The sequence below is a fragment of the Nelumbo nucifera genome, chromosome 3, assembly GCF_055504915.1.
Source record: "Nelumbo nucifera cultivar China Antique chromosome 3, China Antique-T2T, whole genome shotgun sequence".
NCBI lineage: Eukaryota > Viridiplantae > Streptophyta > Magnoliopsida > Proteales > Nelumbonaceae > Nelumbo > Nelumbo nucifera.
The window spans coordinates 24333965-24399902 of record NC_142651.1 but is presented as its reverse complement, the minus strand read 5'-3'; the positions used below and the strand labels follow the sequence as shown (position 1 = coordinate 24399902).

Here is a 65938-nt window from a genome sequence, read left to right as displayed (position 1 = left end):
CACTTAGAGACTCTTATCTTGCTGTCTTTCTTGCTTTTTATTGATGGCGAACTTCTTTTCGCAGGTGTGATGGATTCGCGAGGGACCCGGGGTGGGCACTTGTTTCAAGGTATGAAGAGGAGAAAGCGGGTTGCCAAGCGAACTCGCGCCGAGATGCCTCAGGATGCGGAGCCCGAGGTGCCGGGCTACCAGCCAGAAGATCCGCCCAGGGAGCCCGAGATGGTCCCTCCGATGCAGGAGCCGGCAGGGGGCCCTTATGTTGAGACTACATACACAGGGGCTCCTACATACTCTGGTGCTCCTGCTTAATCCGGGTCTGCTCATACGCGAGTTGGGCCCCCGGGCTCGGGGGCCCCGAGGGATTTCAGGAGTGTGTTGACGCCGACCCATGCTCTTCAAAAGAGTAAGGAGGCTATTTTCCCCGAGGAGGTTGCGGCGTGGACTGATCTTCCTCTGCATCAAGTGGCATGTCGTGCCGTTACCCATGCCATGGTGGTAAGTGTTCTCCTTTTTTAGAGCTCTTTGGCTTTTGTTTCGTTGGTTCTTTTGATCATTCGGTCTCTTTTGGTAGGTGAATTATTCTATTCACGCCTTGGTGGCTCAGGTGGAGAGGAGCTCGAGGCAGGCGCGAGCTGCCGAAGAGGCTCGTCGTGCTGCCGAGGAGGCTGCTCGTGCTGCTGAAGAGACTGCTCGTTTTTCCCAGATCAGTTAGGCGAGGTCTCAGAGAGATGCCGAGGCCATGGGAGTGGTGGTGAAGCACATGGCGGACTTGAGGCTAGATCTGCAGCATCAGGTCGAGTATCTTCAGGAGGACATCAGGGAGAGGACGCAGATCTTTTCTCAAGGTATCGAAGATGCCAAGAAAAAGGCCGTCGATGAGTACATTGCTTCGCCAGTTTTTGATGATCTAATGGTGGATTCATATAGGAGGGGTTTTAAACTAAGCCGGTGGATGATCCAGAATACGTACCCCGAGCTCGATGTTAGCGCCATATCCACTTCGCGCATAACTCAGGAGATGGCTAATGCTGCTGACGCCGAGGGCGAGGCGAGGCCTTCAGGTTTTGTCGAAGTGCCTTCTGATGATGAGGAAATAGCTCATGGCTTGTAAATTTTTTTTTTTTGTACTACCCTACTTTTGGAATGGAATCACTTGTTTAAGTGCTAGTTATTCTTTCTCCCGAACTGAGCATATTTGCCGAACTAAACGTATTTTCCGAACTGACTGTACGTCCGGTCTGTTTTCTGCCCGGGTTACCGCACTCGCGCGGCCTGTTTTCTTGGCTTGCTTGTGCCGAGATTCCTTCGTTAGCTCGTCATCCTAGCCCGTAGGCTTTGGTGGTGATTTTATACACTTTTCTTGGCGGTCTATAGGTAGTATTGCCTTAGGTTGACAATGTTCCATGCTCGGGGTACTTGTTTTCCCTCTAGGGTTTCGAGCTCGTATGCCCCCCTGAGTGCTTTCTTTACTCGGTAGGGTCCTTCCCAATTTGGTCCGAGTTTTCCTACGCCGGGTTCGGGTACCATGACCTTACGGAGAGCCAAGTCGCCGACGCGGAAGTTCCTCTTCTTTACTCGCGCGTTATAGTACCGAGCTACCTTTTGCTGGTAGGCCGTAGTTTGGATGTGCGCGAGGTCTCTCACCTCGTCCAGTAGGTCGACGTTGGTGCGTAACTCGTCTTCGTTTGTCTGCTCGTCGTATGCTTCTAGTCGTAGCGTAGGTACTTCGATTTCCGTTGGGATTACCGCCTCGGTGCCGTAGGTGAGGTTAAAGGGGGTCTCTCCTGTGGCGGTTTTTTCCGTGGTTCGGTGAGCCCATAGAACACTTGGTAGCTCGTCCGCCCACAACCCTTTAGCTCGGTCTAGTCGTGCTTTCAGTCCGCGGAGGATGGCTCTGTTCATTACTTCTGTTTGGCCATTTGCCTGTGGGTGTGCGACCGACGTGAAGTTCTGACTAATTCCCATACTTTGGCACCATTCTTGGAACTTGATATCCTTGAACTGTTTGCCGTTGTCGGAGATCAGTACTCGAGGTAGCCCGAAGCGACATACTATGTTCTTCCAAAAGAAGTTCTGTATGTTTCGGGCTGCAACTATTGCCAGAGGTTCAGCTTCTATCCACTTTGTGAAGTAATCTACTACCACCACTAGGAATTTTCTCCCGCCTATCGCTGTTGGGAATGGCCCCAGAAGGTCGATGCCCCATTGGGCAAAGGGCCATGGACTGGTGAGGTACTTGAGGTTGGCAGCAGGCTGATGGTGGATATTGGCATGCTTCTGACACTTGTCGCATTTTCTGACGAGCTCGACGGCCTCTGTCTTCATCATTGGCCAGTAGTATCCTTGTCGAAGTGCTTTTTGAGCGAGTGCTCTGCCCCCCAGGTGTCCGCCGCACAAGCCTTCATGAGTGTCGCGGAGTACGAGCTCGGCTTCAGCCGGTTGCAAGCATCGCAGGTAGGGGAGCGTGTAGGATCGTCGGTACAACCGTTCGACTATTATGACGTATTTGGCTGCTTGGCGCTGCACCCTCTTGGCTGCATTGCGGTCCGCAGGGGGGGTTCCGTCTAGCAGGAAGCTCGCGAGTGGGTCGATCCAGCTCGGCTCTGCTTCAGAGACGGGAGCGACCTCTTCTGCCCCACCGAGAATACTGGGCCGAGGTAAGTCCTCTATGTAGACGGTTCTCATGGCGTTGTGACTCGTGCTGGCTAGTCAGGACAGGGCGTCGGCCTCAGTGTTCTCTGACCTCGGGATTTGCTTGATGAAGTGTGACTAGAAGTTGAGCAGAGCCTGCTTTACTTTTGCCAAGTATGCAATCATAGTGAGCTCGCGTGCTTCGTATTCGCCTGTAACTTGGTTGACCCCGAGCTGGGAATCACTGCAGATAACTACGTGCTTTGCTCCGACCTTGTGCGCTAGGTTCAGCCCGGCTATCAATGTCTCGTACTCCGCCTCGTTGTTGGATGCCGCAAACTCAAAGCGTAGTGCGTATTCCAACTTTGTTTCGCTCGGGCCGCGTAGCACTATTCCAGCCCCGCTGCCCTGCTGGTTCGAGGAGCCATCTACGTGAAGGATCCAGGGCTCCTCATCCCAGTTCACGCTTGGCCTAACCAGGAGAGATGCTATACTGGCTGCTACTTCACGGGGTTCAGACTCGATTGGCTTGGGAGCTCCGAGCTCGCCCAAACTGGGGATCTCGGGCTCGACCGACTTAGGGGCTTCGAGGCTAAACGTGCATTCGGCGATAAAATCTGCCAAGGCTTGGGCCTTAATAGCAGTTCTTGGCTTGTACTAGAGGTCGTACTCGCTGAGTTCGATGGCCCATTTCGTCAATCGACCGGAAACCTCGAGTTTGAGTAAAACTTGTCTCAAAGGTTTGTCGGTCAGAACGATGACGGTGTGAGCCTGGAAGTACGGGTGGAGTTTCCGAGCTGCTATCACCAGTGCATATGCTAGCTTTTCTATCTGCAGGTACCTTGTCTCTGCTCCCTGCAAAATTTTACTAACATAATATATGGGTCGCTGGACCCGGTCTGTTTCTTTTATTAGTACCGAACTGACCACCTCGTCGCTTGCCGAGAGGTACAGTTCTAAGACCTCGCCCTCCTCAGGCCGGGCTAAGGTTGGCACACTGGCGAGGTAACCTTTTAGCTCGTCAAACGCGAGCTGGCAGTCTTGGGTCCACTCGAACCCTTTGCCTTTGATTGCTTTGAAGAAAGGTAGGCAGCGGTCTGCTGATTTGGACATGAAGCGGCTCAGAGCGGCTATGCGGCCGTTTAGCCTCTGAACTTCTTTTACTTTCCGAGGTGGTCTCATATCTAGGATGGCTTTTATCTTGTCCGGGTTGGCCTCAATACCGCGCCGATTGACAATGTAGCCTAGGAATTTGCCCGAGGTGACGCCAAAGACACATTTGTTGGGGTTCAATTTCATGCTAAACTGACGTAGGATTTGGAAGACCGAATCTAATTCTTGTATTAATTCTTGTGAAAACTATGTCTTGACGACCATGTCGTCTACATAACACTCTATCTTCGTGCCAATCAGGGGCCGAAACAGCCTATTTACAAGTCTTTGGAAGGTCGCCTCGGCATTTTTTAATCCGAAGGGCATCACCTTGTAACAGTACAGGCCGAACACGGTTATGAAGCTGATTTTTTCCTCATCGGACTGGTCCATCCGGATTTGGTTGTAGCCTGAGTAGGCGTCTAGGAAGCTTAGCAACTCATGTCCCGAGGTCGCGTCCACTAGGCAGTCAATTCTGGGGAGGGGGAAGCAATCTTTTGGGCAAGCTCGGTTCAGGTCGGTGTAGTCGACGCACATGCGCCACTTGCCGTTCGCCTTTTTTACCCGCACAGGGTTGGCCACCCAGCTCGGGTAATGGACTTCCCTTATGAAGTCTGCTGCGAGGAGCTTCTCGACCTCCTCGTCGACCGCCCTCCAGCGTTCTGGGGCTAAGTTGCGTTTCTTCTGTCTAACGGGTCTGACTACAGGGTTAGTGCTAAGTTTGTGAGTTATAAGGCCAGGGTTAATACTGGGCATATCGGCCGCGGACCATGCAAAAATATCTAAATTTTGAAGTAAAAAACTCACCAGTTCGGTTCGTAGGGGCTCCCCGACGGAAGCACCGATCTGGAGTGTGCGAGCTGGGTCCGTAGCCGAAGTCGGGATTGCGACTGTTTCCTCTGTGGGCAAAGCTCATTCCTCGCCTTGCTCCGTAGGCCGCTCTAGTTCGAGGTCGTCGGCTGCCTTGGTTTTTCCCTTCAGGGCGACAACATAACACTTGCGAGACTCGAGCTGGTCGCCCCGCACTACCCCCACACCGAAGTCCGTAGGGAACTTCATGGCCGAATAGTAGGTGGAGACCACCGCCCATAGGATATGCGTGATCGGCCGCCCTATTATGGCATTGTATGGGGAGGGGGTCGCGACCACCAGGAAATCATGGTTGAGTCTGACCGCACAAGGCCATGTGCCGACTTCCACAGGTACTGTTATTTTTCCGAGGGGCCTGACTTCCTCTCCGCTAAAACCCACCAGGGGAGTGTTTGCAGGCTTCAGTTCGCTCCTCTGTAATTGTAGCTGGTCAAATGCTAATTTGAAGAGGATGTCCACCGAGCTGCCCGAATCTACGAGTACGCATCTGACCTCGAAGTCGCTGATCCTTAGTTTAATGACAAGCGCGTCATCGTGGGGGTAGTGGACCCCTCGCGCGTCGTCCTCCGTGAAGAAGATTGGTTCTTTGGTCTTTGATCTCTTTGGGGGGTTCCGTTCCTCGAGGGCCGCTTCGCGAACTGAAGTCCGGGCTGCTAGCGAGGTACATCCTACTACCACCGAACCTTCCACGATTACATGGATGGTTCCCCGAACTGGCCTCTCTTCCGGAGGCTGTCGCTGCAACGGTTCGGCAGGTCTACTGCTAGATTCGAGGGCATCCTTTTCGTGTTCCCCTGGCCGACCTGCCTTATTGTTATTATTGTTGTGCTGTACAAAGTTTCTCAAGTATCCGCGACGAATGAGCCCCTCTATCTCGTCCCGAAGATTATTACATTGCTCGGTGTTATGACAATGGTCTCTATGGAAACTACAATACAAATTCTTATTTCTTTCGTTCGGATTTCCCTTTAGGCGAGGTGGCCACTTCACGTATGGGGCGTCCTTGATCGTCATTAAGATCTCGGTCCGCCTTGTGTTCAGTGGCGTGTAATCCGTCCGAACTGCTAGGGGAGCTCAGAACGACTGGTTCGGCTTCGGCTCTCGGGCCGTGTTTTTCCGGTCGACTGGGTTAGAGGGCTCGCCTTCCCTCTTTCTTTTCTCGTTCCCGCCCTCAGTTCGTTGGTTGATTTCTTCCTCTGTTCTCATGAACTTGTCCGCGAGCTTGAGGAATTCGGCCACGGTTGCGGGCTGGTTAGCTACCATGTGCCATTTGAATTCTTTGAGCGTTACCCCTCTTTTTGCCGTCGCGAGCTGCACCGCGGGGTCCAACCGCGGTATCTACAAGCATGCTTCATTGAATCGCTTGATGTAGCCCCGTATGGATTCTCCTTCCCTTTGGACTACTCCGAAGATGCTTTCCTCTGTTCTGGGGCACCGTTTGCTGGTGACAAAGTGTGCGGTGAAGACCTGCACGAACTGAGCCCAACACTTTATCGACCCGGGGGCCAGGTTCCTGTACCAAGTGCGGGCTACCCCCCTGAGGGTGGTGGTGAAGGCCACGCACATGCACGATCCGCTGGCCCTGGCGAGGTGCATTTGGGACTGGAAAGCGTCCACGTGGTCGTTGGGGTCGAAGGACCCGTCATACTTGTCCAGAGGTGGGAGCTTGAAATCTCTGGGAAAGAGGACCGCTAGGAGTTCTGATGCGAGGGGGGAAGGAACTGAGAGAATCGAGGCAACTCCTACCTCGTCTGAGCTCGTCTCTTCTTTGCCTCTGAGCTTTGACAGGACACGGGTGGCGGTTTGGCGACTTCGCCGACGCCTTCGCTGTTGAGTGGGCCTTGTACTGGCGCTGCTGGCCTCCATGTTGCCGAGCTCGATGGGCCCGGAATGCTGGTCTACTGCTGCCAGTGCACCGAATCGGTTTTCCGTGAGTGGGAACTCGGGCTTGGAGCGCCGAGGTGCCGATCTGCGGGCGAGGTTCCCGACCCGCCTGCGAGCTGCGAGGCGGGGATGATTTTTTTCTCTCTTCGGCCTGGGGACGAGGCCTGGCTATTAGGGGGGTTCTGGGGCCTGGAAGCCTTTCCTTGGTGGGGGCGCCCATCCTACGGGGAGGCATTGGCCGGCCTCGGAGCAGGGTGGCGAGGTGGAAGTAGTGGTTGGTTCAGTGGCAGTTGGGGGAACTGTTGTTGATAGTGATACTGGGAGATGTTGTGCAGCACTTGGTGCTGGTGAAGCTGGTGTTGCTGGAACTGTTGCATTTGGGCTTGCATTGCCCGCATGCACTGCATCAGGTCGTCCAATCGGTTTTGGCTGGCTGCCAGGGGGACGACAGTCGGTTCAGTAAAGGTTGTCTCAATAGGGGGAGGAAAGGGGATGCTTGTGGCAGGAAGGTTTATGGGCACCACTGCTTGTGGCACATTCAAACTGGGGATTCCATCCATCGAAAGGGGGATGGTGAACTGTCCAACGCACACCACGGGAACTTGAAGTTGTTCCCCGGTGGTGTTTGTCTCCATGCCACGCCCGGCGTTGCTGGAAGAGGCCATGAGTGTTGGGTTTTTTGAAGAAGAAAAAGGGGGTATGAGAGTTTGGAGGGAGGCTTTTTTGAAGTGTTTCCCACAGACGGCGCCAATTGATGATGCTTAATCCGGCCGGTCCTAGTTGTCAACGACCTTGCCTCTGAACTGAGTAGCAGGGAACCTGAAATGGAGAAGATGAGGAAGCTCCGGGGAGAACCCGGTGTAAAGGCTCCGAAGCTTAAGTTAGAATCCTTCAAAGGCAAGATAAGATAAACCAGATAGCGCAAAATTTGCATACCTCCTCTTTGGGGGTGGAGAGCCTTTTATAACCACCTCGCGCACTCATTCCTAGACTCCTGTCAGGTCGGGAATGAGTATTTCCGTGCTTTTTCCAGTTCGGGCGTCATCGCCTCTACTGGGGCAGAACCGTCACTGCTCCTTTTGTCGGAGCCGTCTCTGTAACTGGAGGTAGCGGTGATAGGTGACGGTGGCAGGTGGCCGTTTGAAATGCGGTCGTCAAGCGTCAAATCCCAAGTCAGTCGGGTGTGTCGCCCCTGGATACGGACTCCTTCGGTGTTAGGTATGGCGCGGTTCGTCTAGTTCAATGCTCCAGAAGCGAAGTACCTGGAGCGGCGCGTGAGGCGAAGTTTTGAGTTCGGATAAGGGGGGCCCCGAACTGTCATAAGACGGGCCAGTTCGGGTCTCTACTTTGTGTGACTCGGGGCCAAAGGAAGAGTTCAGGCTCCTCGTAGGGAGTTCGAGCACTAAGTGGGGAGTTCGGGCTCCTTGCAGGGAGTTCGACCACGAAGTAGGGAGTTCGAGCACCTTGCAGGGAGTTCGGGCTCTAAGTAGGGAGTTCGGGCACCTTGCTAGGGAGTTCGGACCGCTGGTCTCTTCCCCTTGGCGTTTGTACCCTCGGTACGCTGTTTTAAGTGCCGAGCTACTTGCTTTTTTGCCACGTGCCGTGATTTGCGAGGTCGGGCCAAATCTTCCTTCATCAAAATCCTTCGAAATTGAAGTTGGATTGGCCTATTCCTATAATCTGTTTAGTTCAGACAGTAATGGAAATGAGAATTAAAATCAGCAGGAATGGGATTTCATTCTCAAGGAAGGGGTAGGGGAAGCTATTCCCTCAAATGGGGGAATGTCATTCCAGCAAGAATAGGAATGGGATTTTGATCCTGCCCAACCAAACAGTTGGAATCGGAATAGCCCATTCCGATTCCGATTCCAAACCCTTATTCCCGTGAATCAAACGGGGCCTTATTTTTTTTTCCTTCAAATTGGCTCAAGGGGTCAGTTTAAAGCCCATCTATCCCCTAAACCAGGTCAGATCCTTAAATATTCATTATAGGCTGAGTTTGGAAGGAGTATAAATGCAAATATGTGGAGTGCAAAACATTATATTTTGTATTATTTTGTATGTATTTATGCTGTACATATTTGTATTTGTACTGCTTCCAAACTGACCCATAAGGGTGCATCAAGAGATCACCGATACGATATGTATCGATCAATATGCCCTAGCATGGTTTTCAAAACCGGAATGGACCGGAAAAACCGGGAACCGGTTCTGTTTTCCCCAAAAATCAGATTTCCCTCCAAAACCATTGATTTTGGTCAATGAACCACTGAATCGGGTGATTAGCCGTTTAAACGATTTTGGCCTTTTTTTTATTTTTTTGTCAGAATGAGTTGAGCGTTCGGTTTGAATGATCAGACCGTTTGACCCAATAACCGAACCCCTAACCGGTTCGGTCACCGGATCGGTTTTAAAAACCATGTGCCCCAATATAGGTTTTGATACTTTAAACTTTGCTCCCAATTGTTGCAGAAAATTCGAGCTCTAAATGAGGGTCCTCGGGATGACATAGCATTTTAGATTAAATTATTCCCTAAAAATTAAGTATTTAATGTATGATCTGAAATACAGATTAAAAATTAACTGTATTTTCTCACTGATTTTTTTCGCATTTTGGAGTTTGACCAATCAAAACAACGCCATTAATTTTGATGAATTCTAATTGATTAATGACTTCTGTGCAGGAGATCTGGACTGCTTGTCCCTAGGGTTGTGTAGCCGTGTCTCACTTCTAGAATAAAGGTTGTTCTCCAAAATGTAAATGGTTTTCAAATTGAAACTTTGGATGACAATTCCCGCATGTAAAAGTCAATAGGGAGGTTTGGATGAAGAAAATTATTCAAAGTACAGATTGATCAAGATTCCAGTCCAACGTTCAATTGGTTCTTCATGTTAGACCAAAAACTGAATTGACTTATTATTATTATTATTATTATTATTATTATTATTATTATTATTATTATTATTATTATTATTATTATTATATTTGGTTTAAAGGAAAGGTAGGGAAAATAAAAGAAAATAAAAAATAATAATAAACACAGCCTAACGGTAATCCCCCTCCCAAAAAGTAAATAATTAAAAATAAAAATAAAGCCATAACCACCCCAAAGCGAAACATCATTGTGATGGGTGCTTATGAATTAAATTATTGTGGCATTCTTTGGCCGGGTTTGCTTCCAAAATTGTAGTTTTTGAAGGATAAAGGGCTGTTACCCAATGTTTTTCCTGGTTATCAGGGTCAAGGCTAAAAAAAGTCGGCTTAAAGGTAGCTAGATCACAGTCTTTTATATTTGATGTTAATTTTTATCTCGTTGACATACATTGATTTTTTTGCTTTGTTTTCTATTTTTAATTTTGCATGGGAATTCTTACATTCTTATTAAATCCTCCATAGTTTGATTTATTGTCATACACAACTGACAACCGGGCATCTGTTTGGCATTGTTGTCGTTGCTTCAGAAAATGGTGATACATCAGCACCATGTTTGAGAAAGCGGTATTCTAGGAAACATCAATATGTTTGAAAACGTTTTTCTATAAAAAGTGGTGCTCCAAGCCATGATTTGGAAATTGAAAAGGCATGGTTTGGAGCAATGCCGAATTTGACGTTTTCTCAGATTGCAGCTCATTATTGCCAACGAGGACATGATGTGTTAGTGATGTGGATTTCCTATAATGGGTATCAATGCTGAAAACAGATATGAAGCACTGGTATCATACAAAAAGTGTTGTTGTTGCACCAGGAAACGTCCTATCTGACAGCAAAGTTTCCAAACAGAAAAAAAAAGATATATCTGCAGCACAGAAAACGATGTTGTATCTGCAGCATCGATGCCAAACATATATTAGATGAACCTTTCCCCACGTCTCTTATAATTTTTAGTATTGCACTCAACAATGGTTGCCACAGGTTACCATTTCCCTCTTCTTTCTCTTCTTATTCTTTGCTTCAAAACTATTTCCCCTTCTTTTGCTTTTCTACTCTTGCTTTCTTTCTTTTTTTTTTTTTGTGAGATAACAATATAACATATAATAATAATGTAGGTGAAAAATTTAGAGACGGGATCTCCTCCTCGAAAAGCATTCCTCACACTAACCTCACAGCACATTGCAGCCATGAGGTTGGTAAAACATGAGAGTCCGATCACCTGCCAACACCAAAAGAATACATTCCAACAACTTACATGACCTGACACCACACCTCATATATGATGAGTCTCACTTCTATAGTGGGTCTCAGTCTCATGGTGAAGAAATACAGTGTTAGATCAAGTTGGCAGGAGGTTGGAATGTGTTTTGTTGGCATGAGATCTCAATTTGAAACTTGGATGCATGGTTTCTGGGGAAAATTGCAAGATTAAGATGATATATGTGTGGAAAAAATTTGACTGTAGTCATAGGCTGTAAATCGTGGACACCAAATGTCAAAATAACAAGATAGAAAATGTTGGCTAGGCTGACCCCAAGAACCATCAACTGAGTTTACATTTGCACCTCATAGAGTGCACTCCACATGCATATCTAAGCATGCACCGGGTTTCCTATACACGACTGGGATATACTGTGAGGCCACTAATGTAATCTCCCATCAAACCAGGGATACACGATTGGGATATGCTGTGAGGCCACTAATGTAATCTCCCATCAAACCAGGGCCAAGAATGGTCCGTTTGGTAGAACATTAGGGTATATGCTTCGTTAAGGGGCCAGGATACATAACTGTCAAATGTGAAGAACTTTTATCAGATTTTTCCGTAGATGGAATCATGGACAGCCTGAGCCACATGTTTTGGAAATCTCAGGTTGTTGTAATCCACAAATTCCAGACATCCTTAAACCAGGAGCCAATTCGAGCCAAAACCTTTATATATAGGATTTGACAAATTTGTGTAGTTCTATTAAGTAAGTCAGGTTGGATATCTTTGCCTAATTTAGTTATGATTCATTACTTATTTTTAATTAGACTAATAAGTGTGCATGTGCTTTTCACGTGGCAATTCTATATGATGATAATGGTAGAATTAATGCATCCAAAATTTTCTAAAAAATCATGTATTTTTATTTTTATTATTTTTTGTTTTTCACTATTAATTGGATATAAATTGTAAAATTTGAATCTAATTACATAAGCACATCAAATTGGGCTGCAAAGTTTCGGGTATCATTGACAAACCTATCCATTTGGCTGGACTCTTCTTTTTGTAACGTTTCATCTTCTTAGTGTATTTTTTTTTTGTTCTTTTATCAAAATAAATGTAAGATTTAAAGAGAGGGAATTGAATGGGGTGAAATTTGTAATTCAAACTACATTTTAAACCTCACAATTAAATAGTGATTAAATTAAAAAATTTGATATTTTAGTCAAAAAAAAGTTCCACAATCTTATTCATATTTTTTAGTAGTGTAAATATGGAGTTATATATGTACTTAAATTTTCTTATATTTTTTTATTTCTATGTGTGTAAAAATAATATTGTTATGTACACTTATTTTTATTTAACATGATAAATATACAATATAATACAAAATGTTTTTTTTGTCAAATTTATGTATTTTTTATTTTTGTGTTTTTTATATTTTATTAATTTTTATTATTTAATTATGACATAAAAGGTTAACAGATTTGACCCAACAAATAAACTATTGATCTCTACTAAACAGGAAAATAATTTCATTTTTGGTTAGATTTAGATTATGCATTTCATTTTCATCATCAATAAAAATCATTATTTTTTATTAAACTTGTTTTTTTAAATTGTATTAATAAAAATATCACAGATATGTATTTTTTCTATATTTATTTCTATTTAAAAATTTTATTATATAAAAATGATTTCATGGGTTGGACAATTTGGTTTGGATGATTGAATTGTTTCGTCATCACTTGGATAAAGAATGATTTTGTTATTGAGTAAGTTTTAAAATATAAGGGTTTATATTGTTAAAAGTATTGGATATAAATCTAATTAATAACATTTATTAGTAAAAAAAATAACTTAAATATGTGATTTAATTAGAAAGACCGAGAGTTAATACCTTAAATACAAGAGCTAATGAGAGACTATTAAATAATGTAAAAAGTGTTAATTAAAATTACATTTCTAATCTTTATAATTAGAGATGATGAACTAAATAACAAATATGGGCATTATAATAGTATAGATATGTCTTATTTATATTCGATTTATATTTAAAATTTGACATAAACGATTATTGGTAGGAGGGATCATGGCAACTTGGACAGTAATTTGGCATATGGTTCATTAATTATTTGGTAGGTATGTGTGATACATACAAATAACATAAATGAATGACGTGAGAGAAAGTAGGGATGCAATAAGTATGAACAAAGAAAATTAAAATTGTAAGCTGAAGGTGGCTTTGAGTTGATCATGTCCAAAATTGTAATTTTGGCATGTGAGATGGCTGGGTGCTGGGGACACGGCACACAGAGAAGGAGCACCGTGGACTCGAAGAAACAAGGCACTAAATGATAATAAATAAGGACCAGTTAAGGTAGTTATTGGTTTGATAAATGTAATTGATAGCCATCTTTGTTTGGTTTGACGAGTAGCATCAAATTATTATCGCGTTTGTAAAGTTTTTAGCCTAGGAAATGGGAATGGACATCTGATCAGGGTAAGAATTAGAATCGAAATTGAAATCCTTTAGAATTGGAATCGAAATGATTCAAATTCATAGTTTGTTTGATTCAGACAGGAATGAAAACAAGAATTAAAATCAATAGGAATGAGATTTTATTTTTAAGGGAGGGGTAAGGAATGGCTATTCCCTCAAATGGAGAAATGCTATTCTAGTATGAATGAGAATAGGATTCCAATTCCAACCAACCAAACTGTTAGAATCAGAATAACCCATTTGAATTCCCATTCCAGACCCCTATTCCTGCAAACCAAAGAGGGCCTCAATTCAGTCACCAAAGGTAGCCTAAAACCATCACACTTGCTAGAACTTAGACGTAAAGAAAGTGTTGTTTTGGCCGTGTAAGAAAGCCAAAATCAAGGTCAACAAAGCAGGTTTAGGTCCTGCCTATCTTGGACCCTAGTTTGATTAATGGAAGAGATCGACTGGTTGGCATTTTCTGCAATGTGAACCAAGACAATTGATGAACTGGCTAATAATTAATGCCTAGTTGTGGGGAACGAGACATGTGAAATCTTGACAAATATAAGGTTAGGTGATTGATTCCATTTTTTCTGAAAACCGGATTTTCCCACAAAATCATTTATTTTAATCAATAAACCATAAACTGGATGGTTAACAGTTCAAACCGTTCGATCCAATAACTGGACCCCAAACTGATTCGATCTCTGAATCTATTTTAAAAACCATGATTATTTGGTGTCCCTCTCTCTCTTGTATTGGTCGTAAGACACCCCTCCTATTGTAGTAATAAGGCGCGGTCACCTTTGCGCCAATGGATCGATCCAAAAGTCATGCCAAAACCTCAACAAAATACCAAAAAGAGCAAGGTTATATGAAGTGCATTTTTTCATCTCGTCATCATGATACACGGTTACGGAGGTTCTGTTAAATCTGTCAGCTGTTTTCTTTTAGGGGCTTTTTCGTCATTCTAGCAAGCATTATATGATTATGATTATGATTATGTGTGAACGTATTATTTTGTAAGAAGATAAAATAACAACATAAATTGTCGGTGTAGACCCTGTAGTATTTATATTGTATAGGTTAGCAAGCGTGTGAAGCAAGCTTTGCACCGTTTGAAAAGGGTTAGGAACTTGTGAAGGCAAGGCTGCTTAAGTCAAGCAAGAGAAAGAAAACAAGTGGAAATCAATTTCACGGGCCTTGGCATTATCCTAGCCCGAATAAGTCATTCACAAGATTTGACATATCTTGACCAACCACTTTATTGGTCGAGTGATATGATTATGATGAATACAGAATATTCAGATGTGTGCCTTTTCTACTCAATATTTCATATAATATATGATACTCCATTTTGCTAACTTTTGACTCCCTTGTAATTGTGGACAATTTTAGTGTTATTTGGTCATGCCCCACCTCTACCCCTTTTTGTTGTGCAGCGCTTTTTAGTATTTTTCTTTTTTATGGGAGAATTGGAATTGCCTAGATATTCCCTCCTAATACACTTTATAAGCTAAACTATTGAGCCAGATCATTTGCCTTCCCATTTACATAATATATATTGCATTGATCAAAACATTTCAATAAGCTGAAGATCTGGTAAAGATACAACTTCTCACTCTAAGTATATTTAGTTATCTTTCTACTTACAAGACGCGCACCGCACCTTCTATTATTGAGCATCTCACAAAACTGTCAAAGAAGGTATCTTTCTCGTCCTTGCTTTCTCCAGCCCATCTAGGAGAGTGCCAGGTGACCTGCCGCTATTAGCACCTTGTAATCATTTGTTAAGTGCAGCATTTCCAGTATTTGGCATATAGGATCCATCAATATATAAACATATATCATTAGGAACTTGTACATCCTTTAATACTTGTTGTGAAGAGTTAGTGTGTAGCTTTGTAGAGCCTCAATTATGTCATTGGGATAGATGACTTTATTTTCACGTAAGAGCTTATTCCTTGCATCCCATATTAGCCTAATTATTATTAACGCTTTTGATAGCAATTCTTGTTTTTGGATGTTTGACTCACTTCTCAGCGCTTGTTGCATCCAATATTGCAATATTTCATGTACCTCTTCTCATCCACCTCTAAACTGAGATACATCTGTAACCCAAACCAAACTGCTCTTGCAAAAGAACAAGAGAACAAGACATAAGTTGGGGTTTCTCGTTTGCTTCTTCTACACAGAAGGCTTTCCATGCAAAAACTTGAAATCGAAAGGGAATCTTTGTCTTCCAAATACAACTCCACTTGACTTGCTGCTCAGAAGATGATGGTTGATCTCTGATGAAAGAAATATATGCTGATTTTATTGAGTAGTGATAGGACTGTGATCTTTTCCATAGTAACAAATCCGTTGTTGTTTCCTCAGCCCCGCCTCCATCTTCACCTTGAATGTATATGCGTCGGATGCACTCTGCATCTTGCTCATGAAAGTATAATTTTAATTTCTGTATATCTCGTTGACATGCTTGTTTTCTTAATTCACTGACCCTCGTATTCTTCACACTCCCACATCTCCTTTTTTATCTTTGGTATACCTCTGGTATTTCTGGTACCCATGGCTCCCCCATTACCCAAACTCTATTCTCATTCTTAACTTACCAAAAGAAATCCTGTTTAAGTTCTTCTGCAATTTTTGTGACATTTTTCCACCATAAGGAGTGAGAATGATTCCTCTTTTGATTAAACAGAGAATGTTGGGTTAGATATTTGGCATGGATTACTTTTGAGCACAAGTTCTCTGTCTAGCTCATCATTCTCCAAATTTGTTTGCCAAATAAAGCCTTGTTCATTTCGTGAACCTTCCAAAAACCCAAACCTCCTTCATGCTTTTGTTTACACAATTTGTTCCATTCAATCGTAGCATGCTTTGGCCCTCTGCTGCTCCTATCCACCAGAAATGATTTTGTAGCCTCTCTATTTGTTTAGCAACTTGCTTTGGGAGAATTCTCACCTCCATAGTATATGTGGGCATGGCTTGAACAATGGCTTTAATCATTGTAGTCCTGCCAGCCTGTGAGAGTAACTTGGCTCTCCATGAAGCCAATTTTCCTTTAATTCTATTTATCAAATCTTGATATGTTCCTTTGTTATTTTCCTGTGCCTACAATTTTGCTCCCAGATATTTTTCATTCACTCCCATCTGTTTCATACCCATTATTCTTTGCATAAATTGTCTCTTTCTACGATGAACATTGGTATTAAAGAACATGCCGCATTTGTCCTTGTTTATTTTCTCTCTTGACATTTGTTCAAATTTCTCTAGGATGCCTTTTAGTTGGGTTAGCATCCTTGGTTTTGCTTTGCAAAATAGTATACAATCATCAGCAAACAACAAGTGATTTCTTGATGGGCAGTTTCTTCCCAATTTGATACCCTTTATATTTCCTTTCATTTCTACTCGTTGAAGCAAATTAGACAATACCTGCATGACTATTATGAATAGATAGGGAGATAATGGATCCCCCTGCCTTACTCCCCTGTCCAGTTCAAACAATTTTGATGAGACACCATTAACTTTGATGGAAAATTTTAGTGTTTGTAGTACATTCATTTATCCACTTGCGCCAAACTTCCAGAAACCCCATTTTTTCCGTCACTTGAATTATGAAAGATCTCTTCACTCTGTTATAAGAATTTGACATGTCCAATTTGATAGCCACCCAACCAATGCCTTTTTTGTGCCTTTTCATCTTCCTAACAACCTCCTTACTGGTCAGTATAATGTTATCTGTACCTTGTCTACTTTTGACAAAAGTTGCTTGGTTTTCAGCTATCATCCCCGGCAGTTTGTCTTGAAGCCTCTTAACCAAACATTTTGCAATTATCTTGTATAAGAAGACATTGCAACAACTGATGGGTCGTCCAAACTATGTTACATTTTCCACATTTCTCTTTTTGGGTATATAAACTAAGTTTGTACAATTTAGTTCTTTTGAAAATCTGCCATTTGCAAAAAAACTCTTGCATTGCCCCTACAACTTCATCTGCAATAGTACCCCAGAATCTTTGAAAAAAGAATGGTGTAAGACCACCCATCTAGGCCAGGTGCTGAATGGGACTTCATCCCCTTCACAATTTCCTCTATCTCCTCCCTAGTCGAAGGCACTAACAGTTCCATCCTTTCTTCTTCCTGAAGTTGTGGTAAATTAACTTGATCTGATCCATACTCTTGATGAATGTCCTCGTCCCCTCCTATTTCTTAAGCATGGGCTCTAAAAGCCTCCGCCACATCTTCCAAGTGTAACTCCTCACTTTGTGCATTTCTGATTCCCTCATAGTAGTTTTGTCTCCTATTCTGGTTTGACACATGGTGAAAATACCGTGTGTTTTTGTCCCCTTCTATTAACCAAACTTCTCTGGATTTTTGTTTCCATAATTATTCTTCTTGTCCCATCCATTTATTATATTCCCTTTCTACTCTTTTTAACTCGTGGTGTGCTGAAGTTCATACTATTTTCATGCAACTCCCTCTGAAGCTCCTCTTCTAATTCTTTTAGTCTCTCCCCAATGATGCCAAAAGATTCTTTATTCCATATCTTTAATCTATTTTTGCAAATTTTCAAGTTTTTGATTAAAGTAAATAATTTTGTTCCCTTTTACTCCTCCTCCCGGGTTTTTCTGATAAGCAAACCACATCCCTCTTCCTCAGCCCACATAGGCATGAAGTGGAATTGTTTAGGGACCACCAATTTTGGTTGATAGGTGTTCAGGATAAGAACTGTATGGTCAGAATGGACTGTAAATCTGTTTTGAATATTAGCTTCCAGAAATCTGTATGGGTCCCTCAACTTTCTTGTTCACGTCTATGTTTTCTCACAGGGTCTCCATAAATCAAGCACAATCTCCACCTTCGTCCATTCTATTACTCTAGCTCCAATAGAATATATCAATGAGATTTTTCCAGAACTTGTACTGGTATATCTTGCTTCCAGCAGCACAATAAACCCCCTGATAGTCCTTGAGCCTCTTGGAAAATATGATTCTTATACTTAAATTTTTTTTTGCTATCATTTTCATTCAATTTAGTTTCTGACAGGAATATAACATCCGAATTGTGCATATTGCACAATCATTTTAGGAACCGCATTGTTTCTGGGTTATTCCATCTTGCATTCCAATATATGATTTTCATTTTTGCCAAAAAACACAAAACACTGGGTTCTAAAAATAAGTCTAAAGAGAAAATACATGTTGCTTCAGTTTTATCCTTTTGACGATTCGAAGCTGCATCATATACCAAGGTAGAAAACCTCTCTGCACTCAGATTCGTTCAGCTTCCTTGGACCCCGATCTGAAGGTTTTTGCAACACCCTGTGGAAATTAGGGTTTCCGACTCCGAACTTGGGATAGATTCTCTAATTTTGATTACAGATTTAAGAGGAATCTTCTAGATCTTGATGCTGATTTAGGTGAATAGAACAAGATAGGCTTGTCACACATTCAAATTTTAACACAAGTCAAATCTGAGCCCAGCCCATAAACAGATCTAATCACATTTCAAAGCAAAGTAATTAAAAACATTTTTGGGTTGATTTTGAAAAATAACTTTATTTTTGAAAAAAAAACATGTTTTCTCTTATATAGGCCATTATTTTATTTGGTTTCTAGCATCAAATATCCTATAAACCCTCTTACACCTTACAACCGCTGGTTTAAAGCTTTCAAAATAATATGAACCCACATTTAAGGGGGCGTTCAACAAAGATATGACATATATTTAATAAATCTTGTAACCAATCATAAAAGTGGTAATCAATCAAATCGTTATTTATCAAATCCACAAGGAGAGGAGGGTTTGATTGGTCAAAGCCCTTCCGGGTATAATGTATTTCCAGCAGCATAGTTTTTTTCCTTCTTGTACGTACTCTTCTATTTCTATGGTTCCATTTGGATTCCAGTGTTTTGATAACAGAAAGAGACGAATAGGATGTTTATCTTTGTATACTTGTTTAAGTTGAATTCACATCTTTAATTCACATTAAATTTGTATACTGTATGACCTTAGAAGTGGAAAATATGGGCACAAACATGATTTTCTGCAAAGCCAATGAAGAGAAGATTTGTGCTTTTCCATCTCTGGGTTTTTTCTAATTAGGGATGGTAATTTTTTAATTAGTCTGTCCTGATTGACCACTAAAATATTGACGTTCTTATCTAAGAGTAGGGATGCAAATGGATTGGATCATTGATCCGATTCGATCTGAAATCACCCTCTATCCGATTCGAGAAGATTTGATATGATATATGTTATATATTTATACATATATATGTTATTTATTTATTTATATTGTATTTTTATAAATTTGTTATATTATTTTTTAATAAAAATATGTATATATGATGAAAATAATTAAAAAATACTTGTATTTTTTGTTTTTTCTTTATTTATACTGGCATATTTTATTTTTCTTTTAATAATTTAGTAATTTTAAAAAGAAAACAAGTTGGATTGGATCAGATCCGAAGATCCAACTTACCGATAAGATTCGAATTCAAATCGAGAACTATCAGATCCGACATGAATAATGTTAGATCGAATTCAGATATATGCTGATTAGAATCCCATCCAATCTGTTTGCATCCCTATCTAAGAGAGAGGTCTTGGTTCAAGTGCATGAATTGATCTATGACATTAAATTTGTTTTCTACCACATTTATCCATCAATCCTTCAAATTTATTACCAAAAAAAAAACATAAAATCTATCCTTTAAATTAGCTTTAGATAAAGGGGGTTTGATTGGTAATGCTAGGGGTGGATTCGAGCCAAGCCAAGCCTAATAGTACGAGACTCGAGCTCGACCTCAAGCTCGGTTCGAGCCAGAACCTTGAGCTCAAGCTCGGTTCGAGTGAAAAATTCATAAGCTCGAGCTCGATTTTGAGAAAAAAATATTTTATAAAAATAAAAAATTATATATAAAAATATTTTTTATTTGATATTTAAAAAATTAAGAATTATAATATTTTTATTATATATATTATTTTCTATAATTTTAATATATATATATATATACATTCGAGTCGGCTCGTGAGCCTCATGAGCTGAGCTCTGGTAGACTTGAGCTCGGCTTGTTTCATAATCGAGCTAGTGAATTGGGCTCAAGCTCGAACTCGATTGAAACTGAACCAAATTAAGCTTTTCACGAGCCGAGCTTGAACAGTTCATAAAAAACTCGACTCGTTGCCACCCCTACCGCATTCAGTCTAAGGGGTTTACATGGGCCAACCATTCTAAGTCTGAGCCTATGCAGCTCTAGCTTGGCCCTTGTATCAATTCTGGAGAATGTTATGCTTATGTGCAAGCATTAATTGACTGTAGGTGGTAACACATATTTGTTTAAAAAGCTATGTTTCATGTATAATATATACAAGGATATAACAAGTACTTAAATTTTTAAAAGAAAATAAATTACAAAATAATTAAACTATAACTAATTTAGGCATTTCATTAATAGCTTAACATAACATGGCTCAACGTGGAGTCCCGAGTCCCAACTAATAGATGGGTCTAATTATTAGGTCCCAGGCCAGCCCAAACCAAAATGGGCTTCAGAATAGCCCATGTGCATTTCTATTCAACGGTTCAACCCCTATTCTACATCACTAATGTATTCTATTTATGTTGTTTCTTTTATACTCTCCGTCGTAATATTTTGAAAACCGAACTAGACGTTGAACAGGAAAATGCCTTTTCATAATTCAACTGGTTCAACCAGTCTGACTACTGACATCATAAGCATTAGCATATAGAAATTAAATAGCAAAATTTCTGGTTCAACCATGTTGCAATCATAACTTAATTGGTTTTTGGTTTTTACCAAAAGTCACCAGCTTTTAACCATATTCCGGTAGTTCAGTTTTGGGGGACCAGAAACTGATCTGGTTCTTGTTGAACCGGATGGACAATGGCAAAAATAAAACCTCCCCACCATCCAATTCACATTAGATGTCAAGCCCTTCGGATCAATGAGATCAAAATAAATTTTGACGCTTCTATGAGGGAAGATGCATGGATCTTTGTGCTTATGGATGCATAGCTAGCAACAACAAAGGTGAGATCTTAAATCCTTATTCAGCTTCATTGTTATTACTTATCACAACAAAATATATATAACTGAAATGTGGGCTGTGCTCAAAGCCCATGAGCTCTCTCCTTGCTGAAAGCTTTGGCTCTAAGAGCATATGCATGAAAGGAGATTCAAAAATCACAAAAGATTGTCTTCTCAACAAGACTCAGCTAGCCAGGTTGTAGACTCCCAAGTCTTCTATCCTGGTGCAGAAGATAGATTGTGCAGAAGAACATGTTGGACATCACATGTGGGCACATGTGGATGTTAGACAGTTTTGTATGTCCTTAGCTTCAATCCGATTTGATGTACTTTTGTTATTTAGTGGAAATAAATAAAAGTGCATGTTTGATTCATGTTGTTTGGTTTAATTCTGTGTAAGACCCTAAAACTGGACACTTATAGAGACTCGTGTTAGTTTTAAATGTTCACAGCCATTGAATAAGTCTGAGGAGATTTATCCTGCCAAGGCTGATACTGGTGTGCCACCAAGTGTTGGGATGGCCTGTCTCGGCCACCAGGGTAAGACCCAAGGCACATGCAGTATGGGATTACTCGAATCCTTGAACTGGATCAGATTTCCAGTATTGCCCTGAACCTTGGAGATAGATGGGCAAAACTGGAAAGTTACACCTGACCCTAGACTCGATTATGACACTTCACTAGATGTCGGATCGGGTTGTCTTTGATATGCCAATCAGTGAGATCCTTAGATGGGGGTCAAAACCTGGGTATGTTGGGGCAGTTTGAGAATTCATCTGAGTGGGTGATCATAGTGACAGGATCAGCCACTTTGTCGGACAAAGGGTAATGATCGGGAATGCACTCTCTCTGATGGAAACCAAACTGCCGGCAATTAATTTCAATCGTTGGAATTTTGTTTTGCAAAATTTATATATATATTTATATATGTATGGTTTCAAAATGTTTGCAAATGGTTTTAATTCCCGGGATCCATGTGAGTGGAGAGTGCAGCACTGTTCCTTGCAGCCGAGGGAGAGGTCCTCTCTTGTCGGGTAGTGCTTGGTCATTAAGGGCTGAGAGGTTAAGTGTAAGACCATTTAGGATAGTATCTGATGGGCTAATCTTGCACCTATCCACAGTTCCTGGGTTTTTATAGGATGGCTTGGCCCAGGGGCCACTTAATGTAAGTGTTGGGCCCATAGGGTCCATATGATGGGCTCAGGGGTTTACTGAGTTTTTCAGTGAATTCGGCTGGGCCTTGTATTAAAGGCTGGGCCGAACCCATGTGGCTGGTGTGTAGATCAATGCTTGGGTCCCACGCCATACAAAGAAGTCCAACTGGGCAGCAGATTGGAAAGTAATTAAACACTAAACACTTAATGGGCCAAAAGCCCATTTCGAGGTGGGCTGATATGATCACCCTTATGGGGCGAATTTGAGATTAATGTTAGCAAAAAGGATAGGGCCTTTAACCTTATCCACTCTAGGAGACCAAATTCAAATTAGATTTGAATCTGGTAACCTCCTGATAAAATCAGGAGTAAGCTAACTTAATCTGCAGATATGATTAAGATTACCCTCTATCCAAATACTGATTTGGATTGGGATAACTCCTAATTAGGAGTTTTCTTAATCAAGAAGAAAGGAGGAGAAACACAAGAGAAATATATCAGATTTCGAACTTAGGGTGAGCAGGCAAGAAAACTCCCTGCGAATAGAGATTAGATCTCATACAGACTCTAGAGAGAAGAGAAGTAGTTCAGCCATCTTCGTCCCAGGAATTCTCCTCCAGCCGCCCCCATTCCCTCTTGCAAGATTCGATCTTTGCAGCAAAAGGAAGTCAAGAAATCAGTTCTTGACATTAGTCTTACAAGAAAGACTGAAAAGACTCAGTGTTTAGTGTTTTCAGAGGGTTCTTGCGAAGGATCCAGTGTGTATGACACACCCTGCTGGTTCTATTCCATCCACAACTGTGTCATCTTTACCAGGAACGGATCTTGGTGTATTCTTTGGGCGTGAACACCAACTTTGGGAGATACTGCTTCTTCGGATCAGGTATATTCCTCCATTTTACTTTTTGGTTCAGATCTGATTCGATTATGGTTCAAGTAATATCCTTGAATATGGTATTCTAAATTTAGGGAATACGATTCCCAGTTGGAAGAAGGTAGGAAAATTTTTGAAATTCGCCCATCCATTTCGCAACCTTTTTGGTGTCCATTAGATGGATCCTACCATTCTTTCAGTGGAAGGAAGGAATTCAAGCTATGGATTGATTTGTCCACGTAAGACATTTACGCAGTGTTTGGTTTGAAGGAAAAAATAGGGAAAGGAAGCAAAACCTTTACAAACCCTATATAGGTTTCCCTACCTTTTCTTTCAAACCAAACATAGCATTAGGGTATAGATTGATAAATAGCAATTATCCTAGCAAGGGGATCTATTGTCTAATTTTTATATGGATGCTCGGGGTCGTTCTAACCCCCCAGCTCGTGTAATCTATTTTTTCTTACTATCAAATAAATACATAAAATTTTTCAAAAGCATGAGTCTAGGAAATAGAAATGCTAAACTGAATTTAGGAAATAATTATGCCTTTTTAAAACTGATGAATTTACCTCATCCCTTGAGCGTAGGAAAATAAGAATATTTTAGCTAAAACAAACATATTAGAGAAGGTGAGCCACCCTGAACCCAACCGAAGGCCTCAGATTGGGTTAGGGTTAGGAGTTCCACAGCTCAGGTTGGATTAGAGTTGACTCAACCCGACCTAACCCAACTCGACAGGGCCATGACCCATAGCCCCCAAGTCTCAACCCTGCTAAAGGCCGGATTTGAATCATTTGATCCCATTACCCCAAGTCTCCCCTACATCCAGCCTGAACCACTTGGCACCTTTCTCTAGGAAAATGTTTTCGACTCCAACTAGTTTAGACACCTGGAATATTCCCTATTTTCTTATTTTGGTTAGCAGGAATATTCCCTATAATTAAGCTACTTTATAATGTCTCTAGCCACCTAAGAAAAGTTGCCACTCTCTTTACTCGTTGTTTCACTCTAATTTGCAAATCACATGTGTGAGAAATGGTTGAGTAAATAAGAGAATAAAGCCACAACGAAGAACGAGAATAAAGCTCTTACAACTGTTGGGAAATCGACCTTTCTTGTCTATTAATAAAAACCAAGTGAGAAATCAAATTTGCAAACAATTGTTGGGTATTTTCTTTTTACATGAAAAATCCTCCAAGGTGGAATGAAGAAAAATCAGGAGTTCTGGTTCAGTCAAATTTAATTTCCACTAAATTCATGTAAATAATGAAGAATAATTTTTATACATACAATCATATTAGATGATCATACAAAATCAAGAGAACTAACACTCTCTTGATTAAACAGAAAGCGTATTTATAACAAAGGAGAAACCACACTGATCATAGACTACAGAAAACTCCTTCAAACCAACTGATGAAGAGTCAAGAACTCCACCAAAAGTTTAAAGGAGAATACCTTAAATTGCAGCTAAAATTTAGTGAATATCTTAATTGCATATGCTCCACGAGTGAGCTGATTTCCGCCCTTGTTTTTTAGTCACTGGTGAAGAATAATTTTTCTCGTTAAGACGAAAAAAAGATATTAAGAATGAGCACTAACATCCACTAACTTGAAACAAGACAAAACAAGTTGATTTGTTGGGCTGTCCATTTCTCTATATTACTCAAACACACACAGACAATAAAAAAGAGATTCTACATGAGTGGCACTCACAACAACAACAAGACACCTGCAAATTAAAGAAAGGGCATGCATGAAGTTCTTTACTTTTGGTTTTGGAGATGACAGGTGTCATATTTAGGAGGTTTTGTAAAGACTAAAAGCTCAACAAGCATGTGAGATTAGCATTTCTCTTTTTTGATGTGATCATGGTAAAAATGCAATTTGTGGGGCTCAGTTTCTTTTTCCAGGGAAAACGACGGCCCCATTGGAGAACCACCCAATTGAGGAACTCTCTACCATTTTCATTATTGACCCAATTCGATCTTGGCCAGACCCACACTTGATCTTATGAAGTTTTCCCTACCCACGCTTATATCCTGTTACTTTTTTCAATATTATTAGGGTTAGGGGGCTTTAATTTTCTGGTTTACTCAATTCTGAAGAATTACAATCAACTAATCTTTTACTCTATGTTTAAATTCAGAAGGAAGAATAATATCTGAGTTATCACCGACCACATGATAAGTCTATCCGTTAGAATGAATACAGTAAAATACGTGGGTGTATTCATCTGTTCAAGGCTCTAAGCTGAATTGAGACAGAAATATCCTTGGGCTCGTGGCCTAGTCAAATAGTAGGTAGAAGTCCAAGTCCTTGATTACGCAAAAACCATAAAGCATACCACAAGTCCAGTACTCCCCGAAAGCTTGACCTTTTTCTTTTGACAAATCACAGTGGGCAGTTGCCAGTAGTCCAGTACCACTACGAAAGCTTAAACTTTTGAGTTTTGACATTTCAGAAACTCTAAAAGGGATCTTCGTATCCTCGGAATAACGTCTGGGCATCAAGAAGTAAGTTTCTTGGGAAAAGTGCGGATAAGCACATTTCAGAATTCTGCCAGCTCATACAGAATCCAAAAATGGCTTTAAATTTAACTTTTTCAATCTTTAGACACATTCCCACGCCAATTCAGATTTCCCTTATTTTTTTAATTTCAAAATTAATAATTAACCTGCGAAGATTAAAATGACCCAGATGGGGCCCATTGTTTAGATCTCTCCCGCTCTCCCTCCTCTTTCGTTCTCTCTCCCACTCTCAACTCTCCTCTTCTTGCAACTTTCTTCCTCCTAAACCCATAATTTCTCTTTCGCTTTCGCTCTCCCGCTCTCACTTTGCTGTAACCACTTCTGTTTCTACCGTTTCTCTCACTCTCTTCGACGATACAGGAGGAGGCAGAGATGCTTGTCTCATTACCCTTTTAGGTGAACGTCCAACACTTCTCTTCGTCGGATTCCTCTGTTTTGTAGCATATTTTCTGCCAAACCCTGTTGGGTAGCTTGATCTTTCCATCTATCACTCTTTCCACTGTTTTTCTTTTGTTCAACTCCTTTATTATTGTTTGAACCATTTGCACTGAACTCTTCAACTCCTTTGGTTCATCAGCTGATCTATTTGGTTTTCTAGTATTTCTGCTCACCAGCTCTTTAGTGGCAAGCTCTCTTAATGCAATGGCAGCAACAGATTTTGGGGAGTTATTGGCGAAGAAATCGTTGGCCTTATTGAACAGAAGTAGCAGATCACGGAAGAACTTGCTGCTGCAACTATTGTACCGCCCTTCTTCCAGCTAAGTCTGTACCAGTTCGAGGTCTATGTGTTGCCACACTAAGCACGTAGCCCTTTTTGGCAGTCGATTACAAACTGGTTTAAGCGGCATTCTAGGTTTTTGAGTTGGCGTGGGAATTTGTCATAAGATTGAAAAAGTTAAATTTAAATTCCATTTTAGGTTCTGCATGGATTGACCTTGATTCCAGAATTCTAAAATGGGCTTATCCGTACTTTTCCCAAGTTTCTTCTCATCTCGCAATTAGGTTATTTGGATTTCCGTGCGACTCACAGCCCATCCATTCAAATGTGCATACGCCATCGAGAATTTTGAGATACCCTAGCTGACGAATGAATATTGATTATAAAGATAGAATACTGTTGCCATGGAGTAGAAATTCAGCCCCTTGGGTTTTTATTAATTGAAAAACAGGATATTTATTTTTCTTATTTCAGATTAATTGCCTACCATGTTATTTGGGTCCGACAATGATATGGAAAACCATACCATATCTAAAATTCTGCTACTGCCATGTAGTTACCGGAATTATTTAAGTAACCGGTAATTATTTTTTTATATGTTAATTAAAACTTAAAAGACTCTTTAACCTATTTGTTAACGGAATCCTCCGTTACCCATTCTTATCTCCTTCCAGTTCCCTCTTCTAGTCGAATTTCTCCCTCTTGAAATCGTAAATTCACAATGCCTTCAATCAGCATTCAAGAGGTTATTCACCTCCCTCACTCTCTATTTTCTTTCTTCTTCTTCTATAAAATTCAAAAAAAGAACCAATACCTACATATGAACAAAAGCAAGTGAAAGATATCCTAAGAAAAATAAAAATGGAGAACCAAACAGAGAGAAAGGCTTACGAATCACATATGTATATAGGATCAAGTACTAAAACACCTACAAAACTACTAGTCCTGATCATATTGTCTGAGCCAATATGACCCAATCCAATATAAAATCCTGATCAAACCTTGCCTAAGAAGATGGTCTACAAACCTTGTTTATACGAGTGGGTCCACAAACCTTGCCTAAGAAGCTGGTCAGATTGGGTCATAATGGTCTACAAACTCGCATAAAACTGAACGAATATTCCTGGTCTACAAACCTTGCCAAAACTTAAATGGGATCCAGATTAATGGGGATCTCCCTAAGAAGCTGCTATCGTCTGAGCCTTGTTGAGGATCACTCCATCATATTTCACTTGGAACCACTTCATAGAATCCTCCTTTGTGACCTTGTGATGGATCCCGACATGAGATTTGCACCTACGACAGCGAGCACGCGATATCCCGGTCGTTCGAGAAGGACATAAAAGTCCATACCATAAATACCGGTTGAAGGATCATACTTGATACCCAAATCGATATGCTCCTAAATACCGAAACTGAAGCATCCAGTATCACTGAAGTTCCTCCTCAACAGCTCGTATTTCTTGACCTTCAACCCACTCTCCAGAAGTTGCGTCGCCTTCTCACCCCTGAGTGTGACGTAGCATGCAATACTCTCATTACGTCTTATACCAAAAGACCGAACGGTGTACCTAATCTTTGAGAAAATGGGGTCTGCCCACTCAGCTGTTCCAACACCTTTGCGGCTCTAGTGAGACAATATCCACTTTCACTAATGGAGATGTTGAGGACTAATTTTTGAACTTTGATCTCTCGCATTGGGTTTGAGAACTTCTTTTCTGAAACCATTGCTCTCCGCAGCCGAGGTTAGAGAGGCAACCGAGTAGGTTGATTATTTACAGAGGAATGCAGTGGGATAGAAGAAACCCTCGCCACAATCACCTTCACCTGATTAGCTCTCAGGTGAGTAGGGGGAGGGTGATGTTTAACGGCGAATACGTTAACGTCTTTCTTATCTTTAATGATTTTTTATTTAAATGTGATTTTAATTGTTGTTTTTGAAACCGGTAACCTGCGATAACTGTATTCACCGAAAAGGAAAGTCCAATGTTAATTGGTCCATCTAATCCGATGCGGAAAAGATTCTTTTTCCGTATCATAGATTTTCCCCATGTTATTATTCTAATTAACTTTGCCACGTGGCTATTTTTAAAAAAAATTCGTTGATAACTTGGCATTGACAGTTATGTTTCACCCACCGAGAAGAAGGATAAAAATTCCATCCCGCCAAGAATAACTGAGAGCCTGAAACCCAAAACTTTTGATGAAAGCGAGGTTCAGATGGATTTCAGAGAATGGATCCGATCCGCCCCAGATGCCGAGGGATCGGGTTTGCACTTTGCAGATCCTAGAGATGATCAGCTGAATCACTAGAGGAGACTGGAGAGTAACTTCTTTAACTTCTTGGCGGCATCAACAAACTATGCAGTCCACGAAATGGATTTTCCTTCACTGTTTCAGTTAATAGTGTGTGAACAACGGCACTAACCGTCACGAGCCGTTGTCCTCCTTGCAACGGCCGTTATTGGTTATCGATGTAATTACCGGTCAGCAGCTTTCGAACGTTAGTCCATTTTCGTCAATAAGATATCCAACGGTGCATGGTTGACCGCTTCTGAATAGTGAGTAGTGATAATCCTACCTTCACATTTCCCACGATTTGGACGGTTCTGATCTTCTTATCCAATCAATAATCCTTTTCAATTTTAAGGTCTTGTGGTCCCCATTCCTTCCCGAAATCGGTAGAACGCACTACGAGCCGCTATCACGCTGCGTGTGACACTGTGAATGTGAATGGGGATTTCCTAAGCTTTCTTTTTTGCATTTTCATTGATTTTTGTGACAAGTGTTCTTTTATACGCGCGTAAATGAGAATAATAGACATGTGATGGAACACCTGTCAGGCTGTCACTGTGAAGGAAAGTGTAGGACAAAAGTGCAGGAGATCCGGGCCCGCCTAGTTAATGGTTGACGTCAAAACGACAAAAACAGGAAACAGTAGCCGGTAGCGTTCGCTGATCATTGCTCCTGGTCCTGGAGGCAGGAGGCTGGAGCGAAAGCTGAGTGAAAGCTAAAGCAAATGATAGCCTCGGCTCCTCCTCCGTCCTTCCCTCTCTTCTCACACAGTCACACACACTCGCGCAAAAAGCCAAAATGAAAAGAGGAAAGAGGAAAGCTGCGACTTTTTAACGTTCAAAGGCGGAGATTCCCTCCTGTAGAGAGCCTCGACACGAAGCTTCCCCTGCAACACGAGCCACCGAGTTTCGATACCTCTCACCGATCCAAAACAGAGATCTAAAGATCAACGCACTGTGGCTTTATGAATCCGACGTTTCTGATGCGAAGAAGATGGGCGGAGTCACTTCGTCGATTGCCGCGAAATTCGCCTTCTTCCCTCCTAACCCGCCGTCGTACCATGTGATCAGTGACGAATCCTGCGGCGGTCGGTTGATTATTCCGGAGGTGCCCAGGCGCGACGACGTCGATGTCTTGAAGCTCCGGACCAGACGGGGCCATGAAATCGTGGCCGCCTATGTGAAGCATCCCAAGGCTACTATGACTCTCCTGTATTCTCATGGTAACGCAGCTGATTTAGGTCAGATGTTTGAGCTCTTTGTAGAACTCAGCCTTCGTCTCCGCATCAATCTCATGGGGTATTTTTCTTCTTTTTCCATCATCTTGAGTTTTTATTGACTTTACTAGTCCATTTATCAAGAAAGAGTTATGCTTAAAAAGACTTTAAATGTAGCATTTTTTTTCTTAAGTATTTCTAAAACTGTGGTGCTTAAATGCTCTGATATTGTTGGGTTTCTACTTAAAGTTTTAATCTCTGTACCTGTGCTGTCTTAAAGCTTTAGTTTAACAACGGGCAACTGCTTATGGAAGGAAAATGGATTTTTGTGCTCTTTTGTGTTTGGAAATTACATTAATTATGACATCATATCATTATTGGAATTTCATATTGAGTTTCTGTCGATAGAAACCAGCCCCAAATGAACAGTTGAACACATTAAGATGAGAGTGAAGGGACTTCTTCATTGTTGACATATTAGCAAGCACCATTTAACAAGACTAGTACATTGGAATATTCAATTGGTTTTGATGTCCTTGGAGGCAAGAGTTCGATCATCAGTTTGTTTGATGCTATACTGACCTCATATTGGTGACAAAATATGCCAAAAAAAAAGCTTAGAAATGCTTGGATTCATTGGGGTAAATAGAAACTGATTATTCATGGATGAATTACAGATTAGTTAAACTGTTATGAAAGAAAATTGTTTTCTGAATTCATCCCATGAGGTGTATAATTATACTTCCAACATGGTAGACCTTGATGGTCTATTTCTGTCACAGAGGAGAAATCTTTGAAGTTCATTTTTTACTGTATTTTTCCTTTACTACTGTTGAAGAAGAGGAGTCCAATTTGGTAAGCATGTTTTACATTGAAACAGCAGTATAATGTTCTTTTGATGCTTGAGGTGGAAACTTATTTCTTGTTGTTTGTAACACAAACAAACACAGCCTAATCTGCTGTAGTGAAAGTCTAAACATTTTATTAGGTTGTTCAGATTTTCATATGTTGTTGAACATATAATGGGTTATCCTTGCATGGGATTTGTATATACATTTTTTATGTGGCATTGCTCATTGATGTCATTATCTTAAAGAATAAAGGACCCTATTGAACAGAGAGGCTGACAGATGGGACATACTGCATACATTTCAAAGTTACAACTTTTGTCATTTTTGAAAGAAGAAACCGCAGGAAGTATTGAATTCTTTTCCAAAATTTGGAATAATATAAAATACGTTAATCCTACATTTGAGAACTTTGACTCAATGCGTGGCCCCTTCACATGGGATATACTTAACACTATGATCAACCTTGTATTGTTATTGAGTCTCATCTGTCACCAATTTTCCCCCAAAGGGCTAGTAGCCTAGTACCTTTTATCCTTTGGGGAGAGGCTTTTGGCATTTGGGCACTTTTCATTGGTCCAGGGTCTTATATACCCACAAGAACCCAACCCACACCTACCCACGCCTCACTACAGCTGTACATTGAGAACATCTCCTGTATTTGCATGTTACCATTCATGGGGATTGTAGGTTTTCAAGACTGCTATTCAGTCTTGACCACTAAGAGATTTCAGATTCGATGAGAAGAGAAAATGAAGAAGAAGTAGAAGAAAGAGTGGTGAAAGAGCAGTAGAACACAGATTTTGAGGAGAAGAACAGAATGTCAATATTCTGCCGCCGCCACTTTAAGTTAATATATAGAGGTTATGCTAGTTACATGAAAGGACATATCTGCCCTTGGTGTTTACATCATAACTGCTAACAAATAACAACCAATATAAAACTGAAACTAGAAATAACAGAATAGCAAAATAACCACAGCTGTGACTAGATACATTCTACCCTATGGACAGAGTGGGACCACAGCTGTGGGGCCCACATCAATGTTCTCTACACTCCCCCTCAAGTTAGGAGTATATGTTCATCATTCCCAACTTGGATAGATTCGCCTCTAGCTTCTTTCTTGATACGGCTTTAATGAGGATGTCTGCTAGTTGCATACTGGATGTGATGTAAGGGAGGCATACTTCTTGAGATGAGACCCTCTCTCGCACAAAATGGCGGTCAACTTCAATGTGTTTGGTTGTGTCATGCTGTACTGGATTATGTGCTATATTAATGGCGGCTTGATTATCACAGTACAACATCAGGGGCTTCTCATACTCAATACCCAACTCCTTAAGTAGAGATCTTAGCCATAGGATTTCAGCCACTCCATTGGCCATGGACCTGTATTCTGCTTCAGCACTTGACCGGGAGACAACACTTTGTTTCTTACTTCTCCAGGAGACAAGGTTTCCTCCCACAAGGGCACAATATCCTGAGGTAGTCCTTCTGTCATCAACACTCCTAGCCCAATCTGCATCAGTATAGACCTCCACCTTCATGTGATTGTTGTTCTTGAAAAGTATACCCCTACCTGGGCATCTCTTCAAGTAGGCTAAGATTCTTTCTGCCGCAAGAAGATGTGTGGTTCTAGGAGAATGCATGTATTGGCTGATAACACTAACAACATAAGTAATATCTGGCCGAGTGAGGTAGAGATATAGGAGCTTTCCTACCGGTTGCTGGAACATAACTTTGTCTTCAAGAAGCTCCCCACTCTCGGCACTAATCCTGTAATTCTGTTCAATTGGTGTATCTGCAGGCTTGACACCTAACTTTCCAGTTTCTGCCAACAGGTCTAGGACATATTTCCTCTGAGATATAAAGATCCCCTGTTTGGATCTAGCAACCTCAATACCCAAAAAATACCGGAGTACACCAAGGTCCTTCACTTCAAATTCTTGGTGAAGAAGCTGTTTAAGAGACTCAATCTCATGGCTATCATTCCCTGTGACCACAATATCATCAACATATACGGCCAATAGTGTCAAAGATGACTCCACCCTCTTGATGAATAGGGTATGATCTGACTGGGCCTATACATATCCAAACTTCACAAGTGCTAGTCTGAATCTATCGAACCAAGCCCTAGGTGATTGTTTCAAACCATACAAAGCCTTGTTGAGCCGGCAGACCTTCTTACCTATTTCTGCATCATAGAATCCAGGAGGCAATCGCATGTAAACTTCTTCATGCAGATCTCCATTTAGAAAGGCATTTTTCACGTCCATTTGGTATAAAGGCCAAGTGTGACTTGCTACAAGGGACAATAGAACTCGAATAGTAGTCATCTTGGCTACTGGTGCAAATGTCTCCAAGTAACCTATGCCATAAGTCTGTGTAAACCCTCTTGCAACTAACCGAGCTTTATACCTCTCAATAGATCCATCTGCATTATGCTTCACCGTAAATACCCATCTGCATCCAACTGGTTTCTTTCCTTTTGGCAAATCAACTACCTCCCAGGTGTTGTTTTTCAACAGGCATCCATCTCAATTTGCATTGCATCTTTCCATTTAGGGACGGATAGGGCTTCTTGCACTGTTCTTGGAATAGGGACATTGGAAATGGAGCTAAGGTAGGACCTGTAGGTAGGAGATAGGCGATCATAGGATAAAAAATGGGAAATACAGTGGGCTGTGGATGTGGTACAATGTCGTTTCCCTTTACGGACTGCAATTGGAAGGTCAAGATCATTTGTAGGGGAAGTCTCTGTGGGCTCTGGGACCGAAGTATCTGGACCTGGAGCTGCAGATGAGATTGGAGCTAGTCTGGACTGCTGATGATCAGGATCAACCTGCCTGCACTGCTTGTGATAAACCCTCAACTCCTGATCCCTCTGACCACCCTCACCATTGCAGCTTTCCCTCAACTCCTGATCCCTTTGACCACCCTCACCATTGCAGCTCTCATCACCTAATGGAATAGGTAAAGGAACTGCCCCACTCTCACTACTCTCCCCCTGAAGACAAGAACTCAAACCCCCACTCTCACTACTCTCCCCCTGAGGGGCAACCCGAGGATAATAGGGTGTCCCCTCAAAGAAAGTGACATCCATGGAGACAAACTTTCTCCCGGAGACAGGATCATAACAGCAATAACCCTTTTGAGTTTGTGCATAACCAAGGAAGATGCATTTGGAGGCTTTGGGTTCGAACTTGGAGGGATGAGGTCCGAGAAGCTGAACAAAGCAAGTGCAACCGAATGTCTTAAGGGGAATAGAAAACAAGTCCTCACGTGGGTGTAGAAGCGAAAAAGGAGATCGCATATCAAGGACCCTGGAAGGGACCCGATTAATAAGGTATATTGTCGTGCGGATAGCATCCCCCCAGAAGCGAATAGGGACATTGGAAGTAAACATGAGGCTTCTAGCCACTTCCAAAATGTGCCTATTCTTCCTCTCGGCAACTCCATTCTACTGAGGTGTATGAGGGAAAGAGCTCTGGTGGATAACCCCATGATGAAGAAGATAAGATGCCAATGATTTAGCAAAGTATTCCTTTGCGTTATCAGTTCTGAGAACTTTGATCTTGGCATCAAACTGGGTTAGGATCATTTGGTGAAAATTTTGGGTCAGGGAAGGTTCCTCATCTCGTGAACGCATGAGATAAACCCAAGAAAAATGGGTATGGTCATCAACAAATAACAAAAAGTATCTGTACCCACCCATGGAAGGGATATGATAAGGTCCCCAAACGTCAGTATGCACAATATCAAAAGAATTGTCACTCCTTTTATTACTCAATAAATAAGGCTTTCTACAATGCTTAGCAAACTCACAACTTTCACATTGTAGCTGAGACAACTCAATGATTCAAATAAAGTAGGAAACAAACTCTGTAAAGATCGAAAAGACAAATGACCTAATCGGTTATGCCAAAGCATAACCGGACTCACACTCTGCGAAACAAAAGACAACTTCTCTACTGACTCTCCCTGACGGAACCGCTCCCCGAGCAGATAGATCCCATTCGTCTCACGGCCAGTCCCAATCACCTTCTGCGTCTCCAAGTCCTGAAAAACACATCGGTCAGGGAAGAAGGTTACTGAGCAGTTCATATGCTTGGTAATACTACTGATTGAAAGAAGGTTAGTATCAAGCTTAGGAACATGCAAAACAGATGATAGGGAGATAGTATTTGAAAGCTTGATGTCATACCTTCCCAGAAATAGGAACCAGGGAGCCATCAGCAATAGATACCTTATCCCTACCAGAAGACAAATGGTAAATAGTAAACAGTGAAGGCAAGCTAGTCATGTGATCAGATGCACCTGAGTCTATTACCCAACAAGGTTCAGTAGTACCTGGAGCTGAGGCATGATAGGCTGAAGCTCGAGTACCTGAATGGGCAAAGGCAGATGTGACAGGGGCTGATGGAGGTTGCGGTGGCTGAGCTGAATTTCCAACCTCCTTTTCTAGCTGTATTAGGGCAGCCCGAACTGCAGCTAAGGTCTCCAAAGATGTTCCTTTTGTGCCAGCTGAGGATGCTGAATCAGTGTTCATGGCTACATGAGCAGTGCCCTTCTTGTTTCTTAACTTCGCAGGAACCAAGTGGGGATGCAGTTTCCAACATGTCTCTTTTGTATGTTTGGGTTTCTTACAATGTTCACATACTACATCCTTCTTGTCTTCCTTTCTCCTGTCCTTCTCTGAATCACCCCCTGATTTTGGTGTAGCCGCTACAAAGGCTGATGTGGGTTGCATCATAACCTTCCTTCTGGTCTCTTCACTCTGTACAAATGAGTAAGCCTGAGAGAGAGTCACACTGTCTCTAGTCAAAATCTGCTGCCTCACAATATCATATTCTGAGTTCAGTCCCGCCAGGAACTCAAACACTCTGTTTGTCTCAATGTGCTTTCTATGGGTCTGAGCATCTTTGGTAATCTCCCACTCAAGAGTCTCTAAGTGATTAATCTCGTGCCACAGGGACTTCAAGGTAGAGAAGTAGACCGACACCGGTTTCTCTCCTTGTTTAAGGGTGTTCACTTCACATTTCAATTCATATGCTCTGGCAACATTAAGGGGTTGGGAGTAAGTTTCTTTCATAACATCCCATATCTCCTTAGCTGTCTTTGCCCACAAATAATTCCGGCTAATATGAGGCTGCATAGAATTACACAGCCATGTCATAACCAAGTAGTTTTCTTGCATCCACTTGGTATATGTCGGGTCTCCCTTGGAAGGTTCTTTCATATCTCCCAGGAGGTACCCTAATTTACCTCTTCCACCAATAGCCATCATGGCGGATTGGGCCCATTCCAAATAGTTTGATCCATCAAACTTTACGGTCATAATTTGACCATCTATCTCAGAAATACCACTATAACTGATGTTCCCAAGACTGCCTTCTGCCTGAATTTTAGACTCCATTTCTGTCAAGTCTCAAAACAGCACTTGAATCACCAATCACAATCAAAACAGTATAGGCCTGATCTGTATTCTCAGTGTATGTGCACAAAACCGAAATAATTCTGATCTGAAGCCAACTAGCCAACACAACAGTAGCTGTCCGTAGATCTCTAACTCCCTTAGAACTCTGAGAACAGCTTAAAAAAAACTGATATGCTAGGGAAAGTTAGGGTTTTAATCAGTCCTGAAAGGAAGCAATTCAGTCGCACAGTCCAAACTATATAGATGAGCTTGCAGTAGGGTTTTAATCAGTCCTGAAAGGAAGCAATTCAGTCGCACAGTCCAAACTGTATAGATGAGCTTGCAGTAGGGTTAATAAGAAACCCTAGAATCTGATCGAACCTACCAATAAACTTAAGAGTAGCTCTAGGTAGATCACAGGGTTCAGTCAAACACTAGGGCTTGCCGCAGATCACTTTCAAACCCTAGAGTAGAGAGAAACACAGTTTGGCCAGGGTTTGCTATAAAACCCTAGTGAATCAAAGAGAGAAAGAACTAGAATGATTCGGCCTTCTCCTTCAGATAGGTCCAACCTATCTTCTCTGATAGAACTTCTCTTAAAAGTAAACAACTTACAAGGAAAAAATAGTTCGCTGCCTTCTAGGGTTACCTGAACCCTAGTCTTCTCTGATCCTTCCTGACCACCAACACTCTGCAACCCTAGCAAGTTTCCAACAGCTGCTAGCACCTCTGGCGATCTCCAAGAATCAGTCTGCGGACTCCTCCTTTTCAGCTTTCAGTCCTAGGGAATTCTCATGTGGTCGGCTGGTATTAGACTCACATGAAAAACCCTAACTTGGCTCTGATACCATGTAGGTTTTCAAGACTGCTATTCAGTCTTGACCACTAAGAGATTTCAGGTTCGATGAGAAGAGAAAGTGAAGAAAGAGTGGTGAAAGAGCAGTAGAACACAGATTTTGAGGAGAAGAACAGAATGTCAATATTCTGCCGCCGCCACTTTAAGTTAATATTATTCAGTCTTGACCACTAAGAGATTTCAGGTTCGATGAGAAGAGAAAGTGAAGAAAGAGTGGTGAAAGAGCAGTAGAACACAGATTTTGAGGAGAAGAACAGAATGTCAATATTCTGCCGCCGCCACTTTAAGTTAATATATATAGGTTATGCTAGTTACATGAAAGGACATATCTGCCCTTGGTGTTTACATCATAACTGCTAACAAATAACAACCAATATAAAACTGAAACTAGAAATAACAGAATAGTAAAATAACCACAGCTGTGACTAGATACATTCTACCCTTCGGACAGAGTGGGACCACAGCTGTGGGGCCCACATCAATGTTCTCTACAGGGATTATTAGAAAAAAATACCATTCATGGGGAGATGTTCCCAATGTACAGCTGTAGTGTTGTGTGGGTAGGATTCTTGTGGGTGGGAGATCTGAATTGCTTATATACACATACATTCTTGATGTACCTGTCTTGACATGACATTATGTAGAAAGTGAGACCTGGTACTGCCTGGAAACTTCTACAGCACATACGGCATGGCCACATGGGCACTTCTATATATAGAATTGGTGTGTTTTAACAAATCCTACCATGTAGAAAATTAAATTGTTTTTTTTTGATGGATAACTTTAAATTTTCGTTAATATAAAATTCGTATAAGTAGAGAGAATACAAACAGCCTTTGATAGGGTAGTGATTACTACCCTAACTCAGATATATTAAACAAGTTACAAATAATCCCAAAACATAAGATTTCTAATAAACCCTTGCTCAGCTAAGATGCCAGCCAAGCCATTTGCTGATATTGGCACCCATTGAGTCTTCAAGTTGATGCTCCTTGTTAGCCAATTTATTTGTTTCATTTCATTTCTATATTTCTTAGAAAATTAAATGTTAGAAATTACATTATATTTGGTAAGGTATAGCCATTGCATTTAGTGTTCCTAAAACTGAGTGGGAAATGTTCAAGGGCATGGGCCCCTGGCTATTTATTCCAAAAGTACCCCTAACACCTTTTCATATAGAAAACAAAATTGACCAGATAAAGCAAAATAGAGTAGTTGTTCGTGTCTTACTGGGGGCAAAAATGGCATTTTTCATTTTCATTTTCTTTTGATTACATTTATTTGAATGGATGTTAAGGTCAAAACTCAAAACTATCATTTTCCACTTTCATCTAATAGAAGGTCGATTACGTAAATTGATTGCAAACTATAGGGGATGTTTTAGTAAAACTCAAACTATAGGGGATGTTTTAGTAAAACTCAAACTATAGGGGATGTTTTAGTAAAACACAAACTATAGGGTAGGTTTTAGTAAATCCATGAAACCATAGGGGGTGTTTTAGTAAATGACCCAAAAAAACCACAAAAGCACTCTTTCGGCATATCAGCTGGGCTATTTAAATTTACTTTTATTTCCTGGATTTGAAGAATTTCAGAGTCGTATCCCTGTTTCCTTTATGCTTGTCCGTGTCCATATCTAGGCATCTTCTGTGTGCACCTATACCTGTGAGAAATGGGATAAGTTTTGTGAAAGTGCACTTTGTATCAATGTGGGGGAAATGGGATTACGAGACTCCATTTCATAAAATCTTGGAAATGGATACAGGTACGGATTTCCAATATACTATACTCATATCATGCTTTTGTATATGTTTTTTGAAGCTAAATGTCATTTGGTGATACTTCTGTCATGCCAAATTTAATTAAATTTCTAGCATGTGAAGATTTTTTATAGTATAACTTGTTAAAATATACCATTTTACATATTCTGAAAGTATTAATTCTATAAAGTGCATCTAGAAGTGTCCATGCAGTATCAGGTATTTTATCCAGTAAGGCCCCATTTGGTTCACAGGAATAGGGGTCTGGAATCGAAATCGGAATGGGCTATTCTGATTCCAACTGTTTGGTTGGGTGGAATTGGAATCCCATTCCCATTCCTGCTGGAATGGCATTCCCCCATTTGAGGGAATGACCATTCCCTGCCCCTCCCTTGGGAATGAAATCTCATTCCTGCTGATTCCAATTCCCATTCCCTTTCCCGTCTGAACAAAACAAACTATGGGAATAGACCACTCCGATTCTGACTGCAAACCAAACGGACCCTAAGTAACATGTGAGACCACCAGTACACTAAGGCATGTGCTCCAGGTATAATTCCTGTACAACACGCAGATGCACATAGGGCTCCAAAGCACCCAAAGTGTGAGTTCACTAGTTCAGCTGTATGTGTTGCATATACAAAGATTCATATTCAGAAAATTGAGAGCAGGGAAATCCTGAACTCTTTACAAACCGAAAGTCATGAACATGTTGTTTCAATAACCTTGCACACTACCAGCTCCAGAAATGATTTGATTGTCAAAGATGCGTGTTTCCCTTTCCTTCCAAACTATCCTGAAAATCACAAAATAGCCTGCAAGGCCTTATTTCTTTTTCTTTAACTCTTTATATGCCAGCTAATGTAGGATTCCTTAATGGACTGGAGGAAACCTAATTACTCCCAAAAGTGCTGAAAATGTGAGCTGAAAGAGCTTGACGAAAATTGTATGAAAATATTAGTGGTTGGCCAACTCCTCCACCCTGGCACATAGGCTTCCCAATTGTATCATTAATGGCATCCCTCTTCCCACCACTGGTCTTTTAACTTTTTTTTTTTTGAGTGTAAGGTAACCAGTACATAATATGATGGTTACTTGGAAGGTACTTGTAGTTTCAGAATCTGTTTTGTTGGTAAGTCCCTTCTTGTGGATGCTTGTAATTTTCTAAAGAAAGATCAGACAGAATATACCACTTGTAGTTGGTTGGTTTTCTAAAGAATAATAAAAGAAAGAAGTAAAGAAGAATGGAGAGAGAATAGAGTGAGAAGAGAGAACCAGTGGAGAGAAAGAGAGATGTGTATAGGGAGAAGAATAACATAGGCAGGTCTGCAGCCCACTCAGCCACTTTCTCTTATATACAAGTATAAAAAACACATGGAAAGACAAGTCTTACCCTTGACTGACTATAACTAATCAAAAACTAATGAGAAGTAAATAGAATAAGAACAAAAGAATACAAACGTCTCCACATAATTTAGTCTCTACTTATAATTACAGATTGCTACTGGTACCAGCTAGATAAGTAGCCCTTTGTTAACATTGTTTGGTTCCTGTTTTAGTATGGGAATTAAGTATTCCCTTTGATTCTTTATTTTTTTCAGTTATTCTTTTTTGTCCTGTGACTTCTGTCTAATAGCATTCCACATTCTATCGATTATATGACTTTCACCTTCTGTTCAATATTTTTCTACTAGGCTTTTTTCCCTCTTGTGCCATTTGGTACAAGTTATTTATTCACTCAAATTCTATGTATGGAATATCTATATTTTTGTTTGTCTAAAGCTTCAAGCAGTACATAAACTTAATAAGGTCTCCTGAATTTAATTGTTACTGAATGTGCGGATCCTGAATTTATTTTGCGTTATATTTTTCTTTTGGAAAAATTGTAATGTTCTTTGCAATGTCCTTGAAACATGTGCAATCTCTCACAACCTTCTTGTTTGCTTATCACTCCAGTTTCTTATTTCCTAGAAAGTTTTATTTAAATCAATATTATTACGTCAGATATGTTTCATTTGTGTTTGATTCTCTGGTAGCTTGTCTGTTCAGGTATGACTACTCTGGCTATGGACAATCAACTGGCAAGGTTAGAAGCTTAAAATTACTATTCCTAATTCATCTATAACTTGGTTTTACCTTATCATAATAACTTCAGTGATTCCTCCTGTCAATAGGTATATATTGTCCACAAAATTTGCAAAATGTACAAAATCTCAATTGAATTTCAAAGCTAGAATAATAAAATTCTCTGCTTCCATTGATTGCTGAAATTCACATACTTGAAGCCTCTCTGAAGTCCTTTGGAACACTTTGCCCATCTGGTTAGGTGATTTTCAGCTTTTCCTATAACTTTCATCCTGGCGTTGACTTTATTTTCAATTACTCTGCCTTTTCTTTCATTACATATGGACCAACAAATGGCGAATGGAACTAGATTCCATTGTATTTTGCCTATCCACTAAATCCTGAAGTCAGCCATGAGAGCTGATGTCGGACGGGGTAGGGATCCCACTAATTTAGGATTTGGTGGTGGGTTTTATAGGGGTGAAAGAAAGGATTTAGGTGATTAGGAATGGAGAATATGGGTAGAAAGAAAGTGGATAGCTTGCTGTCCACCAAAGAATGATTAAGAGGCTAGAGAGAGAATAACTCTTCCTGTTATGGTAAATAACAAAGAGATAGGTCACTTATAAGAAGAAATACATGAGAGGGTGAAAAAAAGGTAAAAGTTCCTGGCAACAACCAGAATTTACTAAACCAAACTTTATTTCATTAAATCAACTTTTCTTAAACTCTAGTTACAATAACTATTTATAAAGTCAACTTATGAACTTGGATGCACCTTTATAGACTCCAATTTAGACTAGTAAACTGACCCAAAACAACTTATAATTGCTTTAAAACTAAGACAAATCCATAAGTAACTCATGTGGACACTTAAATAAGGACTTAACTCCTAACATAACTCTAATATTTTCAGATCTGCTACCAACAATACGCTCCCAACATGTCCCAACTGTCCACTGTAGCCGCACATTGGGAACATTTCCCTATGAATGACAAGGGTGATGTTTCCAATGTACAGATTTAGTGGCCTCTTGGGAGCATTTTGTTGGTAGCGGATCCATGCCCAACTCTAATAACACTTTCCTAATCCCACTAAAACCAACTTAATTTAAAGACACCAGAAATGACTAAAAATAGTAAATCATGAGTTTACTAAAAAAGTAGTAGTTAGGAGAATTGCAATAAATAGTAAGTCCAAAAGTTACCATAAGTAGTAATTTTGAAATTGCAATTAAATTCTAAATAACAGAACTGTATTCTTAAGACACCTGCAACTAGAAAATAAATCTATACTACTTATAAAAGTGTGAATAAGGAGGTATTGGCTTCTGGAATTTTTCTTTACTGAAATACTCCTCTTGAATTTAGTTCATCTCCATTGAAAGGGCAGAAAATGTAATTAAAAGAATACAATTAAGTACATTCAATTACCTCTCATTAAGTCTCACATTTAAGTCATTAAATAAATCACATTCTCTCTCATTGAATCCAACATTTATACTTTTGTTTATCATCATTAAATTCCAATAATAAATCCATACACAATAATTATTAATGGAATGAAATTTTATATTTTTAAAATAAACATAGAAATGAAATCATATTTTTCATCTAGGTGGTGGGTAAGTAGTTCAACCATTTGGGTCAAATGAATAATTTCATGATGTCATAAATAAATAATACAAATTTAGAAATATAAAAAGTACTTTTGTTTATCATCATTAAATTCCACTAATCCATACACAATAATTATTAATAGAATGAAATTTTATATTTTTAAAATAAACCTAGAAATGAAATCATATTTTCCATATAGGTCATGGGTAAGTACTTCAACCATTTGGGTGAAATGGATAATTTCATGATGTCATAAATAAATAATACAAATTTAAAAATATAAGAAATACAAAAAAATATAGAAAAAAGAAGAAATTTTGAAAAAAAATTGGACACATTTCTATTATTATATATTTGTCAAATAAACCTAGAAATGAAATCATATTTTCCATCTAGGTCGTGGGTAAGTACTTCAACCATTTGGGTCAAATGGATAATCATGATGTCATAAATAAATAATGCAAATTTAAAAATATAAGAAATACAAAAAAATATAGAAAAAAAAGAAATTTTGGAAAAAAATTGGACACATTTCTATTATTATATGTTTGTCATATTAAAAAATAACTATGACAAAATAGACATAATTTTATTAATGATGGACATCAAATATGCAACTTAAAACCAATGGGAAATTAAACCATCTTCCTATCTAGGGGTGGGTTAGTGGTTCAACCTTTCAGGTCAAATAGGTTAACCCATGATGTATAATTAAAAATAAAATTTTAAAATAGAATAGTACAAAAAATATGAAACAAATTTGGGCACATTTATAATATTATATACTAATAATATAAACAAAAATAAGTATGATAAATAATAATTATTTTATCAATGATATAAATGAATGCAAAATTTAAAACCAGTTTGAAAATGAAACCATTTCCATTTCTAGATGGTAGGTAGGTCAATGATCGAACATTCTGGGTCAAATGGGTCAATCTATGACCATTTCCATTTCCATTTCCATTTCCATCCATCCATCCATACATACATACACACATACACACACACACACACTCAAAGAAAACTATAAAGCATTTCGATACAATTCTATTGTTATATACTCACCATATTAAACAAAAATAAGTGTGAAAATAAAAATTACTTTTATCGATGATGAAAATGGAATACATGATTTAAAATCAATCAAAAAAGCAAAATGGTTTTTCCATCAAAGTTATGGGTTAGTGGTTAAACTATCCATGTCATATGGATGTTATTATTAAATAATATACATAAAATTCTAGAAAATGTAGAAATTTGTCGATAATTTTGGGTACATTCTATAATATTATATATTCATCATAGAAAAAAGTGTGATTAATGAGAATTATTTTCATTAATGATAGAAATAGGATAGAAAATAAAGAGCATTAATGTCTAACACATGACCCGACTAACCATGCCAAATGGTTCAATAATTTAATTAGCTAGGTCATCGTAGGCAAGTGGTTTGCTAGGGATGCAAATAGATCAGATCAGATCAAATTTGAATTAGGGTATATTCAAATCTGATCTGATCCAAAGATTCGACCGAATCTCATAAATATTGATTCGAGTAAAAAAATGAGAATTATTTTTAGTAAAGATAGAAATGACTAAAATATAAAGAAAAAAATGAATTAATGTCTTAATCATAGTCCATTTTCCTGGTTAAATAGGTTAATGGTTCAACCAGTAAGGCCCTTTGGTTACTGATTATTATCATCATCATCATTGGGTACTTCCACGTGCGAAAATAAATGTGGAAATAAGAATTACTTTTATTTTTTTTTTGGAAAAGGTAAAGTAATATTTATTAAGAAAAAGATACACATAGGAGGCTGAGATCAGTTCCAGAAATGGCTGACTGATCTAAAACAGCAATTACATGTGCCATCAAGAAACAGAAAATAACACATCTGATACATTACAATTTCTAAATTCAGCAGACACAGACAGCCATGAAACCAACTTGCCCACCAACTTTTGAGATAGATCCTCCGGACCAAGAGACTTGTCATTAAATACCCTTCTATTCCTCTCAGTCCAGATGCACCAGATAACCACAAATGGAATCAGCTTCCAGAGAACCTTCCTTTTCTTGCTCAAACCCTTAATCTGCCAACAGTTTAACAACTCTTCAACCGACCTCGACATCATCCATCTAATCTTCACTATGTTGAAGAGATGATTCCATAAGTGAGCAGAAAATGGACAGTGGATACACAAATGATCAGTGGATTCAATACTGCAACCACATAAACTACAAGACAAGTCTGGGATCTGAATGCCTCTTCTCACCAGGTTTTCCTTGGAAGGAAACTTATTTAGAGCCATGGTCCAAACAAGGAAGCATGCTTTTGTCGGACTGTTTGGATTCCATATTTTCCGAGCTGGGAAATCAGACCCACCCCTCCTTCCAATCAAAGCAGCCAGGGATTTAACAGAAAACAGACCATCTGAATTCCACCTCCAAAACCACTTGTCCTCCAAATTATAATCCAGAGTTTGATTTTGGAGTTATGACAGGAGATTTACTGCCTCTTCCACCTCCCTATCAAAAAGATTTTTGCGGAAAGAGGGAATCCAAAGAACTGAACCACTCGAAATGCTATAACACTGAGCAACTGAGGCCTCTTGATTTGATGCACACTGAAATAAGAGCGGGAAGGACTCAGCAAGAGGAACATCTGATCATCAAGGGTCCTTCCAGAATTTGGTCCTATTACCATTTCCCACCCTTATTGAGACTTCCCTTACCAAATCTGAATAGGTCTTCATAATCCCTTTCCAAAGGGAACTACCCCAGTTATGAGGAGGATCCCTAGTTCTCCAGTTTCCCCAACTCACACCATACTTACTAGCAATGAGAGATCTCCACCAAGCATCAGGCTCTACAGCAAATCTCCATATCCATTTACCGAGCAGAGCAGAGTTAAAATTTTTCAGCTTCCTTATACCTAACCCCCCTCAGATTTGGGGAGGCAAACTTGCTCCCAACTCACCAAATGCACTTTCTTTTCCTCCTCCCAGCCTCTCCAAAGGAAGTCCCTTTGAAGTTTTTCAATCTGATTTGCAACCTTCTTAGGAATATGGAATAGAGACAAGAAATAGGCAGGCAAATTGGAGAGTGCTCTTAATCAGAGTCAACCTCCCCCCAGAAGAAAGATATTTTGCCTTCCAAGAAGCCAACTTCCTTTCCAATCTCTTAATAACTGGGTCCCAAATTGCAGAGGAACCACCTGATGGAGGACGATTTGGCCCGACCCCGTGGCCCAAGGACACGTGCGCATAACCTGGCTTGGTGAACAGCTCAGCCTGACAGCATGATCTCGACTTGGTGGGAAGGACACGCCAAGTCGAGGACTGACAACTCGCCGAGGACTAACACCTTGGTAACTCAGCCTCCTGCCTAGCTCGGAGAGCCCGGGCTCCCCCCAAGGAACCCCAAGCTCCCCCCCTGGGAGGGAGCACCTCGGTGCTTCGAGGCAAGGACAGATCTGCCCCAGGCAGCCCGGTATGTGGCAACTCGGCAAGCTGCAGAAGGAGGGCAGGAAGATCTGCCCGACCACCATACCCGACAAATCTGGGGACAACAGCCATGTCCCTCGTCAGGCAGCGTCGTGCCTGCCACCTTTAGAAGGTGCCTTACACCTGACAGGCACGTACCCTGCGGGGACGGCCCCGCGCGTGCCACCTCAGCCCTACCAATAACGGCTGCGGCAGGTTGATAGTGGCGGTTATACCCGCCCTGTCAGAAGCCAAGAAGCCAGAGGCAACGGATTTCGGCTATAAGGGACTTAATATCAAGGAGGACAGGTATCATCTTCCACACTCGCGCTATTTGCACTCTTAGCCTTCGTCTTCTCCTTGCTTCTCCTACAAAGTACTAACTTAAGCATCGGAGTGTTCCCGCCGGGTAAGCCCCCGGGGATTCTTCTTTTTCTCTCTCTCAGGTATCTTCCAGGAGCCACGTGAGTGCCAGCTAGGAGTGACCGGATTGCGCTACATCATTTGGCGCCGTCTGTGGGAAATGCTTCGAAAAGCCTTTCTCTAAACCTTCACAGCTCTTTCTTCCTTGAAAACTCAACACTCATGGCTTCCTCAAGCAACATCGGACAAAGCATGGGGATGGATAACTCCAGGGAACAGCCCCAGCTTCCTATTGTCTGCATCGGACAGTTCACTGTCCTCCTCTCAGTGAACGGGATCCCTAGTTTGAACGTGCCTCTTACAGGGGCACCCGTCGTTGCTCCACTCCCTACCACAGTCGAAGCAACCTTTACCGAACCCTCGGTTGTGCCCCCAGCGGCCAACCCGAACCAACTGGAGGACTTGGTGCAGTGCATGCGGGCCATGCAGGCTCAAATGCAACAGTTTCAATAGTTCCAACTCTATCAGCAACAGGTGCTACACCAGGTCTCCCAGTACTAGTATCAGCAGCAATTCCCTCAGCTGCCTCAACCTCAGCTTCAGCAGTCGTAGCTCCCCCCTCGGCACCCAACCTCGTAGCAAGCTGGGTCTCGCCTTCAGGAGGAGCACCTTTCTCGCCAAGGAGAGGCCCCCCAGAACCCTCCTAGGAGCCAGGCCTCCTCCCACGGCAGACAAGAAAGACCGGCCACTCCGGTCTCATCGCGGGCAGTCAGGTCGGGAGGACCTCAGCTCGCCAGGTCCACGTCGCCTCAGCCCTCAAAGCCCAATACCCCGTTCCTAGAGAACCGGTTCGAGATCCTGGCCGCAGGCTCCAAGCAGGATCCCTCTGTTCGTAGCCATCACCAGCGACCTGAGCTACTTTTTGCACACACCATTCCTGACAGCACAGAGGTGAGCAGCACGAATGCTGAGCCCGCCAAGAAGCAGAGACGCTGCCGCCGAGCTCGCCGATCTGCCACCCACAACCTGCCTGAGCTCGGAGGCAAAGAAGAGGTAAGCTCGGGCGAAGTCAAGGCTCCCATCCTTTCAGTTCAATCCCCCCTATCTCCCGAGCTCCTGGCAGTCCGAATGCCTAAAGATTTCAAACTCCCCCCTCTTGACAAGTACGACGGGTCGTTCGACCCAAATGATCACGTAGATGCCTTCCAGTCGTAGATGCACCTGGCGAGAGCCAGTGAGTCGTGCATGTGTGTGGCCTTCTCCACCACTTTCAGAGGAGTAGCCTGCACATGGTACCGGAACCTGGCGCCCGGATAAATAAGAAGTTGGGCGCAGTTCGCGCAAGCCTTCACGTCCCACTTTGTTACCAGCAAGCGGTGCCCGCGGACTGAAGAAAGCCTCCTCAACATAGTGCAGAGAGAGGGAGAGTCCATCCGAAGCTATGTCAAGCGGTTCAATGATGCTTGCATGCAGATACCGTGCCTGGACCCCGCCGTGCGCCTCGCAATAGCCAAGAAAGGCATGACGCACAAAGAGTTCAAATGGCACATGGTCGTTAACCAACCGGCGACCATAACCAAATTTCTTAAGCTCGCTGACAGGTTTATAGCCACCGAAGAAGAGATCAGCTAGAAGGGTGAGGGCACGCCCGAAAAGAGGAAAAGGGAAGGAGAGCCTTCCAGTCAAGGGGACAGCCAAAAGAAAAAGGATGCAGCTTGGGGGGCAAAGCTGGGTCAGTCGTTCCGAGCTCCTGTAGCGGACCGAACTAATTACACCCCATTGAACGCGAAGCGGGCCGAAATCCTGATGGCGATCAAAGATGCCCCGTATGTGAAGTGGCCACCCCGTTTGAGGGGAAATCCCAATGAAAGAAATAAGAATTTGTACTGCAGTTTTCACAGAGATCACGGTCATAGTACCGAAAATTGTAAAAATCTCCGCAACGAGATTGAGGAGCTCATCCGTTGCGGATATTTAAGGAACTTTGTACAAAATAATAATAATAATAATAAAACAGGTTGGCAAGGGGAGCACGGTAAGGATGCTCCCGAGTCCAGTAGTAGGCCGGCCGAACAGTCACTGAGGTAGCCTCCGGAAGAGAGGCCGGTTCGGGGCACCATCGTCGTGATAGTGGGAGGTTCGATCGTCGCGGGTTGTACTTCAAAGTGGCCAATGACGGAAGAGCCAATTTTCTTCATGGAAGATGATGCGCGAGGGGTCCACTACCCCCACGATGACGCACTCGTGATAAAGCTGAGAATCAACGACTTCGAGGTCAGGCGCGTACTTGTTGACTCGGGTAGCTCGGCCGATATCCTCTGCAAAGCTGCGTTCGACCAGCTTCAATTGCAGAAAAGTGACTTGAAGCCCGCGGACACTCCTTTGGTGGGCTTCAGCGGAGAAGAAGTCCGGCCCCTTGGGAAAATAACAGTACCTGTGGAAGTCGGCACATGGCCCTGTGTAGTCAGACTCAACCACGACTTCCTGGTGGTCGCGACCCCCTCATACAATACCATAATAGGTCGGCCGATCACCCATATCCACCTATCATTTGGCTATGAAGTTCCCTACAGACTTCGATGTGGGGGTAGCGCGGCGTGACCAGCTCGAGTCCCGCAAATGCTATGTCGCCGCCCTGAAGGGAAAGACCAAGGTGGCCGACGACCTCGAACTGGAGCGGCCCAAGGAGCAAGGCGAAGAACAAGCCGCGCTCACAGAAGAAACAATCGCAGTCCCGACCTCAGCACCAAACCCAGCTCGGACGCTTCAGATCGGTGCTTCCGTCCAAGAACCTCTACGATCCGAACTGGTAAGTTTCTTACTTCAAAATTTAGATGTTTTTGCATGGTCCGTGGTAGAGATGCCCGGTATAGACCCCGACCTTATAACTCACAAGCTGAATACTGATCCTGTAGTTAGGCCCGTTAAACAGAAGAAACGCAACCTAGCCTCGGAGCGGTGGAAAGCGGTCGACGAGGAGGTCGAGAAGCTCCTCGCAACTGACTTCATAAGAGAAGTCCATTACCAGAGCTGGGTAGCCAACCCCGTCTTGGTAAAGAAGGCCAACGGCAAGTGGCGCATGTGCGTCGACTACACCGACCTAAACCGTGCTTGCCCAAAAGACTGGTTCCCGCTCCCCAGAATTGACTGCTTGGTAGACGCGACCTCAGGGCACGAGTTGCTAAGTTTCTTGGACGCCTATTCGGGCTATAACCAAATCAAGATGGACCCGGCGGATGAAGAAAAGACTGCCTTCATCACGGAGTTCGGTCTATACTGTTACAAGGTTATGTCCTTCGGGTTGAAAAACGCAGGGGCAACCTTTCAAAGGCTTGTAAATAAGTTGTTTGCGCCATTAATTGGCAGAAAAGTAGAATGCTGTGTAGACGACATGGTCGTCAAAACTCAATTTTCGCATGAATTAATACAAGACTTGCATTCTGTTTTTGAAATTTTGCGTAAGTTTAATATGAGATTGAACCCAAACAAGTGTGTATTCGGTGTGACCTCGGGCAAGTTCCTAGGATACATCGTTAACCGGCGCGGCATTGAGGCCAACCCGGATAAGATTAAGGCCATCTTAGATATGAGACCACCCCGGAAGTTGAAGGAGGTTCAGAGGTTGAATGGCCGCATAGCCGCCCTGAGCCGCTTCATGTTCAAATCGGCGGACCGCTGTTTGCCATTCTTTAAGGCAATAAAAAGCAAAGGGTTTGAATGGACCTAAGACTGCCAGCTCGCGTTTGACGAGCTCAAGAAATACCTCGCTAGTATGCCAATCTTAACCCGGCCTGAGGAGGGCGATGTTTTAGAACTGTACCTCTCGGCAAGCGACGAAGTGGTCAGTTCGGTACTAATAAAGGAAGTAGATCGGGTCCAACGACCCATCTATTTTGTTAGCAAAATATTGCAGGGAGCAGAGACGAGATATCCGGAGATAGAGAAGCTAGCGTACGCACTGGTAATTGTAGCTCAGAAGCTTCGCCCGTACTTTCAGGTTCACACTGTTATCGTCCTCACCGACAAACCTCTGAGGCAAGTCTTACTCAAGCCCGAGGTCTCTGGTTAGTTGACGAAGTGGGCCGTTGAGCTCAGTGAGTACAACCTCCAGTACAAGCCGCGAGCTGCCATTAAGGCTCAAGCCTTAGCAGATTTCATCGCCGAATGCACATTCAGTTCCGAAATTCCCAAGCCGGTTGAGCACGAGGTCCCCAGTTCGGGTGAGCCCGAAGCTCCCAGGCCGGTTGAGTCCGAGCCCCGTGAGGTAGCAGCCAGTGTGTCATCTCTCCTAGTTCGGCCAAGCGCGAGCTGGGATGAGGAGCCCTGGATCCTTCGTGTAGATGGCTCCTCGAACCAATAGGGTAGCGGAGTTGGAATAGTCCTGCACGACCCAAGTGGCACGAAACTGGAGTACGCGCTATGCTTCGAGTTCGCGGCATCTAACAATGAAGCAGAGTACGAGGCGTTGATAGCTGGACTAGCCTTAGCCAGAGAAGTAAAAGCCAAGCACATCGTTATCTGCAGCGACTCTCAGCTCGTGGTCAACCAGGTCACTGGCGAGTACGAAGCTCACGAGCCAACCATGGTCGCCTACTTAGCCAAAGTCAAAGAGGCCCTGCTCAACTTCCGATCACACTTCATCAGACAAATCCCTAGGTCGGAGAACGCTGAGGCCGACGCCTTGTCCAGGTTAGCCAGCACCAGCGATTGACCCGTGCGCATAACCTGGCTTGGTGAACAGCTCAGCTTGACAGCATAATCTCGACTCGGCGGGAAGGACACGCCAAGTCGAGGACTGACAACTCGCCGAGGACTAACACCTCGATAACTCAGCCTCCCGCCTAGCTCGGAGAGCCCGGGCTCCCCCCAAGGAACCCCAAGCTCCCCCCCCCCCCGGGAGGGAGCACCTCGGTGCTTTGAGGCAGGGACGGATCTGCCCCAGGCAGCCCGGTATGTGGCAGCTTGGCAAGCTGCAGAAGGAGGGCAGGAAGATCTCCTGCCTGACCACCGTACCCGACAAATCTGGGGACAACAGCCATGTCCCTCGTCAGGCAGCGTCGTGCCTGCCATCTTTAGAAGGTGCCTTACACCTGACAGGCACGTACCCTGCGGGGACGGCCCCGCGCGTGCCACCTCAGCCCTGCCAATAACGGCTGTGGCAGGTTGACAGTGGCGGTTATACCCGCCCTGTCAGAAGCCAAGGAGCCAGAGGCATGAAGGGATGAGAGATCCATCGTATGGACGCCCAAAGATTGCGGAATAAGGGGGCGAATTTCAAAAAAAATTTCTCTCCCTTCAACTGGGAATCGCATTCCCTATTTAGAAAATCATATTTTCAAGGATCATTCTTGAACCATAAATTGAACCAGATCTGAACCAAAAGGAGTAGTAGAGGATTATACCTGATACGGAGAAACAATATCCCCCAACGAAGGTGTTCACGCCCAAGGAAGGATCCAAAGACTGCTCCCACTGAAGATGGCGCAGTGCAGGATGGAGCAGAATCAGCAGTGTTCTTCTCCAAGAACTCTGTCCTTCGCAAGAAACAGCAGGATGGCACGTGAGCATAGCTTCCTATCAATTCTTCCTCCAAGAACTGATGTCAAGATCGAATCTTGACTTCTCTCACAACTGGAGATCGAACTGGCAAACAGGGCGGCAAGAACAGGGAGGCGGCAAGAAGGAATTCAGCAGGGTTGCTTAATTCTTTTTCTGTGATTTCAGATTTCAAGAAGATGATTATGTGGCTGCCGCCCCCTCCTTCTTTTGTTAACCTAAAAGGATCAGCTCCTAATCCAATTAGGAGCTGCTTATCCAAATCATATTTGGATCAGCCCTCTCTTTAGGTGATAAGGATAAATCCTTATCTTATCTGCAGATTAGATTAGCTTTCTCCTAATCTCATTAGGAGGTTTCTAGATCTGAATCACATTCAGATCTGGACTCTCTGAGTGGATAGGGTCAAGACCCTATCCTATCTGCTAATCCATCTCAGAATTCGCCCCATAATTGACTAATTAAATAGTCCAGTTCGAAATGGACTTTAGGCCCATTAAGCTTATGTGCTCACTTAACCTTCCTAACTGCTGCCCAGTTGGGCTTCCTTGTATGGCGTGGGACCCAAGCATTGATCTACACATCAGCTACATGGGTTCGGCCCAGCCTTTGTGGATAGTGCACCCCCTGAAACCCATCAAATGGGCTCTATGGGCCCAACACTTACCCTAAGTGATCCCTGGGCCAAGCCACCTTGTAACACCCAGGGACTGTGGGCAGATGCAAGATTAGCCCATCAGGTATTATCCTCAATGGTCTTACACCTCAGCCCATAATGATCATACACTGTCGGACAAGAGAGGACCTCTCCCTCGGCTGCAAGGAACAGTGTTGCACTCTCTACTTATATGGATCCTGGGAATTGAAACCTTCTTGCAGACATTTTGGAAACCATAATATATATACTTTTATATCTCATATAAAACATACTTTGCAAAACAAATCTCAACGGTTGAAATCGGCTGCTGGCAGTCTTGGTTTCCATCAGTGAGAGTGCATCCCCGATCATTACCTTTGTCCGACAAAGGGGCTGATCCTGTCACTATGATCACCCACTCAGATGAATTCTCAGACTGTCCCAACATACCCAGGTTTTGACCCCCGCTAAGGATCTCACTGATTGGTACATCAAAGACGGCCCAATCCGACACCTAGTGCAGTATCATAATCGAGTCTAGGGGTCGGGTGTAACTTTCCAGTTTTGCCCACCAATCTCCAAGGTCCAGGGCAATACTGGAAATCTGGTCCAATTCATAGATTCAATTAATCCTACATTGTATGTGCCTAGGGTCTCACCCTGGCAGCTGAGACAGGCCACCCCAACCGACTTGGTGGCACCACAGTGTCAACCTTATCAGGATAGGTCTCCCTAGACCGACCCACTGGCTGTGAACATTCTAAACTAACACGAGTCTCATTAAGTGTCCAGTTTAAGGGTATTACACAGAAACATACCAAGGGAACATGAATCAAATATGCACTTTTATTCATTTACAATAAACTCATAAAGTACATCATTCTGATTGAAGCTAAGGGCATACAAAACTGTCTAACAAGGCAACGGATTTCAGCTATAAGGGACTTAATATCAAGGAGGACAGGTATCATCTTCCACACTCGCGCTATCTGCACTCTTAGCCTTCGTCTTCTCCTTGCTTCTCCTACAGAGTACTAACTTAAGCATCGGAGTGTTCCCGCCGGGTAAGCCCCCGGGGATTCTTCTTCTTCTCCATCTCAGGTATCTCCAGGAGCCACGTGAGTGCCAGCCTGGAGTGACCGGATTGCGCTACATCACCACCACTAACCCCTAACGGGAGGCCCAAATATTTAACTGGGAGGGAACCAATCTGACAAGCCAAACTATCTAAACATTCAGCTAAGTTAGAGACTTGGCCAACTAGGATGATTTGGCTCTTATTCCAGTTAACTTTTAGCCTTGTAATCACTTCAAACCAAGATAGGGTTCTAAGGACAAGCTCCATCTGAAAGGGAGAGGCATCCACAAACCATAGAGTATCATTTGCAAATTGAAGAATGTTCACCTTCTCTCCCCCCGGCACCATAGCAAAACCAGCCCACTCTCCCGAGATTGCAACCTTCTTGCAGAATAAAGTCAGGATCTCCATTAGACAAATAAAAAGAAGAGGAGACAAGGGGTCTCCCTGCCTGAGGCCCCTGGAACTATCAAAGAAACCTGCAGTTTGCCCATTTACCAGGACTGAGAACTTTGGAGAAGTGATACAAACTTTAATCCAATTTCTCCATTTTTACCCAAAATTCATCTGATGCAGCATAAGGTCCACACATCTACAGTTAACATGATCATAGGCCTTCTCAATGTCAAGTTTACAAATCAAATCTGGGGAACCTTCTTTTTTCCTTGAGTGAATGAGCTCATTGGCAATAAGCACCGAATCCAACATCTGCCTACCCGGAATGAAAGCACTTTGGTTGTTTGAGATGACACTACCGAGTACTCCTTTTAATCTTTTAGCAAGCACTTTTGCTAGGATTTTATAAAAACTATGCAGAAGGCTAATCGGCCTGAAATCCCTTATGTTGACTGCACCTTCAATCTTTGGAATAAGGGTGATGAAAGTAGAGTTCAGACTTCTCTGCAAGGAACTCCTCTCAAAAAAATCCTGGAAAACATTCATAATGTCCTGTCTCACAACATCCCAGCATTTAATGTAAAAGAGATTAGTAAGACCATCCGGGCTAGGGGACTTCTCATCTACCAACAATTTGATTGCCCCTTTGATTTCCTCAGAGAAAGGACCCTCAATTGCTCCTCACTCAACTAATTAAAAGGAAGGGACCTAGGAAAAGGTCTGAAGGGCCAAGGCTCCTTATACAGCTTCTTATAAAAATCTGATGCCACAACCTTCAAATCAGACTCAAAGGTACCTACCGTGCCCTCCCCCTCCAACCTGGTAATTATAGAAGCTCTAGCTCTAACATTTGCCATTTTGTGAAAAAATGGGCATTCCTATCCCCCTCTTTCAGCCACACAACTTTTGCTCTTTGTCTCCATTTAATTTCTTCCACCACCGCCAATTTATCAAACTTCAGTTTAGCCTCCTGTCTTTTTAATCTGAACTCCTCAGCAATAGGACCAAGCTCTTCAGCTGTATCTATCTCCTTTATGAGACTCAGAAGAGCTTTCTTCTCTGTATCTGAATTAAAGTTCTTTTCCAACTTCCAAATCTTTAATCTTGCCTTGATGGCCCCCAGTTTCTTTGCCAATATGAAAGAACTAGTACCCTCCACCTGCTGCTCCTCCCAGACTGACTTCAACAGAGGAACAAGATTTGCATCCTCAAACCAGGCATTCTCTAGTTTAAAAGGAACTTTGGCTCTCGTCCTAGCACCACAAACCAGCTGAATTGGACTGTGATCCGACACCGGCCTAGGGAGAGCAATCTGCTTAATCTCCGGAAAGGCCTCTTTCCAATTAGATGTAACTAGAAATCTGTCCAGCCTCACCAGAGTAGGAAGATCTTGATTGTTGGTCCACGTAAACCTATTGCCATGAAGAGGAAGGTCTTGGAGTTCAAATCTGTTGATAAATTCAGCAAACTGCACCATATCCCTCGATCTTCTCCCACCCGAACTTCTCTCCTCCACCGACAATGTGACATTAAAATCCCCGCCAATAATCCACGGGCAAGAAAGATTCCCCCTGGTCACAGCCAGTTCTTCCCAAAACTCCTCCCTCTGACTTCTATTATTAGGGCCATACACATTTGTTATTTGACAAACATTATCATCAGCCAACTTCAAAACAAGAGAAATTGAGAAATTCCCGATCTGAGATGAAATCAGATTACACACTGTTGGGTCCCACATGCTCAGTAACCCCCCTGCACTTCCAACAGCAGACTTTGACCTCCACCTAACCTCGCCCTCCCCCCAGACACTCCTAATCACTGCTGCCTCCACACTTTCCAATTTAGTTTCTTGAATCAGAATCACCTTTGAGCCTGAAGTTTTCAGAGAATCACAGACCACCAACTTTCTTCTCCCCAACCCCAAACCCCTAACATTCCAAGAAAGAATCTTGAACTCCATATCAAAACCACCAAGAATGATAATAGGCACTTAAGCCTTTCTCCCCCCCCCCCCCTTCAATCTCCCCTCACTCCTCCCCCCTCTATCATTAAGGTTCCAAGTCAAACGTAACAGTTCTCTACTTCGTTTGGATTTAATACCCCCTTTCTTTACTGTGGATTTACCCCTTGCCACACGCATTCTTCTCTCAACCCCTTCCAGATACTTGATTGTCTACTCTTCCATTCCTTCTAGTGAGATCCCTAGGAATTTTCCCATCCCCAATAGCTTTTAGAAGAAACCCAAGAAGATTTAGAACCACTTACCGATTGCTCCCCAACCAGCTTCGGCTGAGCCAACAATTCATTATTGTCATCCTGCAGCTGCCCAACCGAAGAGACTCCCCTAGCTGAACTCCAGAGCTTACTCCCTTCCCCTTGTAGCCCCAAAACCTCTTGTCCACCTCCATCAGCCATAGTTTGAGATTCTGCAGCTACCATCACAATCGGGTCCACCTCCAACAGATCCACTTCGTCGCTCTGTTCCTCTAACAGGTTTGGCTTTTGCTGAACCTCACCTTCCAACACAACCACTTGGGAGGGTGAAGGCTTCACGATCCCCGAGCCCAGGTCCCCGGCTCCCCCCGCCCCACCCATCTTCTCTCTACCAGAAACTAGTGCCCAACACTCCTGCGACTTCTGATCGGCCCCTGCCTTGACACTCTGAAGACAATCCCCAGCTGAATCAATAAAAGTCGGATTCAGATGGACCCGCTCTCCAAAGGGGGATTCAGGTCTTTTGGGCCCTTAGGCCCAAGCCCAACTTCTGTATTAGAGCTAAAAAACCTCGACTGGACTAGGTGCTGATTTCCTGGCCCAATAATATCATTCTGACTACCATGGGCCAACTGAGGCCCAAAAGGGGGGGGGGCTGGGTCACCTTGATTTGGTTCGCTGACGCGTGGCCCACCTTTGTTTCCATCTGGAGCTTAGCGAGACACTCCTTAATGAAGCATTTAATGGATTCAGATGGAACCTGAGCTTTGCTATCTCTATGTTGCATGAGTAGGAGTAGAGTAGCAGATGGCTCATTCCAGGCTAGTTTTAATTATGTTTTTGTTTCAGTAGTCTTACTGTGTCTTTTGTATCTTTTCAGGCGAATGTTGTGTTCGGCCCATAGTCCACCGGCCCTTGTTCTTGCGTGCCAGTTCTTTTGTTCATTTGTATCTTTACTGTTATTGATAACAAAATAATCTTCATCTTGGCTTTGGAGTTCTGAAATCTCATTCAAAATGGCTCACTTTGCATGGAAATTCATCCTTGAGAAGATGGTAGTAATTGATCATCCATCTTATCATGCAAAGGATGTTTCTTCTGATGCATGTTGTATTTAGATGGCTAGTTAGTGAACCATCTACTAATTTATAATGCCCTTTTAAGTAATTTTCCCAGTTTTTTAAATTTATTTTTGGATTTGTCATCTATGGGTTTGAACTTTGGTGGAAATGTGGAGAGTTTGCTGTTGGAAGAAAAGAAATGCAATGAATTTCCATTTTGAGAAATTAAAGGACTTTTTCCACCAATACTATTATTTTCTTAAGAAAAAACATGTAACGTTCACTTTTACAAGAGTTTGCATTTACTTACGTTTTGATTGGTCATTAGTCCTTTGTCAATTTTTGGCAGAAATTTTATTTGATGATTTTCACATTCTTTTACAAGCTGAAGGGGGTGTAGAACTGATGTAGGACGGGAAGGAGAAAGATCCTGTTATGGTGTGTGGTAGGTAGATAAGGGAAATTAAGGATCTGATTTATGAAAGTGAGATACAGATCTGAAATAGAGAAGAGAGGAGATAGATTGCAGCTTTAGAGATGCAGTGATAAAAAAATAGAGAGAGAGGAAAATACACTCTTTACCTGCAGCTGACTTCCAAACAAACTTTTATTTGATTAATTCAACTCTTAAATTTCAATTACAATGGCTTTATTTATAGACTCAACATAAGAGCTCAGGTCTCCCTTTATATACTCCAATCTGGACTTCAAATAGACCATAAACAAATGCTAATTGCTTAAAAATTAAGACAAACCCTAACCCATATGGACACTCAAATGCAGACTTGACTTTTAAAACAACCCTAATAACCCATTACCAATACTACCAAACCTAAACAAACCAAAATCAACATTATGATAACCTAAAAATAGAGACATCCTTCTTGCTATCTCATGCATCTTTTCTGATTATGACTGTCATTCTTTGCCTTTTTTGAAACAGCCCACTGAATCTAATACGTATGCAGACATAGAGGCAGCTTATAAATGCCTGAAGGAGCAATATGGAGTAAAAGATGAGGATTTAATATTATATGGTCAGTCAGTTGGAAGTGGTCCAACTCTTGATCTTGCTTCCCGTTTGCCAAACTTGAGAGCTGTAGTTCTTCATAGTCCCATTCTTTCTGGGTTGCGAGTATTGTATCCTGTCAAACGAACATACTGGTTTGACATCTATAAGGTAATATTAGATCTTTAATTTTGTGTATATGCCCTTTTATGTGGTAATGGGGAACTTATTTATTTCTGCTTTTCCTCCCAGAATATTGACAAAATTGGCATGGTGAATTGTCCAGTCCTAATAATTCATGTAAGTAGTTTTACTTCTCACCGATTACATTTTTAACCTCATTGTCTTGGTCTTTATTCATTTCCTTATTGGACTGTTTTGATTGACTAGGAAATCTGATTGTTGATTTAGGAGTAATAGTGTATAGATGACGAACGAAGCATGCCAAGAATCTCAAAAGAATTTAGGCTAGACCTTCTACCTAATCTGTTAGCATTTCTTGTCTTGGTGTAGTGGTAAAATCTTGGGCTGGAGAGTGTGAGAATGTAAGTTCGACTCTGAGATGCTACCTTTTTGAAAAAAAAAAAACCCATAGGGGTTGTTTGAGTAGTGCAGCACCACACTTACCAGTCTTACCCCCCCATCCCCAAATTTGTTGGTAGTGGGATTCGAATTCCCTTCTCTGCTGGAACAAACCAGCTAACATACCAATTGAGCCACCCCTCAGTTGGCAACTGAAGGTTAGGACTAGACCTGTTCATGGGCCGGGTGGACCGACGGGCCGGCCTGGCCCCCGGACGGGCTTGAACACGCAAATGAGCCCGTGGGCTTAACCCCGGGCCAAAAAGCCCGGCCTGCAATAAATTTGAGCCGGGCTCGGGATTTGCCAAAATAGCTCGGCCCGGCCCGACCTATAGACTAAACTTAAAAAACCCTAACACCCTAAGCCGAACCTCTCTTCTCTTTCACCTCTTTCCCCTTAGCCGAACCTCTCTTCTCTTCAGTCTTCACATCCTCCTCAGTCCTCACACTCTTAGGCAGCCACACAACCGGCGAGGCAGCGAACATTCACCGACGCAACAACTCCGGCGGTGAGTCCTCTCCTTCTCTCTCTCTCTCTCTCTCTCTCTCTCTCTCTTTCTCTCTCTTTCTTTCTCTCTCTCATTTTTCTTCTCACTTCTCTTTCAAATCTCAGACACCGGTGAGGCGGCGAATATAGGCACCAGCAGCGGTGGCAAGTTCTCTCTCTCTCTCTCTCTCTCTCTCTCTCTCTCTCTCTCTCTTTCACTCTCTCTCTCTCTTTCTCATACGCGAATTGACACACTTTTCACTGTTAAATCGCAACTCATAGTCACCGCAAACTCAGCTCCGGCGAACACAGTCACCGTCGAGCTTCGGGCTCGGGCTCGGGCTTCGGGCTTTTTATCAGGGCCGGGCTCGGGCCCAAGTTGTAGGCCCGTTGGTCGGGCCAGGCTCGGGCTCGGGCCTAACAAATTTCTATTCATGAAGAGTAAAAGCCCGGCCCGACCCATGAACAGGTCTAGTTAGGACCATATACAGTCTACCCCTCCCAAGACTCCAGATAGCTAGAACCAGCAGTGGTTCTAGGAATGAACCCCCGCTCCCCTAGAACAAAAAAAAAAAAAAGAAAAAAGAAAAGAAGAAACTTGTCTGACCAGTGAATCTTTCATAGCTAATCTTTGAGTTCAAGTGAAAGTCGCTCTCATTTCTTCAGCTAGGTGTCTTTTCCTGCATTGCCAAAGTTCTGGACTGTTGTTCTTGAGCCACACAACAATTAGAATCACCTTCCACTAACAATTCTTGATGGTTGAGAGATTTTCCAACTTTCAGCCCTTGACCTTTTTTTCGTTCTTTTTTTTTGTTTGATCATTTTCATCAAGTAAACAATTTCTGATCTTTTTCTTTTCTACCGTGTTCAAGAAACCATTTCATTCGAGGGAATAGATAGATGAATGATCTAAAATGCCCCTACATGTGAAAAACTTGGGGACTGTGACTTCCCCATTGTAGTTAAGGGTTGCTTTGGCACATTCCTCCTTGTACATTAATTCCTATCTATTTCCCATATTTTAATAAATTTTTCATGTTATCCATAAAAAAGTCATTTGGTGCCAAAACCCAATCCATAACAAATGCTTCTGACATCCACACATAAATGAACTAAAAGAGTCTTTATAACACAACAAAACTTCTCTGGTTCCTCTCTTCCTCAACTGTCCAGCAATATTCTAACCCAGCAAATGCCCTCTTGTTTCCACTCTGTCCAAACAACGCAACAATAGTAAACCATGGATGAAAGAGTGGATTCCATACCGCCTGCTGAGAGCGAGGGCCAAGAGAGGATTGCATGACAAACTGAAGGAGCAAAGTCCAAGAGGCATGGACTAGATACCATTGGCATGCCCAAAGAAGTAAGTACCTGGGCAAAAAAAGAAAGATAAAATGCCGGAAATGTTTATGCTAACTTGAGAGGATACTCTATAAAGCCTTACTGCCAGCACCACTCCAATTGCCTTCCTAAGATCTGATATTTGTGCCATTTCCCTCTTTTAGTTTTGTAGGATCATGTTCATAAAAAAGATTCATGTTTCCTTTCCAAAACTAATCTCAAATGAAAATTTAACTGCTAAAGATACTTATTGATACAAATAGTTGGTTCCTCTCTGCTAATCTTTATGACAGATTGTGAAAGATAAAAGTTCTTTTTCATCAAATGTATAAGATGTGTTTACAAGAATCTAAAAATTGTCGCAGAGTTCTTTAAAACAGCAACTTTTCCAAAAAATATTACTGAAATATTGGCTAATAGTTATTTATCAAAATAAGTAGTGGCTAATATTTGGTACATAATCAATCTGTTTAATATCATTTTAGTACCATTAAAAGAAACTTAGGATATTATCCTACCATGAGCATCTAGTTGTTTTCTCAACCAAGGATGACCAGTGGCAACTGACCAGGATTTTTTCTTTTTTTGGTAAACAACTGACAAGGCTGATAGTTTAGCCAAGTATGAGATGTGAATGCATTATAAGAGTGGAGCCACTTTAATCCTCTATGGTTAATTTTTTTTTGATCAGCAATAAAGATTGTTTCATTAATTAAAATATGTGGAGTTAATTACAGACTGATGACCCAAAAGTCATCCCCAAGGATTACAACCAAAGTTACAACGAGGCCCAATATATATGCTGCCTTGCAGCCCCTTGTTTGGCTAAAGTATCTGCTAACCCATTTGCACTCCTGATCCACTTAAAATCAGCATTTATATCCTTTGCTAATCTTTCCACTTCTCTGAAGATATGCTTGAGGGTCCATGGGACATGTCTATTACATCTTGCCCAAGAGATTACAACTTTTGAGTCCTCTTCTACTTCCAACGGACGAAAACCCAATTGCTTTGCCAATCGGAGGCCCTGTAATAAAGCCTACTCAGCCTTTGTTGAGTTTGTAATACCAATTGGCCCTAAAGATAGAGCCAGTAATAATATCTTGCATTCTGCATTTCTGATTTCTCCTCCAATTCCTGCCACTCCTGGGTTGCCCATAGAGCTTCCATCAAAATTCAGTTTTACTTTGTTTACCTCTGGCAGTTTCCACTCGATTCTTCTTCCTTGTTTCTAGAGTTTCCTCTGTGGTTAATTTTCACTATTCTTATTTTTATTTACATCCTTGATTTTTTCAATAAAATTCTCTTTGTTACTGTAACAGAAGGCCTTTGGTTAGGGAGGGCCGTGGCTCAGAAAACACCCTTTATGGAGGAGAAATATACTAGGAATTGAAAAAAAAAAGAAACTGAATTTAAAAAAACAAAGTATGCTCTTATGGATAGAACAAATAAAAATTATTCTTGCAGTAATTGTATAACATGCATAAATTCTTTATTTGTAAAATTTGTTGAACTCAATGATTTTTTTGGTAATGATTATTGATTTTAATTACTAGTGTATTTTCCCCTTACTTAGGGTACAGCAGATGAAGTTGTAGATTGGTCCCATGGGAGGCAGCTTTGGGAGCTTTGCAAGGAAAAGTATGAACCTCTCTGGATAAATGGTGGTGGCCACTGCAATCTTGAACTTTTCACCGAGTACATTAAACATCTGAAGAAATTTGTGTTGACCGTTGGTAAATCAAAGGCTGCTACAAATGGTCATAAAAGAACAAAGATCGAGTCTGATCATAAGAGTAAACCAGCTGAAAGAGCAACTTCAGATGCAATTGAAGTAGGCACCGACTACCCTGAGGTCTCTAGGAACAGCTTAGATAGTCGACTAGAGAAGTCTAAAAAGTCAAACAAGCCTGAAAAATCACGAATGAGCACTGACCGTGTTGATAGATTTAGAAAAAAGGGTTTGATCTGGTGATTGCACAAAATTTGCATCTCAAATAAGTTAATGTGCGTCAATTGCATGAACAGGCATTCCTTGTTTTGTTGTTGTTCTGTTATGATGCATATCTCTCATGAAATTATCAGTTCAAGCATAGTATGCTTTTAGGTTTCAAAAGGCGTCAATTATTGTCAAAGATCAGGGACTGCAATTCCATGTATACAAACTCAGTTGAATTTTTTTGTTTGTCTTTATGGGGCCATTGCTTGGTGTAATTATAGAATCTCAGGCTGACAAGTCTGAGAATGTGGGTTCAACTGTTTAAGTCTGAGAGTGGCCACTCTGTGAAAATGCCAAAGGTTAGGTCAGTATCCAGTCTGCACCTCTCAAGACCCGAGATAGGTGGGACAAATGTTAGGTAATTACGTTTTTTAATGGCAAGTAAATACATATCATGAAGTTAGCTCTCCTGATGGGAGAGCAAACTTGTAATTTGGCAGATAGCACTGCTGAAATGATGCATCCAATGGGACTGAAGGTTAAAATTTGTAGTATCTGAATATGGAGCAGCTACTGGAGTACTAGTTTGGCACTTTGGCCATTGTTTTTTTTTTTTTTTTTTTGTAATATTGGAGTAGGGATTTGGCACTTGGTTCTAGAAGATTTCTCATGTTCCTGTTTATTTGAAATGACCATGACGTTCGAATCATCTTACTGCATTGTCTACCTCCTTTAAGCTAATGGGCTCTTGCATTTATCAGTGAATTTAAAAAGTGAGGCTTTGCTGCGGGCAAGAAAGTTTAGTAACAGCCGAGAGATCTCTGTCAAATGGCTCTTTATTTGTCATAAAGCCACTATATCTACTTATAGAAGCTATATCCAGGCAGTACAGGAAACAAACTGCCGTTTTACGGGGTAAGTCTTGTCCATTTTCCAAGCTGATCTTAATGATTGGTTAGTTAAACATGTGAATGAAGATCCCTGCTTATCCCATTCTTTATCTCATTCTAAAATTTGAAGCTAACAGTGTCTGAAGACAGAAGCTTGATCTAACTGCCGGAACAACTTGGTTCTATCTGACTCTGAGTATAACCAGGTTAAAGTTCTTCTGTTACTAGTTCCATGCTCTAATATCCGGTGCTTGATTGCTCCGTATCCCATGTCCTACAGTGCTAGCTCGATCAGGCCAATAGACCTGTTAGGACCACATGGAAAATAAATAAATAAAAATAATGGCTGCCTTATTACAGAGACATTGACATAATGCAACTTCTTCATCTGAAGCTTTTGAAATAAAAAGTCAAAGTGTCGTCAGTGAAGTAATTTTCCACCACTCGTGTTTCAACCGTTCAACGTAAAAGCCAGTTCCATTGGTAAGTGGGCTCTGATATTTCCTGCAAAAGGTTTCTTATATAAAGTTGGAGGAAGTGGGTCGTCAACACCTGCGATTCCCTCCTAGTTGGATCAGGATTAGTTTAACTTGTCTTCAGGGAAACACCTAAATAGAAACTAGACTCATTTCCTATTTTAAGTGTGAAATGAGGTTTTTATATTTTTGTAGCTCTGGGTTCAGACTTCCCCTCATAATTAAATATAGATGTTTTGTTGCATCCTCTTTACTTCCTTCTCTTAATTGTTAAGTTTATAGATGACGATCCTCAGAGATGCGTGTACTCAACGAACGTATTTAGTTTTCTTAGATTAGCATAGCTGGCCGGGACCCGCGTCACAAACCCTTACCTACTTCGATTTCATTCCTTTAATCTTCTCAACCTTAACGGCTTAATGGGCCATTGACTCCCTTTCAGTGGCTCCCCTCCATGTGGGAGGTTGGTAGTTGAAGTCCATAAGGTGTGTACGACTTATGAGCTCTCTGGGTTCAACGGCCACCTACACGCTGCACTACAACGCCGGGAAGCGCCGTCTGTCCCCTCATTTGCCTCCTGCTCTGAGCAGTCAAGCTCTTTCTGAGGTCACAAACAGTGGCTTCATTAAGTGAGACTTTATTTATTTCCTCAGTGCCTTCCTATCCACTCAAAATACTATATATTATATATTAAAAAAAAAAACAGAGGAGTGAAGGATTCAATTAGTAGGAGAGTCGAGCTGATCCAAAATAGTGTGGCAAATCTTCCAAGGTGGAGTTACGTACATGGGTGTAGGGACAATATATAGTCTTAAAGGCACGATGACACATGAACGGCCCCTCAATGTCTATCCACTGCTCAGAATTATTGATGGAATGGGTTCGACAAATAAATGGTTGAAGTCATTGGATCCCTCCACATACCCTTAATAGTGAAGTTGGTAAGGGTTGATAGGAACTCACTCTTGTTTTCCAACCAAGAAACTAAACTTAGTTAAATGTTGAAGTTGCAGGAAATGAGAGAAGAGGACATGAAAACAGAAAAACAGATATACTGCGTGCTTCAATTAACTGAGATTCACATTCACAGAGGCTAAGACAATCTGATTGCTGTAGTGTACCCATATTTATCTATTTTTCCATCCAACTGGTGGGTGGGTCCTTGTATTAGAAATAGGTTGGATTGATCCCAATGCCAATGTGCATGTAGATCCTCCACCGACTAGTGGACCCAACTGGTTCCCTACGTGGGTCCCTTCCCCTGATGAACTTGGGCGCCAATTTACAACTGAAACATGATGGCCCACATTTATTGCATCATGATGGTGTCGACTTTCTTTTTTTTTTTCCATTTTGGATTTGGAATTACTTAAACATAAGATCTCATGGTTGATAATACCCCAAATCTTGAGCTGTTAGCCATTGATTGAAAGAAGAATATAAGGAAAAAGATTATTATAACATTTATATTTTCAATAAATTATTATAATATATAAAAATTCTTTAAATTACAACTGAAGACTAATAATAAATGCCAACAACATTCTTCACAACTACTGCTACTGTGCTACATAAATCATTATATATCTGAAAAATTCTCATCAAGAACAGCTAGACCTTATTAATATTTTTTAATCACCATTGATACTTAAACCCTACAATCATGTATAATTACAAACTCAGCCAGAATGTACAGCTGCCATATTTTCAGATTTTTATTTTTTCTTTTAATTTTCTTATTTTTATTTTATTTCACAATGCATCACATTACAATGATCCTCGGTGATATGGGTCCCATAGATGAATATCATTACCTTCTGATTGGTGAAACTTTT

The 65938-nt window shown here is 41.8% G+C and overlaps 1 protein-coding gene and 1 pseudogene across 1 annotated transcript; one reads left to right on the top strand and one right to left on the bottom strand.

Moving 5' to 3' along the window:
- Nucleotides 1-25324: 25324 nt before the first annotated feature.
- Nucleotides 25325-28327, bottom strand: LOC148801040 (large ribosomal subunit protein uL5z pseudogene; annotated as a pseudogene).
- Nucleotides 28328-29462: 1135 nt separating this feature from the next.
- On the top strand, nucleotides 29463-62997 carry LOC104602665 (uncharacterized). The gene is made up of 5 exons (XM_010266450.3): nucleotides 29463-30097; nucleotides 40945-40981; nucleotides 58323-58559; nucleotides 58641-58688; nucleotides 62375-62997. The coding sequence occupies exons 1-5, from the start codon at nucleotides 29793-29795 to the stop codon at nucleotides 62771-62773; spliced, it is 1026 nt and encodes a 341-aa protein (XP_010264752.1). The 5' UTR covers nucleotides 29463-29792; the 3' UTR covers nucleotides 62774-62997.
- The last annotated feature ends 2941 nt before the right edge of the window (nucleotides 62998-65938 follow it).

What these genes read in the sequence shown, in the direction of transcription:
- LOC104602665 (XM_010266450.3), top strand. Translation starts at nt 29,793, where the DNA reads ATGGGCGGAGTCACTTCGTCGATTGCCGCGAAATTCGCCTTCTTCCCT. An exon ending in ACTGGTTTGACATCTATAAG is followed by an intron (nt 58,560 to 58,640) that starts GTAATATTAGAT and finishes TTTTCCTCCCAG; the next exon opens with AATATTGACAAAATTGGCAT. An exon ending in GTCCAGTCCTAATAATTCAT is followed by an intron (nt 58,689 to 62,374) that starts GTAAGTAGTTTT and finishes CCCCTTACTTAG; the next exon opens with GGTACAGCAGATGAAGTTGT.